At 48.8% G+C, this 72,089-nt stretch overlaps 1 protein-coding gene across 1 annotated transcript; it reads right to left on the minus strand.

Annotated features, from left to right (window-relative positions):
• Nucleotides 1-20,379: 20,379 nt before the first annotated feature.
• MLYCD (malonyl-CoA decarboxylase) lies at nucleotides 20,380-36,832 on the minus strand (the record flags this gene model as incomplete). Its single annotated transcript, XM_079723564.1, has 5 exons — nucleotides 20,380-21,589; nucleotides 23,634-23,786; nucleotides 26,678-26,834; nucleotides 27,705-27,817; nucleotides 36,284-36,832. 5 exons carry the CDS (start codon nucleotides 36,830-36,832, stop codon nucleotides 21,056-21,058), a joined length of 1,506 nt encoding a protein of 501 aa, XP_079579690.1. The 3' UTR covers nucleotides 20,380-21,055.
• Nucleotides 36,833-72,089: the final 35,257 nt, after the last annotated feature.

Raw genomic sequence — 72,089 nt, forward strand, 5'->3', positions numbered from 1 at the left:
GTTCTGGGTCTTCTCCATCCCAACTGCCCCCTCCCACCTCTCCCTGCGTATACACCCCCACGTGGAAGTGTCTGCGCTGGCAGGGGCCCGGGGTCTGGATCCCTTCCAGGCCCCCCACGGGGAGCTTCTGTGTCTCTAACGCTGTGACCACATCCCTGGAGAGGAGGCTCGGCACCCCGCCCACCCCTGCAGGCCTGCTGCCTCCTGCTCCGATGGGGCAATGGCTACCGGGTCACGGGGGTCTCTGGAGCCCTGCAGGCAGGGAAGCGGCGTCCCAGGAGCTTGGGAACAAGGCGTCCCTCCGTGCGATCCTCCTGGCTCTGGCCGGGACTGGGTGGGGCAGGGCCCTGGGCGGGGGCCTGACTCAGTGCCCCAGCCCTCCGGCCCCCGGCAGGCAGCGACTGGCAGAGGGAAGATGCAGCCAGGTGGAGAAGGGGGCACTCAAGAGGCAGGACCTGCCCGGCCACCTCGGCTCCCTGCAGTGGGAAGCCCGCCCTGCCCCGGGGCCAGAGCCGGTTCCCCCTCTTCCCCGCCGACGCCCTCCTCCCTCCCCAGAGCTGCTCTTCCTTCCTTCCAGCTGCTCAGAGGCAACCTTTACACCCGACTCAATCAGCAGATCCCACCCACTGTACCTGCAAATGTATTTGGACTTCGACCACTTGACACCACCCCAGCTGCTGCCACATCTCTGCCCTGTGTTGCTGCAAAGCCTTCTAACTAAACCGGCCCATCCTCCACGCAGCAACTAGGATGGTCACAGCAAACAAAGCTGGGGGGGAGGGGGGAGAGGGAGGGAAGAGAGGGAGGGGGCCCTTGCGTTGCGAGGACTTCCCTCTCACCTGGGGTGTAAACCAGTCCTTTGCGGCCTGGCATCACCTGTCTGATCTCCTCTCCCGCCTCTCTGCCTTCCCGGGCCTCCCCCAGGCTTGCTCCCACCACGGGGCCTTTGCACTTGCTGTGCCCTGGGCCTACGACATCCACGTGCCTTGTTCCTTCAGTCCATTTGGGTCTCTGCTCATGTGTCCTCTCAGTGGCCGGAGCACTCTGCATGAAACAGCAGCTCTGGGACTTCCCTGGCGGCCCAGAGCTAAAGAGTCTTCCCTACAATGCAGGGGACTCGGCTTCCATCCCTGGTCAGGGAACTAAGACCCCACATGCTGCAAGGCAACTAAGCCGGCGGGCCACAACTACTGAGCCTGCGCGCCTCAACTAGAGAGCCTGCGTGCCGCAAACTACAGAGCCCACAAGCCCTGGAGCCCGCGCGCCACAACAAGAGACGAGAAAACCCGCATGCCACAACTAGAGAGAAGCCCGCACACCGCAATGAAAGATCCCGCGTGCCGCAGCTAAGACCCGATGCAGCCAAAAATAAATAAATAAATAAATAAATCTTAAAAAAAAAAAAAGCAGCTCCTACCCTCCTCACCCAGCTGTCTCTCGCCACACAGCCCTCGCCACCACTTACACACTACACACTTACTTGCTCATTTGTTTGTCTGGATCCCCACACTGGGATGCCAGTTCCCAGAGGGCAGGGTGTTTTCTGTTCTGTTCCCTGGTGGATCACAAATGCCTAGGATAGGGCCTGGCACGTAGGTGATCCATAAATACCACTGCATGAATTGGGCCTAAGAGTACTTCTTAAGCGAGGGCCCATTAAGACCAGAGGCTCCTAGGTTCCTTCCTCTGGGGCTGACCTTTCTGTCCCTGGAGACATAACATCAGAGAGGTCGGCTCTTCCAGGGCACCTTCAAACCCCTGGCTCCCTGGGAGTGTCGACTGGCCTTCAGGTTTCTCATCTGTAAATGAGGGGGTCGGCCTGGGCTCCTCCCCTGGGACTTTCCATCTCAGACGTTCTGGATGCCTGTCCTTCCCGTCCTCCCATCCATTCTAATATCCAGGGGCTTGGGAGTGTGTAACAGGAATTGGTGGTCAAGATGTAAGCTGAGCCACGTGAACTGCTACCGGGCAAACCCCGTGTGTCTCCACGTCACTGTTTAGACGTCATCACATCTTGGGGAGAGGAGACTGGAGGAGTGGGTGGAATGGTGGCCTCGCAAAAGATACATCCAAGTCCTAACCCCAGAAACTTATGAATGCGGCCAATTGAGAAAAAAGGGTCTTTGCAGATCAAAGTTAATCAAGTTAAGGATGCTGAGATGAGATCATTTGGATTTAGTGTGGCCCTAAATCCAATGACAATTGTCCCTGTCACAGAGAGGGAGATCTGACAGGGACAGGGAAGGCCACGTGACCACAGAGGCAGGGCCTGGAGTGACACAGTCACAAGCCAAGGGAGGACGCTCCGCAGAGCCTGCGAGGTGGTGCCCTGCCCACTCCCTGATCCAGGGCTCTGGCCCCGGGGCTGTGAGAGAACACATTTCTGTTGTGTTAAGACAGCCAGTTTGTGGTCGTTTGTTACATTTGTTACGGCTGCCTCAGAAAGCTCCCACAGGAGGGACTGCAGGGGATTAAAGCCTGCAGGGAGGGGACTCTGTCGAGGATTACCTTTCCCTCCATTTCAGCTCTGGGCTTTCAGCCTGGTCCCGCCCGGCTGCCCGGCTGCTCCCGGCCCTGGGATCCGGGTGGGGCGCGTCGGACAGGGAGCGTTCCGGGTACAGGACCACCTCCCCTGGGCAACGCCCGGGCAACGCCTGCGCATGGTGTTTGCCCAAGGTGGAGCCCAGCGAGGCGGGGCACACAGGGCAGCACGTGGGGTGCGGCCTGGCTCTGCCTGAGCTCAGCTGCCGGTGGCTGTGGCCCGGAAGCCCCAGGAGCTCTGCTGGCAGCCTCGGAGGCCAGCCATTTAAACCAGAACAGATCGTGGGAGCGGTGTTGAACCAATCACCCGGAGGCGGGGCTCTCCCCAGGAGGATGGGGTCGGGGGGCACCATTTACAGACCACTCACCCCAACCCCGGGGGCTCAGCGCCTCAGCTGCATCACACCACAGGGCATCTCAGCTTCGCCACCGGGAAGCTGCGGTTACAGGCATTTCACAGACGAGGAAACGGATGCTGCGCAACCTTCCCAAAGTGACCCCCACAGAAAGTGGCAGGGCTGGGGTCAGGACGCAGTGAGGCCGCAGCATCCCCTGTGCGGGCGGCGTGGGGAGGACTGGCTGGGGCCTTGGTCATCCCTGGGGGCTGCGGTTCCTCTGCAGGACTCGAGGCGAGCCCGCACCGTGAAGCACGCAGTCTCCTGGGGGAGCTGGTCCGCCAGAGGCTGAGGCAGAGCGCCCGGGCCTGTCTCCACCAGCTGGACACAGGGCCAAGCTGGGCGCCAGAGGCCTAGGAGGACAGAGGCAGGGAGGGAGGCCTGGCCACCCTCTCTCCGTCGGCCCCGGAGTGGCAGAGGCGTGGCTCACTGGCGAGGGCTGCTTCTTGCGGAGGGTCCACAGGCGTCTCCTCTCTGAGGAGAGCCCCGACTCGGGGCTGAGACGAGAGTGATGGCGGCCACTTACGTGGACTGATGACAAGGGACGATGACGGGTTCTGGCACCTTCTGCACGGGGGGTGGGGTGGGGTGGGGTGGGGGGAGTGTGCTAGGGCCTCCAGAGGGAGCTCCCGTCACCCTCGCAGGGGAGGGACCAGAGTTAGCCCATTTTACTGCTGGGGATACTGAGGCTCAGGGGTCACAGCGCTCTCCCCAGATCGCGTGACGGCAAGCACAGCCCGGGGGCTCGCGCCCAGGCCCCCTGACTCCACAGCCCACAGGCTTAACCCTCCTCGCTCCGGGCCCACGGGGCCTCCAGCTTCGGAGCCGCGGAGAGCGCAGCAACAGGGGTGCGGAGGGCAAAGCGGAGAGATCCCCGCACAGAGGATTGGTGCCGACCGGCACTCACCAGCCCGAGAGGCCTGTCTGCTCACCCGCCGGGGTGGGCGGGGCTGGGAGCTGAGGCTCAGGCTTCGGTCGGAGCACAGGGAGAGGACGGGGGTTGGCGGCGTGAACACAGCCTGCAGGGGGTTAGTGCGCCACGGCTGGCCGGGAGGGAGTCCGGGGAAACGTCTGGACCTGCCGAAGAGGCAAGAGAACATTGTTTCTGGGTGCGCGAGCAGAGGGGGTTCAGAGCGCCGCTTAAAGGAGCTCCAGAGATGGGCGCGAGCCGCGGCTAACAGCGCGGACCCCAGAGACGGGCGTGAGACGCTAAGGCTGCTGCTGCCACCGCAAAGAAGCCTGTGTGCGAGCACAGGTCACTCTCCACACCTCCCCTCCCGGGAGCCTGTGCAGCCCGCCACTGCCAGGGTCCCGGGATCCAGGGACAACTTCCCCGGGAGAACGCACGGTGCGACGCACGGTGCGCCCCAGGCTGGTGCAACCTCACGGTGGCCTCTGCCGCTGCAGGCTCGCCCCGCATCCGTACCCCTCCCTCCCCCCACGGCCTGAGCCAGAGCCCCGGAATCAGCTGCTCCTTTAACCCCATCCTGTCTGAGCGAAGAATAGACGCCCTCCGGCGACGTACACGCAGAGGCGGGTCCAAATCCAAAGCTGAACCCCAGGAGCTGTGCAAACAAAGAAGAGAAAGGGAAATCTCTCCCAGCAGCCTCAGGAGCAGCGGATTAAATCTCCACAATCAACGTGATGTACCTGCATCTGTGGAATTCCTGAATAGACAACGAATCATCCCAAATTGAGGAGGTGGACTTTGGGAGCAACGATTTATATATATTTTTTCCCTTTTTCTCTTTTAGTGAGTGTGTATTTGTATGCTTCTGTGTGAGATTTTGTCTGTATAGCTTCGCTTTTACCATTTGTCCTAGGGTTCTGTCTGTGCATTTAAAAAAATTTTTTTTCTTAATAATTATTTTTTATTTAATAACTTTATTTTATTTTATTTTATTTTATCTTCTTTCTTTCTTTCTATTTTTTCTCCCTTTTATTCTGAGCTGTGTGGATCAAAGGCTCTTGGTGCTGCAGCCAGGCGTCAGGGCTGTGCCTCTGAGGTGGGAGAGCCAACTTCAGGACACTGGTCCACAAGAGACCTCCCAGCTCCACGTAATATCAAATGGCGAAAATCTCCCAGAGTCTCCATCTCAGCGCCAAGACCCAGCTCCACTCAGCGACAAGCAAGCTACAGTGCAGGACACCCTATGCCAAACAACTAGCAAGACAGGAACACAGCCCCATCCATTAACAGACAAGCTGCCTAAAATCATAATAAGGACCCAGAAACCCCAAAACACACCACCAGACGTTGACCTGCCCACCAGAAAGAAAAGATCCAGCCTCATCCACCAGAACACAGGCACTAGTCCCCTCCACCAGGAAGCCTACACAACCCACTGAACCAACCTTAGCCACTGGGGGCAGACACCATAAACAACGGGAACTATGAACCTGCAGCCTGCAGAAAGGAGACCCCAAACACAGTAAGTTAAGCAAAATGAGAAGACAGAAAAACACACAGCAGATGAAGGAGCAAGATAAAAACCCACCAGACCAAGCAAATGAAGAGGAAATAGGCAGTCTACCTGAAAAAGAATTCAGAATAATGACAGTAAAGATGATCCAAAATCTTGGAAATAGAATAGAGAAAATACAAGAAACGTGTAACAAGGACCTAGAAGAACTAAAGAGCAAACAAACAGTGATGAACAACACAATAAATGAAATTAAAAATTCTCTAGAAGGGATCAAAAGCAGAATAACTGAGGCAGAAGAACGGATAAGTGACCTGGAAGATAAAATAGTGGAAATAACTACTGCAGAGCAGAATAAAGAAAAAATAATGAAAAGAATTGAGGACAGTCTCAGAGACCTCTGGGACAATATTAAATGCACCAATATTCAAATTATAGGGGTCCCAGAAGAAGAAGAGAAAAAGAAAGGGACTGAGAAAATATTTGAAGAGATTATAGTTGAAAACGTCCCTAATATGGGAAAGGAAATAGTTAATCAAGTCCAGGAAGCGCAGAGAGTCCCATACAGGATAAATCCAAGGAGAAACACGCCAAGACACATATTAATCAAACTATCAAAAATTAAATGCAAAGACAAAATATTAAAAGCAGCAAGGGAAAAACAACAAATAACACACAAGGGAATCCCCATAGGGTTAACAGCTGATCTTTCAGCAGAAACTCTGCAAGCCAGAAGGGAGTGGCAGGACATATTTAAAGTGATAAAGGAGAAAAACCTACAACCAAGATTACTCTACCCAGCAGGGATCTCATTCAGATTCGACAGAGAAATTAAAGCCTTGACAGACAAGCAAAAGCTAAGAGAATTCAGCACCACCAAACCAGCTTTGCAACAAATGCTGAAGGAACTCCTCTAGGCAGGAAACACAAGAGAAGGAAAAGACCTAAAACAACAAACCCAAAACAATTAAGAAAATGGTAATAGGAACATACATATCGATAAATACCTTAAATGTAAATGGATTAAATGCTCCAACCAAAAGACATAGATTGGCTGAATGGATACAAAAACAAAACCCGTATACATGCTGTCTACCACAGACGCACTTCAGACCTAGGGACACATACAGACTGAAAGTGAGGGGATGGAAAAAGCTATTCCATGCAAATGGAAATCAAAAGAAAGCTGGAGTAGCAATTCTCATATCAGACAAAATAGGCTTTAAAATAAAGACTATTACAAGAGACAAAGAATGGCACTACATAATGATCAAGGGATCGATCCAAGAAGAACATATAACAATTGTAAATATTTATGCACCCACATAGGAGCACCTCAGTACATAAGGCAAATACTAACAGCCATAAAAGGGGAAATAGACAGTAACACAAGCATAGTAGGGGACTTTAACACCCCACTTTCACCAATGGATAGATCATCCAAACAGAAAATTAATAAGGAAACACAAGCTTTAAATGATATATTAAACAAGATGGACTTAATTGATATTTATAGGACATTCCATCCAAAAACAACATAATACACATTCTTCTCAAGTGCTCATGGAACATTCTCCAGGACAGATATCTTGGGTCACAAATCAAGCCTTGGTAAATTTAAGAAAATTGAAATCGTATCAAGTATCTTTTCCGACCACAACGCTATGAGACTAGATATCAAATACAGGAAAAAATCTGTAAAAAATCCAAACACATGGAGGCTAAACAATACTTAATAACCAAGAGATCACTGAAGAAATCAAAGAAGAAATCAAAAAATACCTAGAAACAAATGACAATGAAAACACGACAACCAAAAACCTATGGGATGCAGCAAAAGAAATTTTAAGAGGGAAGTTTATAGCAATACAATTCTACCTTAAGAAACATCTCAAATAAACAACCTAACCTTACACCTAAAGCAATCAGAGAAAGAAGAACAAAAAAACCCCAAAGTTAGCAGAAGGAAAGAAATCATAAAGATCAGATCAGAAATAAATGTAAAAGAAATGAAGGAAATGATAGCAAAGATCAATAAAACTAAAAGCTGGTTCTTTGAGAAGATAAACGAAATTCATAAACCATTAGCCAGACTCATCAAGAAAAAAAGGGAGAAGATGCAAATCAACAGGATTAGAAATGAAAAAGGAGAAGTAACAACTGACACTGCAGAAATACAAAGGATCATGAGAGATTACTACAAGCAACTCTATGCCAAAAAAATGAACAACCTAGAAGAAATGGACAAATTCTTAGAAATGCACAACCTTCCGAGACTGAACCAGGAAGAAATAGAAAATATGAACAGACCAATCACAAGCACTGAACTTGAAACTGTGATTAAAAATCTTCCAACAAACAAAAGCCCAGGACCAGATGGCTTCACAGGTGAATTCTATCAAACATTTAGGGAAGAGCTAACACCTTTCCTTCTCAAACTCTTCCAAAATATAGCAGAGGGAGGAACACTCCCAAACTCATTCTACGAGGCCACCATCACCCTGATACCAAACCAGACAAAGATGTCAGAAAGAAAGAAAACTACAGTCCAATATCACTGATGAACATAGATGCAAAAATCCTCAACAAAATACTAGCAAACAGAATCCAACAGCACATTAAACGGATCATACACCATGATCAAGTGGGGTTTATCCTAGGAATGCAAAGATACTTCAATATATGCAAATCAATCAATGTGATACACCATATTAACAAATTGAAGGAGAAAAACCATATGATCATCTCAATAAATGCAGAGAAAGCTTTCGACAAAATTCAACACCCATTTATGATAAAAACCCTCCAGAAAGTAGGCATAGAGGGAACTTTCCTCAACATAATAAAAGCCATATATGACAAACCCATAGCCAACATCATCCTCCATGGTGAAAAACTGAAACCATTTCCACTAAGATCAGGAATAAGACAAGGCTGCCCACTCTCACCACTATTATTCAACATAGTTTTGGAAGTTTTAGCCACAGCAATCAGAGAAGAAAAAGAAATAAAAGGAATCCAAATCGGAAAAGAAGAAGTAAGACTGTCACTGTTTGCAGATGACATGATACTACACATAGAGAATCCTAAAGATGCTACCAGAAAACTATTAGAGCTAATCAATGAATTGGGTAAAGTAGCAGGATACAAAATTAATGCACAGAAATCTCTAGCATTCCTATACACTAATGCTGAAAAATCTGAAAGTGAAATTAAGAAAACACTCCCATTAACCACTGCAACAAAAAGAAGAAAATAACTAGGAATAAACCTACCTAAGGAGACAAAAGACCTGTATGCAGAAAATTATAAGACACTGATGAAAGAAATTAAAGATGATACAAATAGATGGAGAGATATCCCATGTTCTTCGATTGGAAGAATCAACATTGTGAAAATGACTCTACTACCCAAAGCAATCTACAGATTCAATGCAATCCCTATCAAACTACCACTGGCATTTTTCACAGAACTAGAACAAAAAATTTCACAATTTGTATGGAAACACAAAAGACCCTGAATAGCCAAAGCAATCTTGAGAAAGAAAAACGGAGCTGGAAGAATCAGGCTCCCTGACTTCAGACTATACCATAAAGCTACAGTACTCAAGACAGTATGGTACTGGCACAAAAACAGAAATATAGATCAATGGATAGGATAGGAAGCCCAGAGACAAACCCATGCACATATGGTCAGCTTATCTTTGATAAAGGAGGCAAGAATATACAGCGGAGAAAAGACAGCCTCTTCAATAAGTGGTGCTGGGAAAACTGGACAGGTACATGTATAAGTATGAAATTAGAACACTCCCTAACACCATACACAAAAATAAACTCAAAGTGGATTAAAGACCTAAATGTAAGGCCAGACATTATCAAACTCTTAGAGGAAATCATAGGCAGAACACTCTATGACATAAATCACAGCAAGATCCTTTTTGACCCACCTCCTAGAGAAATGGAAATAAAAACAAAAATAAACAAATGGTACATAATGAAACTTAAAAGCTTTTGCATAGCAAAGGAAACCATAAACAAGACGAAAAGACAAGCCTCAGAATGGGAGAAAATATTTGCAAATGAAGCAACTGACAAAGGATTAATCTCCAAAATTTACAAGCAGCTCATACAGCTCAATATCAAAAAAACAACCCAAACCAAAAATAAGCAGAAGACCTAAATAGACATTTCTCCAAAGAAGATATACAGATTGCCAACAAACACATGAAAGAATGCTCAACATCATTAATCATTAGAGAAATGCAAATCAAAACTACAGTGAGATATCATCTCACACCGGTCAGAATGGCCATCATCAAAAAGTCTACAAACAATAAATGCTGGAGAGGGTGTGGAGAAAAGGGAACCCTCTTGCACTGTTGGTGGGAATGTAAATTGATACAGCCACCATGGAGAACAGTAGGGAGGTTCCTCAAAACACTAAAAATAGGGCTTCCCTGGTGGCGCAGTGGTTGAGAGTCTGCCTGCTGATGCAGGGGACACGGGTTCGTGCCCCGGTCCGGGAAGATCCCACATGCCGTGGAGCGGCTAGGCCCGTGAGGCATGGCCGCTAAGCCTGCGCGTCCAGAGCCTGTGCTCTGCAACGGGAGAGGCCACAACAGTGAGAGGCCCGCGTACCGCAAACAAAAAAACAAACAAAAAAAGAACAAATTAAAAATAGAACTACCATACGACCCAGCAATCCCAACACTGGGCATATACCCTGAGAAGACCATAATTCAAAAAGAGACATGTACCAAAATGTTCATTGCAGCTCTATTTACAATAATCAGGACATGGAAGCAACCTAGGTGTCCATCAACAGATGAATGGATAAAGAAGATGTGGCACATATATATAATGGAATATTACTCAGCCATAAAAAGAAAAGAAATTGAGTTATTTGTAGTGAGGTGGATGGACCTAGAGTCTGTCATACAGAGTGAAGTAAGTCAGAAAGAGGAAAACAAATACCGTATGCTAACACATATATATGGAATCTACGGGGAAAAAAAAAAAAAGATCCTGAAGAAGCTAGGGGCAAGACGGGAATAAAGACACAGACCTACTAGAGAATGGACTTGATGATATGGGAAGGGGGAAGGGGGAAGGGGAAGCTGTGGCAAAGTGAGAGAGTGGCATGGACATGTATACACTACCAAACGTAAAATAGATAGCTAGTGGGAAGCAGCCGCATAGCACAGGGAGATCAGCTCGGTGCTTTGTGACCACCTAGAGGGGTGGGATAGGGAGGGTGGGAGGGAGGGAGACGCAAGAGGGAAGAGATATGGGAACATATGTATATGTATAACTGAGTCACTTTGTTATAAAGCAGAAACTAACACACACTTGTAAAGCAATTATACTCCAATAAAGATGTTTAACCTTGAAACACATAACAAATGCTGGAGAGGGTAAATGCTGGAGAGGGTGTGGAGAAAAGGGAACCCTCCTACACTGTTGGTGGGAATGTAAATTGGTACAGCCACTATGGAGAACAGTATGGACGTTACTTAAAAAAACTAAAAGTAAAGCTACCATAAGATCCAGCAATCTCACTCCTGGGCATATGTCCAGAAAAAACTAATTAAAAAATATACATGCACCCCTATGTTCACAGCAGCACTATTCACAATAGCCAAGATGTGGAAACAACTGAAATGTCCATTGACGGAGGAATGGATAAAGAAGATACACCATGATGTGGTACATATACACAGTGGAACACTGCTCAGCCATAAAAAAAGAATGAAATAATGCCATTTGTAGCAACATGGATGGACCTAGAGATTATCATACTAAGTGAAGCAAGTCAGAAAGAGAAAGACAAATACCATATGATATCACCTATATATGCAATCTTGAATATGACACAAATAAACTTCTCTATGAAACAGAAACAGACTCATGGACATGGAGAACAGATTTGTGGTTGCCAAGGGGGAGGGGGAACGGGGGAGGGATGGATTGAGAGTTTGGATTAGCAGATGCAAACTATTATACAGAGAATGGATAAACAACAACGTCCTACCGCATAGCACAGGGAACTATATTCAATATCCTGTGATAAACCGTAATGGAAAAGAATGTATATACATGTATAACTGAAGACTTTGCTGTACAGCAGAAATTAACACAACATTGTAAGTCAACTATACTTCAATAAAAAAAAAAAATAAATAAGCCCTCATCAGGGGCCAAGAAAAAATTTTTTTTTACTGGCTTACATCTGTTTTATAAACTAAAATGGTTACATTTACTTGTTGTAAATTCAGTAATGGCCCCATAGCTCACAAGTGATGACACCAGGGTTAGAACCCGTATCTGGGTTCAAATAAATTAGGTCCTAACCTCTACTGTCGCAGGTAGTCTTTGTGATGACAAAATCGAAGGGAAAAAAGTACTGTAAAGCTACAGTTTTTATGTGTCTGCAGGTCATCCATATAACAAAGATGACAGTACAGTTATGTCTGGGGGTTCCGTGGATGGGGCTGTGGGTTGGGATGGTCAGAAAGTACAGGCATATCTAACTCATGAACTGTCCTGGCCTTCTGGGTGGCTACACCTGGTCCTGCCAAAATCCCTTGGATTTCTGCCATCGGAAAGGAATGGCCTGACAGTTGAATGATGTGTCTTCCTTCTCACCTAAGCTTTTCTGCCGCTCCAGTCCCCCCTGAAGCGGCGCTGTGTCTGCTGGTGACAGCACAGCCTGCCAACCACCGGTGCTGGGCACAGCGGCCTTTTGATTCAAGGACATAAAGCAAGGGACACGGAGAGTGTTCCTCTGGGTTCGACTGGTGTCACTGCAGGAGTGGAGGTTAAGGTTGGAGGGACAGAGGTGTCACGTGTTTGTTAATAAATTTCTCTCGTGTGTGATGTGTAAGACCCTCAAAAGCCCATGCCCCTGGCAGGCCCCCTCCTGCCTGGCTTCAGGCCAGGACTGATGAGTCCCATGGCTGTTTCAACACATGACCTTCCTCTTCAGAAGGTCAGCTATCAGCTGCTTCTTTGGAGGGTGGCGGCCTCGTGATCCTGAGGTCTTGGGTAAAAAAGCTTTCAGCGACAAGGCTGTTTTGAGGATTGTAGAAATTGGAACCGAGGAGTTTGGGATGTCCAGTGCTTATTTCAACAAGCTGACCCGTCTCTGTGGTTGCACAGAACCCAGAGAGAGCGCTGAGTCATGCAGACAGAAAGCTGCAAATGGTCAGAGTTTAAGGCAGTTGTCGGTGTGGGCTTCAACTGAACAGATTTGGGGGCAAGCCTGGGTATTCGGAGGGCCTGATGAAGCTGAGATTACCTGGTGCCCCAAGCCCCCCGTATGTTAGCGTTTGAGGCACCACATTTATGGATGGGCTGTTTCTGCTGCTCATCTGAGAGCATCTCGCTGCCCGGCAGATACCATCCTGGCCTCATCTCGTCAAATATCTCATAGCCGCAGAACGGCTGCTAACACCAGCATCCGTGCAGGGAGGTGACATGCAGTCCCGTGTGCAGATTTTTAAGCGAAAGCTTAATACAGCATTTGCAGAGCTCCGGAAGGCCCAAAGAGCCTGGACAGTCCCCCAGCATCAGGGCGCCAGCCGCTGGCCACGTGGGGCTGGGGAGCCGCCCATCTCCTGGCCCCCGAGGGCAGCTCCTCGCTGGGCTCTGAGTTCTGCCTGCACGTGGCTTTCCTTCCGGTCCTCATACTGACCGCTGGCCCCTCGAGAGCACATCTGCAGCAACTGCCATCGATAAGCCCAAGGGAAGAGCTCACTGTGTGTGTCCAGAGACAGGGTCCTCCAGAAGTTTCCCGAAGTGTGAGGTGTGCGAATCTGGAGGCTCTTGGACAAAGCCAGCATATCATTGAATCTTTTTCCGATTCTCATTCTTCCAAAAGTCTTCTGAGGACTTTCTGGATCCTCAAGGGGAACGTCTGTAAGTCTGTTTGGTGCTTTGTCCATCTTTCCCACTCCCTAACGTGCATCTCAGAAGCAACCAAATTTATCTAGAATGTTGTAATACTGCTTTGTTTTTAACGTATGATTTTTACTCTTAACTTCTATTTATTGACAGGAAACACTGAGTGTTTCTTTATGGCAGTGAACTAAAAATCGCCCCGGTGGTTACCAAACGTCTGAAGTTTGAGGCCACAGCCTCTACATTTAGTGGGAGGGATTTGTGATCTGGTCTCCGTGCCCGAACCAGAAAGCCATGTCTTGAGTCAGCCTGCACAGTGACCCATCTGAGGGCCTGGGGAGGGGGTGCCCTGGGACAGCTGCGAACACGCCCACTCTTGCTCCACTGGAGATGACCACCAGCTCCGGCTGGGGGGCCCCCAAGAGCCTGTGGGGAAACTTGGCGAAAGCCAGCAGAGCAGCAGGCTTGGACAGCTCAGGTCACTGCAGCAGTTCTCAGCGTTGTTAGCTCCTGTGAGAGGACGGGAAGCCTGCTGTGCGGGGTCTGGGTGCAGGTTTCACACCTGCCTGGGGGCTGGGGGTGGCGAGTGGGTTTGTTATTTGCTAAGTTGTGATTAAAGTCCCCAAGTTCAGGCTTCCCTGCTGGCGCAGTAGTTAAAAATCCGCCTGCCAACATGGGGGACACGGGTTCGAGCCCTGGTCTGGAAAGATCCCACATGCCACGGAGCAACTAAGCCCGTGCACCACAACTACTGAGCCTGTGCTCTAGAGCCCATGCGCCACAACTACTGAGCTCACGTGCCACAACTACTGAAGCCCGCGCACCTAGAGCCTGTGCTCCGCAACGAGAAGCCACCACAGTGAGAAGCCCGTGCACCACAACAAAGAGTAGCCCCCGCTCACCTCAACTAGAGAAAGCCCGCGCGCAGCAACGAAGACCCAACGCAGCCAAGAATAAATAAATTTATTTTTTTAAAAAAGTCCCCAAGTTCAGGCAAGGAAAAGGCAACACCGCCATCTTGTGGCCAATAGTGTGCACAGCACCCGCGACGCCTGCTGATTGGGATCTAGGCTCAGAACCATTTTTAGCATCAGACAGGTTTCTGACCCTGCTGACAGTGGCAAAGGGGGATTTATGGCCTCCTTGCCTCTCCAGCCACGGGAGGTCGCCACCCACGGAGCCACCACACCTAAGAGCCTGTGTGCCGCAGACACCGTGCTGGGTTCCAGACCTACCTGTCCCCTCAAATCCCCCCTCACAGACCCAGGACTGGGTACTAACACCAGCATTCCCTGCAGACCTGCCTTCACTGCCAGGCAGGGGACCTGGGGACACTGTGTAGCTCGGGAGAGGTGGAAGTGGGATTGCGGAGAGAAGTATGTCTTTTAACTTCCCTTTTCTGTGTTTAAAGGGAACTTGCCCTGTAGGTCTCAGGTCACACAGCTGGGCTGTAAGAGCAGCTCCCAGGCCTGTCCCTCTGGGCCTCAGTGTCTTCAGCTGTCAGTGGGGACAATGGCGCTCCTGTAACAGGCCCCCTCTGGGTCTTCAGACTGAATGCAAGTCATCACCCAGAACATGCCTGCACCCAACAGCCCTCCATCAAGGCAGCTGGGATTGCGCTTCCTGGGCAGGAACTGGATTTGGAGAAGTGAGGTCTTGTGGGTTCCTGGGGTGGGGGTGGGGATTGTGTCCTATTCCCACACAGCAGCCCCAGGGGGCAGGACTCTGTGGGGAGAGCCAGGGCAGGGGGCCAAGCCTGCCCAGAAAGACCCTGCCCGTAAGGGGCCGTGATGCGGGGCGCCCAGGGTGATGGTCGCTGTCAAAGCCAGGGGACCCTTTTCAGGTAGCTGAGTTGTGTTGTCGATACCCACATGCGCATCCTCGGTGTGTAGACCACAGAACTGTTGGTCCAAACTGGGACACTTTCGAGAGGGAAGGGACGCTCTCGTAACAATTATGCCAGGATAGGGACACCTCGGACGGGCGTTGCCCCAGGCAAGCAAGGACGCCAGTCACTGTCATCACCAGGTGCCAGGTGGCAAGTGAAGACGTGGATGGAGAGGAGATTCTCCCGGGGAAAGAAGGGACTCCTGGGATCGGGCCTTGAGGGACCATCTGCCAAGACTTGAGGGCAGCGGGCAGGAGGCAGCAGGACGGCTAGTAGCGACGGGGGGAGCACGTTCCCCGGGCCTGACTGCTGCCCAGAGGGCACCTGCTGGGGTTACCCCTCCGGGGTGGCTGGGAGTACCGCAGAGCTGGTGAGAGGTGGACCCCAGAGCGGGGTGAGGGGATGGAGCGAGTGCCCGTGGCAGTCCTCTCCGGAGCAGCGTGGAAAAGAGCCTCACCTCTCTCCCGGGAAAACAGCGTTTGCAGTAGCTAAGGCAGCTCTCTGGTCTCCTTCCTTCCCTGCCAGAGTTATCAAGGACGGGCTAAATTTTGCTCAGGATGCGCTGCCTAGTGCGGAATGAGGGCTGCTTTTCTCCAGTGGATGGAAAATACGTACTGAGCCCCTGCTACGAGCCAGGTATGGCGGGAAGATGCACAGCAAAGTACTTGAAACGGACAAGCCTGGGGGGGGTTCCAGCCTTTGTCACCCATACACACCAGGCTCTGTGGTAGGTGGGCTACGGCCTCCCCCCCCTCCTAGGAACCGTCCCCCCGACACTTGTCACCTCCCATCGCCATGGGAACAATGGACGCCAACCGCTCCACTCGACTGGTCCAGAGAGAGAGCCGCCTTCCAGCTGGACCCCTCGCGGGGCCCGTCTCCCCGTCTCCAGACTGGACCGATCATCTCTCCGCCCTGCCCACGGCTGAGGCTGGGTAACTAGCGGCGGGGCGACCCCGAGAGATGGTCTCTACAGCGGTGGGGCTGTGGGCAGACCCCTGTGCTGAAGCGGGTCTCCAGGAAGTGGCGAGGCCTTGGAGGAGAGCGGAGAGGGCAGCGGAGAAAATGCGGGGCCCTGCTGTCTCCGCCCACGTGCGCTCCGCGGCTCTGCCCTCGGCCGGTGGATTTCCTGAGCTGAGGTTCTCTGCCCTGAACTGGTTGGAGCGGGGCATCCGTCCCTGAACCACCGGCAAATACCGACTGCTCAGATTTTGCAGAAGACACTGGATTTCAACCTTCCCAGCAGCCTCCCCCTTGCCGGAGTTTTAGTGTCACAACATCTCCAACCCTGGCCATCGTGTCCGGCCGGGCTGCCCTCCCGACTCCATCCCCCTCACCCCTGCCACGGCGGCGCTGGCCTCCTGCCCTGGGGCTTTGCTTGCGCTGTGAGGTTGGAAGTCAGGGCGGCGTGGACAGCGCTGGGCAGGCCTGGGCTCGGGCCCCAGCTCCAGCGTCAGCAGCTGCCCTCAGCATTCCCAGAGCCTCAGTTCCCTCATCTGTACATGAGAATCACTCCCTCAGGCTTCGGGGCTGGGAGGAGCGGAGAACATCTGGCCAAGAGCAGAGATAAATGCTGTTTCTTCCTCCTTTCCTCGAAGACTAAGAATTAGCTAGTCGAGAAGTTAAGTCATAAAGAGAAAAACAACTACCATATGCTAACACATATATATGGAATGTAAAAAAAAAAAAAGGTCCTGAAGAAACTAGGGGCAGGACAGGAATAAAGACGCAGACGTAGAGAATGGACTTGAGGACACGGGGAGGGGGAAGGGTAAGCTGGGACGAAGTGAGACAGTGGCATGGATATATATACACTACCAAATGGAAAAGAGATAGCTAGTGGGAAGCAGCCGCATAGCACAGGGAGATCAGTTCGGTGCTTTGTGACCACCTAGAGGGGTGGGATAGGGAGGGTGGGAGGGAGATGCAAGAGGGAGGGGATATGGGGACATATGTACATGTATAGCTGATTCACTTTGTTATACAGCAGAAGCTAACACACCAGTGTAAAGCAATTATACTCCAATAAAGATGTTAAAAAAAATTAGCTAGTCGAGAAATGCAAATGCAATCAGAAAAGAAGAAAAAGAAAAAAAAAAACAAAGACGAGAAAGAGACCTGGGGTCACTCTACCGATTTTGCTAAACTGCAAATAATGCAGCAGCTTTCTGTGATGAATAGGAATCACGGAGTAGCTTTTGTTTCTATCCAAGAAGAGATCAAAATGGACTTTATATTCCAACGAATATAAAGCCAGGTACAGAATATAAAGCCACAAACAGAACAACATGGCCCTCTTGCAGAAGTGTTATGCCCCTAGATAACCGACAGAGGGCAGAGCTGTGCAACCCTCAGCTGCCGTAGATCTGGAGGACAGAGAAGGTCCAGCCCTCTGAGATGGAAGACGGGGTGGGTGGTGCATAGGAGTAATGGGGCGGGGGGGCAGGCTTCCGAGTGCCTCAAGCCAGCATGGGAGAGCCGGCTCAGGGCTTGCTGGACAAGGTACCAGCCGGGAGAGCTCAGGGCTTGCTGGACAAGGTACCAGCCGGGAGAGCTCAGGGCTTGCTGGACAAGGTACCAGCCGGGAGAGCTCAGGGCTTGCTGGACAAGGTACCAGCCGGGAGAGCTCAGAGCTTGGGCCAAGCCACTGAACCTGGGGATCCTCGTCTGAAAGTGAGGTGCTGCTTAGCTGCCAGGGGCATAAGGACACCTCAGTTCACAGAAGCTCCTGGAAATGAATTAGTGCACTGAGTCACCTTATAGAACAGAAGCCAGAAAACCATCACAACTCTAATTTCCAAAGAGGGGGGCGATCGATTCCGAACCTACATCTGGGTGAGTGTGACGGTGGTCCCAGAGTCCAGATGTATAAACATCTGTAATAAAGACAACGCTGGTGCCTTTTCAAAGCTTTATGCACAGCATCTCCTTGGAGCCTCTCGGCAGGCCCTGAGGTAGGTGCTGTGGTTACCCCCATTTAAAGATGGGAAAGTGGGCAAGACGAGGGCAGGTGGTTTGCTCCAGGCCACCCAGCTGGGAAGCGGTGGGGTCGGGATTTGAACCCGGCACTGGCTGGAGCCAAAGCTGGTGGCGTCCACCATTATGGCACCTACTGCCTTTCAGAACAAAAACCGCCCATGAACAAGTTAGAGCAGGTCAGCCCCAAGGCCACCTGCAGCCCTGGAAAAAGAATCAATCTGAATTCCAGAATAGTCCAAGACTGCTGGACAACAGGCTGGAGAGATCTGGGGTCTGTCTGAACCACAGACCCCAAAGCAACGAGAGAGGAGGAGAGCCGTGCACGGGAAAGGAGGGGAGGACAGCCACCCCACGGGTGGGGTCTGTAGGGTGCAGGCTGGGAACGCCAGGGGGAGCGGGCTCTGTGCTGGCGAGGGGTGGAGGGTGGCTGCAGCCTTGAACCCAGGGCGCTGTGGAAACTGACTACTAATGACCATCTACTGAGCTCTTACTGTGAGCCCACCAGACTGCCAGGCACTTTACAGAGGAAGATCCGGTGGTCAGAGTGATGGCTTGAGATCAAGTGGGATGGAAAACAGTTCTGGGAGACACTGTCCACGCTCGTGTTACTGCATCCCCCTTGCGATGATGCCCCCGCGCAGCGGGTTGTACTCTTCCGTAGGATGTAAATTCGCAACGTGAGGAGGGTCCGTGAGTGAACTTCTGTGGCCTCCAAACCCAGCTGCTCTCTGATTCTGACTCCTGCCTGGCTGCCATTGCCAGAAGGACAACATACGCACGAGCGGGCAGTCTGAGCAGCCCTCAGAGGAAGTGGGCGGCTGGGCTGTTTCTTCTGCCCTTCTAGGGCTTGCAGGGTAAGTGTGGGAGGTGAAAGGGGTTCCCTGTAACCCACATGAAGTGAGGGGGATTTCAGCCCAGTGCACTGTAACGGAAGCGTCATAAGCATTCCCTTCAGTCATGTGGACTGAGGCACGGAGTCCTTATCCAGCCGTCTATATCCATCAGCTCAGGCCGCTCCGGCTGCCGTAACAAAATACCACAGACTGGGTGGCTTAAAACAGCAGAAACTGGTTGCTGACAATTCTGGAGGCTGGAAATCTGAGATTGGGAGGCAGCAAGGTTGGATGAGGGCCCTCCTTCAGCTGCAGAATTGCCTAGGGAGCTTCGTGAGGTCATGAGGTATACGGACACTAATCCCATTCAGGAGGGCTCCACTCTCATGACCTAAATCACCTCCCAGAGGCCCCACCTCCTAATGCCATCACCTTTGGGGGTTCGGATTTCAACAGGTAGATTTTGGTGGGACATAAACATTCAGAGCACGGCACCATCCATATCCACCCATCCATCCATCCGTCATCCAGTCTTCACAGAACACCCAAATGTAACACATTATAAGAAATAAGGTTTGGGCTTCCCTGGTGGCGCAGTGGTTGAGAATCCGCCTGCCGATGCAGGAAACACGGGTTCGTGCCCCGGTCCGGGAAGATCCCACATGCCGCGGAGCGGCTGGGCCCGTGAGCCATGGCCGCTGAGCCTGCGCGTCCGGAGCCTGTGCTCCGCAGCGGGAGAGGCCACAACAGTGAGAGGCCCGCGTACCGCAAAAAAAAAAAAAAAAAAAAGAAATAAGGTTTGATAAAAATGGAAAATTACTGATGGTTGTGGAAGCTGGGTGGTATGTACCTAGGGTCATTACACCATTTTCTCCACTTCTGTGTTTTTTTTTTTGAAGATTCCAAAGATAAGGCATGCAGCATGGGAATCAGGGGCTACGGTCTCAGGGGCCGCCTGCCACACGGAAGCAGTTGGTGCCTTAACTTTTTCCAAGCTCCTGGAGGGCGGTGACTTCAGGCCTGCAGAGCCCAGGGGCTCTCACCATCAGCTCAAAGCAAAACCAAGGAGGGGGCTGCTTCTACCAGGATACAGAAAAGGCACAATTTCTAGCAGTGACCGCAGTCATGTTGTTTGTTACCAGGCAACAAGTGACACGAAGAAGACAACAGAGGTGGTCCAGGGACGGGTCTGGAAGGTGAAAGGCAAGGAAGGTGGGGACCTGCTGCCTGACTCAACATCACACCCCCCTCCTCACCCACAATCAGCAGCGCCTCTGCCATCACCTCTGTCCTCAGGCCACACGCTCCAGGCCCGCTTCACAGAGCATCAAACCTGCCAACGGGCTGGCTGGGGACCAAGGGCACGGCTAACGAGGTCTCGGACCTCAAAGACGACCACTATGCGATCGTGAATAACCACGTGTTTAATGCTTCACAGGACAAACTTGTTCTTTGCTACGAAGTTCATCACGAACTTGAATCGCTGTAACTGTCAAGTCTGTAATGCAATTTAAGCCCCAGGCGACAAGAGCTCTCGTTTCCAGTAATTTGGCTTAGTGAAGTTTGTGCAAAGTCACAAACCTTTTCACACGTTCACGGTCTCCAGAATTTAACTAGTGAAGTGCAGCACAGCTCTCTAGCCCTTTGCAATCAGCAGAGAGAAACGGCTAAAACAATCATGGCTGAACCATGTTCTACGCTGGAAGGAACATCTGTTCTCACCTGGGCCACCTGCCCGGGTCCCAGAGCAGCTGACCCACCCACCTTGGGACGAGAGCCAGCAGAGGCTCCACGGTTTCTGAAGACCATCCCAGGGCAGGGAGCCAGGCCAAAGCCCACGATGGAATCTTCTGGAGAGAGCACAGCATCCCCATCCAGCCCACGTCTACCTGTACCCACCACTACCTTGCAGCGGTACCGCATCTTCCCTCGTGCAAAGCCCGGGCCCGGCCTTCCAGTGTGACCCCGCCACAGGCCAGAGAGCACAGTTCAACTCCGGTTCACTCTAGAAGGTCCTCTGGGTAATAAACCCCATCCCCGACCCCTCCTGAAAATTATCCTTTTCCAAGCCGGGGACGTTGGCTTCAGCAAAGGTGACTTAGAGTTTGCTGTTCTTCTGAAACTGGGCCACCAGGCTGAGGACCTGCTCGGACGCTTTGATGCTCTTGGAGCTGAGGTAGGCGGCCCTGTTGGCGGCCGTGTCCTCCAGGAAGTAGCGGTAATTGACCATGAGGCCACACGAGCCCGTGATGCCCTTGAGGCTGACGTCAGCCATCCAGTTGATGCGCCACATCACGGCCCCGTTCTGCAAGTGGAAGTTGGCCACGGGGTTCAGGGCGTAGCCCCGGTGCTTCTCCCCGTACAGGTACCAGGCGCAGAGCCGCATCAGGGGGGCCTGGAGTGCCCGGGCCAGCGGCTCAGACTGGACCCACTCGCTGCTGCTGAGAAAGGTCTTGAGGGTCTCATTCACGGGACCGCCCGTGATCTTGGAGATTTCTCTACACTCGGAATCTGTCAACAGTTCGTTCGTCCCGTGATCCTTTGCTTTTGATTTCAGCAGCCCCAGAAGCCACTTGGTGAACCCAGGGATAGGGGAAAGACTTGCAAACGTCCCCAGGTGAGGAAACTCCTTCTGCAGGGCACAGTTGGGGTGGGGAAAGGAAGGTGGAGAAAACACACACACACACACACACACACAATTCAGCAGGTGAGTCACGGATTCAGAAACACCTCCTCATTTCTCGCTTACGTATCATTAACCTCCGTGTGCTGCTGTGTGGTTTACAAAGTGATATTTGATGCGCACGAATCTTCTTCTTTCAAGGAACAGTTATTAAGGATCTGATGTGTGCCAGGTCCTGGAGGCATCCTGAGTCCCCAGGACAAGCCTTTATTGTGGGGTCTCCATCTGCACCACTATCCATGCCGGCTAGTTGGGGGACCTGCCTGAAATTGGAGGGGTGTGCTGCTACGATGTGGGGTGCTGTCTTCTGACTACAGGTCTTGCCTTTCTAGCCCACCAGGCCCCTCCCATGGACTTTGCTGCCGCCACAGAACCTGGTTTGGTGCTTGGCACACAAGTACCCAGTGACTGTTTGCTGTTTGTTGAATGAATAACTGATCGCCCAACTATAGCACAGTGGGTGCAGAGGATGGGATAGAAGGGGGGGTAACGGTTATGTCTCCACATCAGATAACACGGTTCAATCATTGTTGTTCAAATTACAGAGAGATCTCAATAATCATTTCAAAGAACTCAGTATTTTCCAATTAAAAATGTAATATATGCTCACTACAGAAAAAATTTTTTAAATTTAGGACAGAATCAAAGAAACCACCATACTCTCCAGGTTTGATAGAGTATAACTCCTGGTCTTTCTCCAGGCAATTTCTGCAAGGGCGAGACAGTTATTTTACATCCTGCTTTGTGCATTTATACCATGAGCGCTTTCTCACTGTCACTCAAAATTCAGAACCGTAACTTTAACGACAGAACAATATTAAAAGATAAAACGGTCCCATGACTTTTCACTGGGCGTTTAAGGCGCCTCCTTCATAAACCTCCACGGACACCTCTGTGGAGGAAGGGCTGCCTTTCCCTCCAGGTTTCTCAGGTGACTTCCCGGCTCCCAGCCCAGACGTGGAGAAGAGGTCAGTGGCAGGATGGCTCCTGGGCTGCCTGATGCGCATCAGCCAGACCCCGGATTCTGCTCCTCCTCTGACTGCCTCTCTGCCTCGTCCCAGCCCTGCTACCCGCCCGCCCTCGCCCCGTTCATTAGCACCTTCAGCAAAGAAGCAGGAAATAAAAGAAGAAACTCAGAGCAATCACATGTGCTTCTTATCGCCTCCGGGGGAAAAAGCGGCAGGGAGTGATTCTAACGAAGCTGATACCCAACCGAATCCCAAGTTCTCAGACTGAAAACTATGAATTTCACACGAAGCATGCGAATATTTAAATTCCACCCTATGTGTCATCCCCTGAGGAAGAGCTTCTGCAGCAGCTGTCTGTGTTGAAACCACCAGAAGCCTCAGAGCCAATTAGTCATGATCTAATTATTTTACCTAAAAATTAGATTCTACACATTACAGTTCACCCCAGCCCCTCATGAGGTAGTTTTTAAAAGCCCAAACCCAGAGTGGACCTGAACATTTCTCTGTGTTTCCCAGAGCAACCAAGAGAAGGCAATTATTAAAAAAAACCAGGTGCCAGTGCATTGACCCTCCAACTGCCTGGTCGAGGTCGAACCCTGATGCTCCCTCCCGGGCCACGAGTGGGTGAGGGTGGGTAGGGAGGTTGGCACGGCCAGGACTGGACAGTGGGAGCGAAGGGGGCCCTGCTGGCGACTATGCCAGGACAGCGCGTGCCCATCAGGAGCTGCCCCACCAGCCAGGGTGCAGGGTTCCCTGCAGAAGCCGCCGCCCCCAGGATGCATCTGGATTTGTGGCCCATGAGAAGCCAGCTTTGAGGGCCTCTTCCTCGGCACTGCTTCCACCCCCTGACGAGTCTCGGGGCTCCTAGGAGGTGCCAAGGGGCACCTGGCACTTTTCCACCCCTCCTGCTCGCTCCGGCCCAACAGCTTCACCCTGTCCGCAGAGATGAGGGCAGAGCTGCTGGGCCATCCCCAGGCGGGGACACGCACGGCGGCGCGGCGGGGTAAGGGTCGAGCCTCACCCACCTGCAGCTCCTTCACCACCCGCTTGATGAGGAAGGTGCCCAGCTCCACGCCCTGCAGCCCCTGCTGGGTCAGGCTCAGCGAGTATAGGACGGCTGTGGTGATCTTGTCCCGCTCCTCTGTCTCCGACGTGGGACTCTCCTTCACTATGATGGTCTGGAAAACATCAAGGACAGTGATGGGCAGCCGTGGATGCACCCGCCCCGCCCTCACCCCTCCTGGGGGTCCCTCGACCCAAGGACCAGGCTCTAGACCTTGTTCTGAGACCTCTCTGGAGGCGGTGGTGGTCTCACAACTTCCCTGGCTGTTTGCTCAAAGTTGTATCATTTCTATCACTTTGAAATTCTCCCACAAGCTTCGCTGAATCACAACTGATGTCCTCTAGGTCTCTCTCAGGGGAGGTCTCTCTCTCTCTGTGCAATCTGCTGCCCCCCGACGCTGCCCCCCGACACACCCGCCCTCTGCCAAGGCCAAGGGCCCCACTTCCCGCGGCTCCTGTGCACAGGCTGCCCGCTGCGTCCTGCAGGCCTCCCTCCTCCCCTCTTGAGTCCTAGTTCTTTACATTTCCCAGTAAGCCAGATGCAGTCCCATGTAAGTTTCCTTTCAGGAAATGTACCTTTTTATGCTTTTCCTATGTACCTTTTTGGTTTTCTGCCAAGTCCTATATTTCCACAGTGAAACCACACGCCCGCACAGACACGTACGAGAAGCGATCTAAGAATCAGCGTGACTTGTAATGGGAAGTCCCTTAGCCAAGTCCGACTTGATCTGCTCTGAGATGTGAGTGCGGGGCCCTCTGAGCTTTATACCCTGAGAGCCACTGGACAGTAGTGGTGGAGACCTTGCAGTTGGCTTGGACACAGGCCCGCCAGCCTGCTTCTGAAGGACACGCTTACGCTGCTCTAAACTCCTACCAGCTACCCTGGTTGCTTGATGTAGGGGAGTCTGGCCCAGAGTCCAGGCTGAGGTCTGGAGCCCACAGACTTTCTTAAATTGCCAATGGGATGCGTGGGTCTACGCGTAACCCCCTGGGGAAAAACATCCTCAGCTCTCATCCCCTTCAGACGCTCGGAGGGTCTTTTCTGTGACTCCTGGGAAGCCATGAACCGTCACCATAAGGAAAGTTGGGTGGATGGTGACGCAGCGGCCGTGACATCGGGGCCCCGCCAGCCTCTCCTGCGCCCGCCGCTGACGGAGGAGCCCTCCTCCCATCATTCCTCGTCCTCATCTTGTTGGATCACCTCCTTTGTTTTTCAAGAAGTCTGTAGGCTATCTCGTGGTTCTGGACTCAAAATTTGTCTCCAGCAAATCTTTTTTTTAAGTTTTCAAAAAAAAAAAAAAAAAACCCCAAACGAACCTTTCTTTGATTATATGAATGATATATGCATAATGTCAAAGAGGCAAGAAATAAACGCATGAAGAAGAAATCACAGATCACTCCAGAACCGAACACCCAGTCCTACTGGTAACGTTCTGGGGAGCGCCTTTCCAGGTCGGTCTCATTGGCCCCAGGCAGGTACACACATAAACACACGTGCATACAAAACCACGTACACACGCGGTCTCTCATGTGTGCGTCCGGATGCGCGAGTCTCCTCACACGGAAGGCACCTGCCCTCAGGGCTGGGATCCCGTTCCCCCACCGTCCCCACTTCTTCCATCATCCCGGGCAAATCTCTGCAGTCCCCTCCTAGCCTCAGAGTCCTCACGTCTAAAACAAGGACAAAAACAATAACAAGCCCAAGTCACAAGGCGCTGTGAGCAAACACAGGAGGGCGCTCCGCGGGCGGACGGGGCACAGCAAACGCTCAGTCGACGTAATTCATGCCACACAGAAGGTCACGCCAGATAGGCTAGGCTGGAACCTGAATCTTCAGTCAATAGTAAGTCAAGGTTGACAAGTTCCATGTCAAAAATACAAAGCTAACAGGGAGATCAGCTCGGTGCTTTGTGACCGCCTGGAGGGGTGGGATAGGGAGGGTGGGAGGGAGACGCAAAAGGGAGGGGATATGGGAACATATGTATATGTATAACTGATTAAATTTGTTTAAAAAAAAAAAGCTAAATCCACACTTAAGCCCACACGTGGGACCGAAGGGTCTGTGAGGACAGGCCAGACGCACACGCTGTCGCTCCCTAGAGCGCCCCCTCCCGGTGGGCACTCTGGTTACCACTCCCACCTCCAGACGATGCTGCAGTGGGCAACCACCCAAACTCTCAGCTCTGAGCCTCTCCTGGGATAAATTCCTGACAGTGGAATTTTTAGGTCAAAAGGAACACGTTTTATATTTTAATAGTTATTACCAAACTGCCCCCAGGGAGGCCGTGGTAACTTCTAGTGCGTGACAGTGCAGGCGCCTCCAAACAAGCATCGTATTGTATGGGAACGTCTCCCTGCTGACGAGTCCTCCGCCCTCCGATGCCAGGAGACACTGCCCAGCGCCCACCTGAGATCTGCCATCACCTCTCAGCCTCCTAACAGGCCATTCCGACCCCGAAGCCACAGTGACCCACGGGTGCCCACTTCCCCTCAACGGACCTGCTCTGCAGCCCCAGCCCCTGCCCCCCGTGGGCCTGCGGACTGAGTGTTTCAGACACTCACCAACGCCTCGAGGAGAAGCCCAGCTTGCTCCTGGAGGGAGGGAACCACCACACCGGGCAGAGCGCTGGGCCCTCATCAGGCACGCAGCACAGCCGACTTTCCGATTTCTCAATTGGCTGTCTTTTGAAACTACCCACAGGCACTTAGATGCTGAAGAGTTGACCCCCGCGCCCCTGCACCTGTACCCCCTCCTCCGTAACAGCCTGGACCATGTCTCAACCTCAAGGCACACACCCTGGCAAAAGCTTGCCCTGTCCCATCATTGCCCACACACTGCCTGTCTCCACTCTGTGGCTGCAGATCTGGAGACTGTATCTAGCTAATGCAAAGATCCACAAAGGCCGAAAAGCAATTTATTTTCAAAAAGGTGAGAAAACTAAGTTAACAGAAAACTTAAGGCACCCTGGGCCGTCCGCCCCGTCCTGAATCGACCGCGTACAGGTACCTGGATGCTGCTGGAGATCTCACTGGTCAGGGCCACGTGCAAAATGATCAGGGGCTCCCCCGGGGTCGAGCAGTGAGAGGAGAAGTAACACCTTCTGTAGGGCCCCACGCGCCGTTTCATGTCCGCCCAGTTTTTAACGGGATGCACAGCCTCAGCCCTGACGAGAACGTTATGAAGGGGCAAGACAGAAGTACAAATCGTAAGTTAAACAGCTGCGGGGCTGATTCCTACTCGTATTATTCACTCAAGTCAAAGCAATCCTTTAAATACAGCTTCTACGGACTCTGCGGGAAATTCAAAGATCATTTTAGCGTGAAACAGCGCTGAGAGGAAGCACAACTGGTGACCGTTTTACACACAAAACTGTGCCCTCATCCCTGGTCTTAAGACTCGTTTGCCAGGCCCCGGGGGAGCAGTTATGTGGCAGATTTCAACACAGAGACTCGACCAGATGCCTGTCACCGGACATCCTACGTCTCCTGCTTCCTCTGAATCTCCGCAGTCTGAAGCCCGTGCTGCCGAGGACACGCATCACCTGGCTGCTTCCATTTGTCCAGCGACCTCGGCCACCGCTGCTTTGTTTCAATATGCGACATGGCAGCATGCTATCGTGGGCCAGCCTGCATTTTACTGTGTCCGGGGGAAGGTGGGAATCACGCACTATACCGTGAATTTGGAGATTTTATTCAAGGGAGACATTTTAACAGCTGTTTGAGACAGACGGTTTTTGAGTTACTAATGCCAATGCTTGGTCCAGTGAACCCGGGCAGCTCTGATCACGGGGTCGTTGGGGAGATGCGGGCCTGAGGGCTTTAAACATGAGGACGTGACTGACACCCCAAGTGCACGAGGCCCAGCTTCCACCTGTGCCCTTTCCTCCTCCATGGTCTCGGCATCACCGGCTAGGACAGCCAGCTTTGTGGATCTTGTGTTTGGGTTTTATCAGGCTTGGAACAAAACGTACACGGGAATGGAGACTGGCTTTCCGCTGAGACGTAAGAAAAGCGGCCATGTCATAAATACTTACTCACTGATTTTCTGCAGCATTTCGCTCGGTGAACGCCAGGTGACCCGCTCCAGGTTCAGGAACCCAGAAGAAAACCATTCCGAGAACATGCTTTTCAGCACCCCGTTCATTTCCTGAAATGGAGAGGGGGGAGCGCTGGCCTTCCGAGGGAAAGACGTCCAGCCCATCCCCGCATCGCTGCCGAACCGGGAATTCGACACCAAAACCTGACACAAAAGAGGAGCGGGCAGGCTGAGCCTGTCCTGAGGCAGCTCCCCGGGCTCTGCTCTCGGCCACGACGGACCGAACTCAGCTCCACTTCTTTCCTCCCTCCTTCCACCTGTAAGACACCTGGTTCCATCTGAGCTAAGTTGCCCAAATCAAATGAAGTGTGCCGAAGCATTCGCCGCCGTGAACACAGCTGCACACGTGACGTTAAGCTGACGCTGAACGGCGTCTAACACCCTCTCAGGAAGATTCTCTGGTTCACCAAAAACACCCTTTCTTGTTTCCCAAGAGAAACGAGCACTGGGTCCCGCGCCCCACATCTCGACAGCTCTAAGGTGTGTGTTTTCCTATTTTCACATCTTGGTGGTCAGGACGCCTTGTTCAAATGATGGCGGGTCACGGTTGAATCGGCAGCATTTTCTCCTCCCTGAGTGGGCCGTAGAATAACAGTGTGTCGGGCAAGCCATGCATTTAGAATTGATGACATGATTCTGATTTCACTTACTTATATTTATTCTACTTCCAAAAATGATGTGAGTCAACTTTACCATCAGAGATACGTTCCCACTGAAACTTTTCAAGCAAGGATAGAACAAGAGGTAAGGAAAGGGGAGGACATGATGCAGGGGCAGAACCCTCCCCGTTTAGTCTGTGGTGACTGCTGACCATGTAATAGTGGTAAGCTCTGTGACAGCCAGAGCGGAGGGGACGTCTAGGGCAAGAGACAAGGCTGCTGTTCCTCAATGGCTGCGTCCCTTTTTCCCAAATCAACAGAAGCTTCACTTTTTGGCTGGGCACATGGCTGTTCCGAAGAAAGTTTGCACTGCCGCTAGGGCTAATCATGTGACTGAGTTCTGGCTTCTCAGATGTAAGCAGAGGTATGCTGCAGCAGCTTCTGGGAACCTTGAAAGATGGCAGGAGCAGCAAAGGGCTGATCTTTTTCTTTGTCCTTCCCGCTGCAGGTTGGAAGGCGATGTGATGGCTAGAGCTGGAATAGCCATCTTGGGCCATGAGGTAACTTTGGGGATGAGTTTTTCAGGGAAGAGCAACAAACAGAAGTCTGGGACAACTGAGGGCACCGCAGAGCAGGATCAGCCCTGGGCTGCCTACCTCCAGACTTCTTCATGAAAGACAAACTTCTCTTATTCAAACCACTGCTGTTTTGAGTCTCTGTTATTCACAGATGAACTGCATACCAACAGATACACTGCATATTATTATTGAATAACAGCAAACATCTCAGTATGTCTGGTACAGAACTGACCTTATGAATCCCTGTATAAGAATCACAAAGACCATGATGGATAACACCTGTAAAACTGTACACAAGCTATAAAACTGTTATAGGGCCACTTCACATTTTAATCTCTGGTAAAAGGTCAAAGGACTCAGAACCTTGTCACTTGAGGGTAAGTTGCAGGCATGGGGGTGGTGGCTCAGAAAGGGTTTCGGAACGAAGCGAGGTCCATCTTTAAACACTGAAGGCCCAGGGCACAAAACAGGCCCCACGGGGGCGAGGAAAGGGAGCAAGTCTAGGACCAAGTGGGGGGGGCCCAGTCAGACTCCATGTAAAGGAGAACTTCTGTGTAGCCAGGGCTGCCCACAGAGGTCCTCCTGGGAGACAGCGGCCCTCCCCACGGGAAGAGATGAGCACAGGGTGGACAAGAACACGGTGGAGATGTTTTAGAAAGGATTTCCACGTCGACAGGCGACTGGACCAGATGCCCTCTGTAATGCCTCGTAACTCTTTATCCCATGGTCTAGTCTCCTTTACTGGCCTCTCAGCTCTGTGAGAGCAGAGGTCATTTCTGATTTAGTCCTCTGGTTCTCAAAGCCACCAGTGGGGTCTTCCATGTGGAAGATGATTTAACAGATTGATGGCAAATGAAAAAGAGAAGACAAACTGGAAAACAGTGACCAGGAAGTAGCAGGAAGGGAGGAGAAGGGATGGCTCACCAGGCAACACAGAACGGCTCCTTATAAAACTGTATTTCCTGCACTGACTACAGTGGTTCTCAGTCTTCCTGGGGTCCTCATACACTCTTGCACATGTGCTAAAAACTGGGGACACTCCCCTCAGAAAAATGCAAACACATGAATAAAACTCTGCACACGGTTTCCTGGGGTTCATGGACCCCTTTGAAACTCAGTTCCCAACCAGGTTCCCCAGGTTGGGAACCTCTGCACTGAAAGGTTAGGAACGGACCAGCCGAGTTCCATGTAGGATGCACAGGGAACTCTATGGCATCTCTATGAGACGCACAACAGGAACAAGTTGGAAAAATCTGCCTTCGGCATTCATACAGTATTGATTATGAAAGGAATGGTCTGGCTGATGGAAGCGCCTCTTCTCCAAGTCCCTTCGTTCTATTCTGGGCTACTGACAGCTATAACGTGGGACACCAGACACGAGATCCGGGAATCTAGGTTAAAGGTTACACATCTCCACCACCCAGTGCTACCAGGACCGCAGCTGTTCAGGCTGGAATTAGGTGCCGAGGGCAGCAAGGCTACCGGATCTCAGACAGCAGGAGGGAGAGGAATCGTGTATGCGTCACGCTCAGTGATTCAGAAATCATTTATCAGCGACCCAGGACACGAACATACAACTGCCGGGACAACGTTCCCATCTACAAATGCGTTCATCTCTTAGTCTAGCTAAGCGCAGAACTCAGGAGAACCACGAGGACCACCAGGTTAACTTCAAAACAGGACAAGACACCAGAGCAGGTTTACAGAAAACTGTGGTGCGGCTGCGCACTGCAGTGGTGGCGTGGGGACCCTGCCTGATACGAGTTTGGTCCCTTCTCCAATGTTCCGCCCGGGCTTCTGTTAAGGTTCCCACAGCTCTCACCGTCATTTCTACGTTCAAATCGCCCACCGTCTCCTAAATGCCAGCTCCCTTCTGCTGCCCACAAATATCTGACGGTGCCCAGGCCCTCTCTTAGAATGGGAGTCCCCTCGGCTTCACTGGGGATTGTATCTGTAAGAGACTGAACTCTTCAACCCCAAAGGGCTTTTGGAAATAACTCTGCAGAAAAACAAAGGGCCTGCAAACTGCACACACAAGAAGCACGCGCCTGCCCGCACACCGTGTACCCCTCTCAGGAGCTGGCCACACAACCGCAAGTTCACAGGGCGTCTCGTTGAGGAGGAAAGCAACTGACGGGTGGATTCACACCTCAGAGCTCAAAGCCCACACTTGCCGCCTCGGGAAAGAATGCGCAAACGCGGACGTACGGCCACAGGGCCAGGCATCTTTTTTTTTTTTTTTTTTTTTTTTTTTTTGTGGTACGCGGGCCTCTCACTGTTGTGGCCCCTCCCGTTGCGGAGCACAGGCTCCGGACGCGCAGGCTCAGCGGCCATGGCTCACGGGCCCAGCCGCTCCGCGGCATGCGGAATCCTCCCGGACCGGGGCAAGAACCCGTGTCCCCTGCATCGGCAGGCAGACTCTCAACCACTGCGCCACCAGGGAAGCCCGGGCCAGGCATCTTAATAAGCCTCTTAACTCACTTGGAACTTCAACAGAGGAGAAGAGCTTTTTTTTTTTTTTCTTTTTTTTTGAGAAGAGCATTTTTAACAAAAAGAACATTTGATCTTGTAAGCAAAGGGACCGTTTCTTTTCCTGGTGTGATTAAGCTGCTTTGTGGATTTGGTATTACCCACCCCTGCCCAACACTGGATGACTGGTTTATTGTTCTATTTCCTAAGATTAAAACTCGGGGTGGGGGGCAGGGGTCCCGCGATCAGAGAATTCAAGGACATTGACAAGTCTCTTTTCTACAAATTCCTTAATTAGGAAAACAACTAAAATCCCTTTATAATCCAAGAAGTGCTACAAAGCGGCATCAGAGGGACGGACCATCGCAGCAGAGACTTGGGATGAATCAAGAAGTCCCAGGCTGGCCTCTAAGACACTTAGGCTTCTAACAACTTTTTAATTGACGGGCAGCAACGTCCATCCTCTCTGCAGCGGATCTGCTATCTTGAAAACCACAGCAGACATTTGACGTTTGCTGGGTTGTAAAAACTTTCTACACAGCACTTGCATCTTCCCGGCAAACAGACGTGATACCGACTCCGAACTTCCTATCAGGAAGGATTAAGAACAAGAAAAGAAACCTCACCCGATTTAAAATATCCAAGAAAAGAGATCTACCCCAGCCTGGACTTCTGCCTCGGGCTTCATGCTGGGCTCCACTCAAACAGAAGTGTCAGGCTTCTGGATTCTTCCCATATTTCCAATAATCACAGCCCTCAGTCAGAGACCAGTATCTTGACAAACTGACCTCATTCACAACTGTGTTTAGCCAAGCTCCACAGTATTTTTAGAAGAGAAGCAGGCTGACCTTGGGCAGACTGACCACTACCGCCCCAGCGGCAGAGCTGGTTGGCCCACGACAGTTAAGGGATGTGGCTACCATCACCTAAAATCACGCTTCTAACCAGCATAACTGGGGCCTTCCTTCCCCACCTGGTGCGCCTTCTGCTGCACCCACTGTTCCGTATAAGATGCCCAATCAGCATCCTTTTGGGCCTCACACATGCCAGGTATTCTAAGGATGCCTTTGTGCTCACGAGATTCAGCAAACAAGAAGCTGTGAGGGAAAGCAGTGGACTGAGTCCACTCCAAGGCAATGCCCAGGCCTGAGCCCACAGCAGCTCTCGTTCACCTGACATTAGCTGGCAGCTCCAAGGTCAGCAAGGGCCAGGGGAGATGCACACCTGTGTGATGGGGTGCCGTGTGCACAGCTAGGGGTGCTCAGGTCTGCTACTCCCTGCCTCCTGGGCATCCCGCGGCATCCTAGGCCCCTGGGGATCTGCGGCTCCTGCGCTGAAGCTCGAGGGCCAAACTGCTGGTGGTTTCCAACACTGGATTCCTAAAAGCGACAAGCTCTAGCTTTTTAACCACCTCTTTAACTTGGCTGCAAAATCCAGAATGAAACAAAAACGGAATCAAGATGGACCACACACATTAAGTGATTCTGGTGATTAATTACAATATCAGATCCCAGTGACGATTTCTATGGGTTAAAAAAAAATCAACTCTGAATGTTCTGAATGATGGGGATAAAAACACAGTCACGCAGCCACACAGGGCAAAGGGTAAGGGGAGCAACGGATTCAGCTACGAACGGTTGGAGGCGCTCGGGCCAAGGGTAGGATTTCTGTAGAGAAACGCAGGAGGCGTGATGGAGCCACCTGAAAAGGCGTCTGCACCCAGCGCGTCCAGACCATGTGCAGAGGCCAAGGTCAGGCTAGGGTCACTCACCCTCTGCTTGAGAAATATCTTGACTCCCCGTGACTTTTTGCCTTTCGGTTGGTGATGTTTTTCCCTTACGTGTGTGAACGGCCTTGGTTATAAAACAAGGGAACCCTGAACGTCTGAGGACACGGTGTTGCTGGCAGCTCTGGATCTCCCTGGGGCCAGCTTCCCTGCCACAAGTCAAGTCTCAAGGTCACAGCTTTGAGCTTTGATGATGTCCCTTCTCAACCTCATGATAACCAAGAGTCTTCTCTTGTACGTGGGGAACAGTAAGGACACGAGTCCAGTTATGTCTCACAGAATCGGACGCGACATCAGGAATCCCCCAGGACAAGGGCGGTCCCAACGTCTGGCAGGATGTCTATCTCTCTCGGCCGCACGGAAACCTTCCCTGGCCTCCAGGTTCCGTTCCAGGCTCAGACCTCTGAGTGGAGCAGTCTGACTTCAGGACGAATGGGAGTGGTTAGCTGCCGACTTCGCCAGATGGCAGGGCACCCGGGAATCTATCTCACGCTTCATTCATCATTTTGCTACGCAAGACGAAGGTCCCAGTTTTCAAGGAGCTGATCATCCAGTTGCGGGGGAAAAATACATTTCAAGCAACAGATTCTGTGGTTAATGTATCAAATCCAAATGAGTGGTACAATTACGTACCTATGAAGCTCAGAACTGGGTGAGGCCACCCTGAGCTGGAGCAGCTGGAAAATCCTAGCAAACGAGCTGGGAGTGCAGGTGGCTCTTTTTCTAATAGGAATCACGCAGGGGTGAGAGTTCAGGAACGTTCCATCCAGGAGCCAGCTTGGCTGGAGAGGAGGGTCCGTGGAGGGGATTGAGTAATGCTGGGGGAGTGGGAACGCGCAGGATGGCTGGTGGGCAGCAAAAATGCCAAAGGAAAGACACCGAATGCCATCCTCCTGGCCACGGAAGGTTTGATGATTTTTCGACAGAAGAGCAGAGACTGACCTGAGGTTTCAGAAAAAGATGGGTGCTGAGGTTGCTGATAGGATGGAAGCTTACACCAAGTCTTGGAAAGATAAACAAAGTCACAACTAGAGAATATTAAACTCCTGACTCAGTGAAACTAAATAAAACAACGCCATTCACCAACTGGGTTGTTTTACCTTCCCTTCAGTTTTATAGAAAAAGGCAAATCTAAAAGAATAAGCCCATTTTCGATCTAGTTAGGCTGTCAACTAAGAGAGCTGGTGTGCCATGATGAAGTACACACCGTGGAGTGTGGAGACGGGGCTTGGGTGGAGGCGCTCTTACCAGCTCTGTGCTCTGGGTGCTGCACTGGGCCTCGACAAGCTTTTATCACCTCATCTGCCAAACAGTCACCACGTCTTGCTGAGAATGAAATGAGCAAGTGCATGAAAGGCACTCACACATACCGTGACCGCCCCTAACTCCTCCCATATTAGAAGGGAAGCTTCTGGACCAAGTGATCTTGGAGCCTGAGCACGCCTGGTACCATCTAGACAGCCAACGAATGGCTGAATGGGTGGGTGGAGAGTTTCATTTTGGGACAGGTCACCTACCCAAAAGACATCCTACCTTGGCTTAGGTAGACAGACATCCTACCTAATTCTCAAGCCTCCTATGCAATGGGAATTAAGTTTCAGAAGGCCTTCAGGAGCACTGGTCTCTGCTTCAAGAAGGAAAAAAAAAAAGGTCTGCTTGGATTGCAGACTAAACCCAAGCCTTTCTTGGGAGGAACCAGATGGGTATGCACACAGTGTGTGGAACACAAGGTCTCAGCCATTCAGATGGGGATTTAATTGGGAACATGGTCAATTCAACACACTGGGATTCCAGGACTGATTTGGTGCCAAGGCAATGAACAACTGAGGTTCTCAGCCTGTGACTCTTATAGCTGAAGGCTCACTGGCCCTAGGTAATACTTAGCATTGTAGATTAGCCAGCTATTATGAGCAATCAAATCATAGCTACTATTATCATCCTGAGATTAACCCTAACTACACACAATTTTATGCGTCTAGAGCTACATAGCCAAGAAAGATAAGGAGGTTTCTGATAAACACCATACCTCACATAACATGATGAGGATATAAAGTGTAGAGCAAAGAACCTGGGAAATTTGGATTTGGGTGGATGATCAGAGACATACTTATTTGCTCTGAGGTCCTGGTCAAGTCATGTGACCTCACGTGACTTGATTCCTTTACTGTGAAAGGAGACATGCTTATCACCTCCCCAAGAGTGAGGCAATGAACGTAAAAACCGTTATGCCAGTGTTAAAGAGTTCTTAAACGAATCAGGACATAATCGTCAACTGTTCAATTCTTTTTAAAGCCAACTGCACCTACTAAAGTTCTGAATGCCAGAACATTTACAGCCATTTTTGGTTTACTAAAAGAGCAAGTTAGTGGTACCACCATATTTAACATCAATAGTAATAAAAGGACTATATTCAACTATCAGCCACCTTTCAAGTCATCATTATTTAAATCTTAATCTATTTATTCGCGTCTAACCTGAGCTCACAGTGCTAAACGCTTGATTTCCTCAAGAAGTCAACTTAGAATCCTATTTTAGGGCTGAACTCAGGAAGGTAAAAATGCCCTGGTCAAAGTTATGAGGCAGAGAAAAAATAGAAGGCATCCACACTCCCAGACGGTGGCAACCTCGAGTTCTGGTCACCTTTGTACGTTTCACAGGACTTTTTAGGACAAGGGCTTACACAGTGCGTACTGCGACTAACTTTTACTGACCCCATCCAGGTCTTCAGAAAGCTACCGGATGCTCGGTTCGGTCCCCATTCAAGTGTACCACACGGACGAAACCTCTCAGGTAAAAGAATAAAAGAGGTTTTTATGGAGCACGCTCATGAGGAACGAGGCGTGACGGTCACCTTGAAAGTAAGCGAGGGCCGAGTTTCTATAAAGACGAGGGAGGCGAGCCTAGAGGGAGGCAAGGACTGGGAAAGCGTGGGAAGGAAGGGGACAGGGTTCGGGGGCTCTGACTCGGGGCGAAGTGTGCGCGGCTCCAGGCAGGGGAAGGTGGAGTGCTTGGGGCTTGAGGGGCGGGTGAGGACGGCAATGGGGAGGGCCGCCAAGGGTCGGGGGCGGCCCGGGCGGGGCCTTACCCGGACGTGCGGCCCCTCCATCAGCTTGAGGGCCTGAGCCTCCAGCAGGTCGGCCCGCAGCTGCACCAGGAAGCGCACGCCGCCGTCCAGCTTGCTGATGTGCTGGAAGAGGCTGCGGTAGCGCGGCACCAGCGCGTAGCGCAGCCGGTCCTCTGCCTGCAGGAGCACGGCCGCCTCCCGCGGCTGCTGGAGCAGCTGGAGCACGGCGGCGCTCTGCTCGGCCACCTGGCCGTGGTCCACGCCGAAGCCCCGCGCCAGGCGGCCCAGCAGCTCGGCGCGCTCGGCCGCCTCAGCCAGGCCGCCGTAGAAGCTCACGAAGTCCGCGCACTGTTTCTCCGCCGGCGCCGGTGTCTTCTCGCGCAGCCCGTAGGCCGGCATCGCGGGCACCACACGGTGCAGCAGCTCGTCCATGGCCCGCTCCAGGGCGCCGCCCGCCGCCGCCCGCCCGCTCGACAGCCGGGGTCCGAGCGGCCGCGGCGGCCGCAGGGGTAGCCGCAGCCAGAGAAGAAGGAGGCGCCCAGCCGACAGACTCGGCCGAAAAACTCGCATGGCGCAAGGATACAGCTGCCTGGGGGAACGCCAACGCCGCCGCCGCCGCCGCCGCGCTTCCGGCTTCCGGCACGCGCCCGTCCGGTTGCCCGAGCCCCGGGCACGGGCGGGGCGGCGACCAATCGGAGGGCGGAGCGACGGGGGCGGGGCGGAGTGCGGCGCGAGGCCAAGTGTGGCCAAAGGTAACCCGGGAGGCGACCAATCGGAGGGCCGAGCGACGGCGCGGGTGGCGACTTCAGGGGCGGCCTCTGCCCTGTCATCTGGCCACCCAAAGTCACCTCCTCAGTCCCTCTCCTCTAGGGCCGAACGAACTCTCCAGCCCCAAGGAACATCACGGTCACCTAGGGAACCTGTTACGCACGCAGATTCCGGGCCCTACTCCGGAGATTCTGATCCAGTGTGTCTGGGGAGGAGCGGAGCAATCTGCGTGCCTGCGAAGTGTTCGCGGTGGTAATTCTCTGGCAAGGTAGCCTTTGTCTTGACCCCTGCCTAGGCGCTTTCACTTACCCAGATGACCCCCAGAGCTAGGCTTCCAGCTGCCTGCTGGAGAACTTTCTCACCGATACGGCAAACCGGGCTCTCCCAAGCATCTGGTTCCCCAACCTGTCCCTCCTTCCTTGGTCCTCATTCATTCATTCATTCGTTCGTTCATTCAACAGAGTGTTTATTAATCGCCCGGTATGTGCCAGGTCCTATACAGGGCACGGGGATAAAATAATGAACCAGATAGACCCGAACCTGCTGCAGGGAGTTTACAGGTTAACGAGGGAGACAGGTGATTCCATAACTACAAATTGTGTTAAGTGCTATAAGGGAAATAAACAGAGTGGAGTGATACAGCTGGGTCAGAGCGGATGTCCCACTGTGGACAGGGTCATCAGGGAAGGCCTCTCTGAGGAGGTGACATTTCAACTGACGCCAGAAGGGGCGGGGGAGGTGGGGAGAAGCTCACCTATCCATTCTCCCAAGCTCAAAAGCACCGTTTTTTTATAACCACTTCCCTGCCTTTCATCCCAACATCTAAATTTTATCGATTCTGCTTTAAAAAGACTCCTGCATTCATCTCTTCTCTCTGGCTCTCTGCTCCTGCGCCCGTGTCACTTCTTACGAGGGCCACTTGCAGTAGCCTCTCTGCTTCCAGGCTTGACTGCTCCAATCCATTCTCTGCATCAGCCGCTGGGTGAACCTTCTAAACTATCCATCTAACAACGTTATTCACTTGCTCAACAACCAAATGCTTTGAGCCTGACAGGCAGAGCCTGGCACGGACGGCCCCTGCTCCCCTCTCTGGCCCCGTGTTCTGTCTCTTCCCACCTCACGTCCCTTACTCTGTGGCCTGGTGGCTCCCAGATGTTTAGATTTGGGGATCAGTTTTTAAACACTGGGAAGACGGACACAGGACAGGGAGTGGGGAGGTGGCTGGGATCGCATCCGTCTACAGCCTTGACACACACCCCGGCTTCAGACAGTCCCTCCTTCCAGGAGTGAGATTTCTGCCACATTTACTGAGAGGCTGGGGGGAGTTCGCAGGGCTTGATGCCAAATTGAGTGGAGTCCAGAGGAGAAGCCATCCAGGGTCCCACTGTGCTCCTGGAGAAAGAGACGCCTCATCTAGGTACAGAGGATGAAGGAGTGGATCACAGAGCCCACTGAGAACACATGGTGGGCAGTATGCCCGGGGCAAGCGGGCTCCAGGGCAGGGCCTTTCTCATGTGTTCGGGGAGCTACAGGGCACCCAGCGATGGGTGGGTAGAGGACGGTGAACCATTCCCTTCCTTAGTCACACAGTGGTCAGTAACTGATGTCTCACTGAAGTCCCTCTGATGTCCCCTGTGCCGTGAGAAGGATGTGTGCAGGCCCTGGCTGAGCCCCTCGTGTGCCTCTCTGTACACTAATAGGGCCACCAGTCATTCAGCACTTCCTAAATGCCATCCCCTATTCTTAGCACTTACCTGCAGTACCTCATTTAAGCTTCCCAGTAACCCTATGGGGCCAGCATTATTATTCCCATTTTATAGAGGTGGGAACAGAGGCACAGAGAGATACAGGCACTTGCCCAAGGGCTCCCACTAGTAAATGCAGCAGTGCTCCCTGGGTCTCTCCCAGCCTGGAGCGCAGAAGGACCATCTGGGCGCAGGCTGCTCTCTCTCCAAAGTCTGTGCTCCTTCCACCCCAGGATCCTGCCTCTGCTAAAATGAGGATTCCTGCATTATTTAGAATTGAGTTTGTTTTCATGCTGAAATGTTGAGGAAAAGACAGGAGAGACAGGAATCTAATAAATACCAACTCCCTCCCACAAGGCCGAGGGCTGACTGCTTTCAGTCCTCACATCAACACTGTCAGGGAGTTGTCCCCCAACTACAGATGAAGCCGAGGCTTGATGGGGTCACGTGACAAACCAAGGTCATCCTGTTAGTGAGAAGCGAAGTCCAGGTTTGACCATTGTCTATCGGCGCCGAAGCTTTTGCTTTTCCCACTCTCGTGAGTTAAGTTTCTGGAAAGGTTTTCCGTCCTCAGAGGCCATACGGGAATCATCCATCTGTTCCCAAGTTCCATCCCAGTGATGATGGGAACCAACAGGGAGTGATAACTATTATTTTATAATGGGGAAAAAATGCAGAGGGGGGCAGCCCTAAGAGATATTAAAATTTATGAAGCTCCAGTAATTAAAACTGAATGAATAGACAAACAGTTATGAAAATAACAGAGGAGCCCAGACGTGCCTGGGTATTGGGTGTAGCGTCCCACATCATGGTAGCATCACACATCACTGGGGGGAAAAGAGCAAAGTTGTGTCCTCACACTGTACAAAAGAAATTCCAGATGGCTTAAGGGTTTAAAATTTCACAAAATGAAACAAAATTATTTGAAGAAAATAATCCCAGAGTGCAACAAACCTTTTGAAGCATGACGCAAACCCAGAACGCATAAAAGAGAAGATAGCTAAATTTCAGTATATAAATTTTTTAAGTTCTTTATACTTAAAAACAAAAGCAAAAGACAAACACTACCTTGGAGAAATACTTGCAAGCTATTATCACATACAAATGGCTAATCTCCCTAATATATAAAGAACTACAAAGCACCATGGGAAAAGACTTGTCAACCCAGCAGAAAAATGGAGAAAAGATCTCACCAGAGAGTTCTTAGAAGAGGAAATAGAAATGGCTCTGAAAAATCTGTAAGGTGGGCTTCCCTGGTGGCACAGTGGTTAAGAATCCACCTGCCAATGCAGGGTACAAAGGTTTGATCCCTGGTCCAGGAAGATCCCACATGCCGCGGAGCAACTAAGCCCGTGCGCCACAACTACTGAGCCTGCGCTCTAGAGCCTGCAAGCCACAACTACTGAGCCCACGAGCCACAACTACTGAAGCCCGTGCTCCGCAACGAGAAGCCACCGCAATGAGAAGCCCACCCACCGCAACGAAGAGTAGCCCCTGCTCGCCGCAACTAGAGAAAGCCCGCGGGCAGCAACGAAGACACGACGCAGCCAAAAATAAATAAATAGAATAAATACATTTAAAAAACACATGAAAGGTGCTCAACTTGACTCGTGATAAAAAATGCAAATTAAAATACTCCAGTGAGCTATCAGTTTTGATTTACTGTGTTGTAATGATCAAAAAGCTGCGTGACAGTCTGTGCTCACGAGCTTGTTGGGAAGCAAGCATCTTCTTCCACCACTGGTGGGAGCATCACCTGGTACAGCCCGTATGGGGGGGTGAGGGGTGCCTTGGCCGTTATCTCTCAGCATCACAAACTGGCCCAGCAATGTGCACAGATACATCCTCCATCTGCTGAATGGGTCAATGACAAGGTTGACCAGACCTGGGTTCTCAATCAGCAGGACCAGGAATCAGGCAGGGAGCCCAGGACAACAGCAGGGTCCCTCCAAGGAGATGGAGGGGAGGGTGGAACAGCCATCTCTGGCGATAACAAGGACTCGGGTTCAAAAATCCTCTGCCGGAGCACCTTGGCCAAGAAGAAACAGAAAAATAAAGGTGGGGGAGGGGCTTGGTTGGAGCATCTCCGTCCCCAGAGGCGAGCACAAGGAGCTGGGACAGCACATTAATAAAAACCATGGGCTCCGAAGTCAGCAGAAGGTCCTGGGGACGCATCCTGGATCTGCCGCTTTCCAGTTCAGTGACCCTGAGTAGGTTTTGTCACCTTTTAAAGGCTGTTTCCACATCTAACAGATGTAGTTGAGAGTAACTGTCTATTGCAGGCTTGTGAGGATTAAATGAAACAATTCATGTTAAGCACATGGCAAGTAGTAAAGCCTCTGTAACATTTTAGCGAAATTATGGTCATTAATATTTGGGGGGTGGGTGTATATTTGCATGTATCCAAAAATGGAGCACCATGTTGACCCTGGGCTCAGAGACACTCTGATTCCTGGGCAGCTTCTTCCTGGAATTCTGCAATAAGTGAGGGAAGAGGCAGCTGAGTGTGAGAAAAGAGGGTGGAAAGGGAGAGAAAGAGTCAGAGAGAGACTGATACGGAGACGGAGACAGAGAGAGAGGCTGATGGAAAGCCATTTCCTTGAGCAATTGCCAGGATAACAAAAAGAGATTTTCCTTTTGAAACAATTTTCAAATAGTTACAGTTATCAAGGGAGATGATTTCGTCCTCTAGGAAGTGAGGCTCTGACCTCCCTTCCATTTTCTCCTCCTTCTATTCCCCACCCCACCACCACATTTATGGGAGAGAATATCCCACACCAGCCAGGTCTCCCACGGAGCAAAACTGCAGGAAGCATTAGGAATAAGTGGGAGTTTTGTTCCACTCAGATGGAAATCCAAAGCATCTTTTGTTCAAGGGTAGGGGAACCGGTACCTGGCTGACTAGGTGCCAAAATTCCCATAGGTAGAACCCTCTGGTCCAAGCATTACAGTATAAAAACACGGAGAGGTAGCAGTTCTTTATGGGGCCGCCTTTGTTGGGCTTGCCGGATCTTACAGGGCTCCAGGGAACTCTGTTCGGCTCCTCCTGCAGAGACAGAAATACACAAAGCCTTCTGAAGGAACACTAGTTCCTCTTCTCTAAGGAAGGGGTAAAAACTCATCTCCAGCTGGTGAAAGCAGTCTGCCTGGTCCAGAGAGGTTCCTTTGGTGCTTGTCCTCATTTTCCTTGTCCCATGTGCTCTCATCTGTCCTGGGATACTCCTGCCTTGCTGCAGGGACCTTGTCCACTTTGCTTAGGTATTTGCTTCAAGTACAGTTCTCAATCTGTCTCTCTCCCAACTTCCTCCCTTTTCACATAATTTCTTGAATCTGCTTTTTTCTGTGTTCATACTTGTTTTCCTCCAGGTGTCAAGTGCCATTCTCTGCTTCTCCCTGCTTGTGCCCTTGGTTCAAAACACTGTCCTAATCCCAAACTGAAATTAAGAAAACAATTCCATTTACAAGAGTACCAAAAAGAAAAAAAAAAACCCCAAAACTTAAGAATAAATTTAACCAAGGACATTTAGGACACGTACGCTGAAAACTACAGAACACTCAAATGAAAGAAGATCTAAGTAAATGGAAAGATATCCTGTGTCCGTGCGTTGGAGTATTAACATTGTCACGATGGTAAAACCCTCCAAATGGACGTGCAGATTCAATGCAGTCCCGATCAACATTCCGGTTTGCAGAAATGGAAAAGCTGAACCTAAAATTCATAATGGAAATGCAAGGGGCCTTGAATAGCCAAAACTTCTTCTTTGTTTGTTCTTTAAGAAGAAGAACAAACTTGGAAGATTCACACTTCCTGATTTCAAAACTCACTAGAAAATTACAGTAATCAAAACCGTGTGGTACTGGCAAAAAGGTAGACATATAGATCCATGGGATACAATTGAGACTCCAGAAATAAACCCATACATCTATGGTCAACTGATTTCTCACAAGGGTTCTAAGACCACTGAATGGGGGAAAGAAGAGACTTTTCAACAAATGGTGCCAGAACAACTGGATATCAACATGCAGAAGAATCAACTTGGATGTCTACCTCACACAAAAATCAACTCAAAATGTATCAGTGACCTAAATGTAAAAACTGAAACTATAAAACTCTCAGAAGGGAAAACAGGTGTAAATCTTCAGGAGGTTGGATTAGGCAATGGTTTCTTAGATATGACACCAAAAGCATAAACAACAAAAGAAAAATAGATACAGTGGACTTCATCAAAATTAAAACTTTCATGCACCAAAGGACATTGTCAGGAAAGTGAAAAGGCAATCCACAGAATGGGAGAGATATCTGCAAGTCACATAGCTGATAAGGATCTAGTATCCAGAATGTATAAAGAATTCCTATGACTTGGTAACAAAAAGACAAACAACCCAATTTTAAAAATGGGCAAAGGAATTTGAATAAACGCTGCTCCTAAGAGGATATGCAAATAACCAATAAGCATATGAAAAGACTGTCAACATCAAGAGTCATTAGGGAAATGCAAATCAAAGCCACAGTGAGATATCACTTCAAATCCACCAGTAGGGCAATAACAATAATTACAACAAGAACAATAATAATAATAGTGAAGTAAGTGTTGGTGAGGATATTGAGAAACTGGGACTCACATACACTGTTGGTGGGAATGTAAAATGGTGCTGCCATTGTGGAAATTATTTTGGCAGCACCTCAAAAAGTTAAACATAGAGTTACCATATGGCCCAGCAACTCCACTCCTAGGTATATGTTCACACACGTTCACAGAAAAACTTGTACATGAATGTTCACAGCAATATTATTCATAAAGCCAAAAAGTAGAAATAGCCCAAATGTCTATGAATGGATGAGTGGAATAAAACAAATGTCACATTATCTATACAAGGGAACATTAACAGCCATCAAAAGGAATGAAATACGGATACATGTTACAACATGGACGAATCCGGAAAACATTACACCAAGTGAACGAAGCCAGATACAAAAAAACACGTTTTTTATGATCCCATTTATGTGAAATCTCCAGAATAGGCAAATCTATAGAGACAGAAAGTAAATGAATGGTTGCCTAGCACTGAGGGGAGGGGAGAGTTGGGAGTGACAGCTAATGGGCGTGGAGTTGCTTTTCGGCTGATGAAAATGTCCTGAGATTAGATGGTGGTGATGATTGTACAACGTTGTGAATGTACTAAAAACCACCGAATTGCACACTTCAGAATGGCGGAAAGAGGTACCAACTTCCAGTTACAAAATAAATGAATCACAGGTATGAAATGTGCAGTGTGGGGAATACAGTCAAAATTATGCAATATCTTCGTATGGAGACAGATGGTAACTAGTCTTACCGTGGTGATATTTTTAAAATGTAGACAAATACTGAGTTGCTATGTTGCGCTACAGGAACCCACACAGTGTTGTAGGTCAATTATACGTCAAAAACAAACTCAAAGAAAAAGAGATAACATTGGTGGTTACCAGAGGTGGGGAGGGAGGGGGAGGGGGAGTTGGATGGAGGTGGTCAAAGGGTACAGAATTCCACTTACAAGATAAAGAAGCCCTAGGGATGTAATGTACATGATTAATATAATTAACACCATTGTATGTCGCATATGAAAGCTGTTGAGAGCAAATCCTAAGAATTCTCATCATAAGGTAAAAATAATTGTTTTCTATTTCTTTTATTTTGTATTTATATGAGATGATGGATGTTCACTAAACTTATTGTGGGAATCATTCCATGATGTACGTAAGCCAAGTCATTACGCTGTACAGCTTAAACTTCTGTCAGTTATATGTCAGTAAAATTGGAAGAAAAAAAATAAAGTGGTTAAAATAAAAATGAATTTCACGTTACGTGGATTTTATCTCAAAAAAAAGAAAAGAGGGCTTCCCTGGTGGCGCAGTGGTTGGGAGTCCACCTGCCGATGCAGGGGACACGGGTTCATGCCCCGGTCCGGGAAGATCCCACATGCCGCGGAGCGGCTGGGCCCGTGAGCCATGGCCGCTGAGCCTGCGCGTCCGGAGCCTGTGCGGAGAGGCCACAACAGTGAGAGGCCCGCGTACCGTAAAAAAAAAAAAAAAAAAAAAAAAAAAAGAGACCATCTCAGAAGGACTTGCATCTCTCTAGCTCATTTCCATCAAGAGAATCTGATTGGTCCAGCTTGGATTAAGTGACCAGGCTGGTATAAAAGGTCACAAAGACCAAATGGGGCTGGGGGGATTCACCCTTTTGGGTAGGGACACAGTATTCAGAGGAGAGGGTTATGGGCCAGGCAGCTGTCCCAAAAGATGTTTACTTTAAGCATAAAAAAAGAGTTAAAGAAAATCTTGGGAAAAAAATAAATCACCCATAATTCTAGCATCTTAATTATGACGGTTTTTATTTCTGCAAATCCTTCCAGTATTTGTCCACAGGCCAACATATTTTTCTGAGTTGTAATCACTATGTTTGTGCTGTTTATTTCCCGTTCTTTTTTACTTCCCATCATATCACAAACATTTCCCATGTTTCTAAATCACCTTCATAATCATCCTTTTTAATGGCTGCATAACATTCAATTGAGTTGATGTACCATAATCTCTTAATCACTTTGCCATTTCTGGATATTTATATGGCTTCTAATTTTTTTCTGCTAATATATATATCGTGCTGCAGGAAATATTCTCATGCATACTGATTTTTTCTTTACTGGAGTTGCCCAAATTATTTAAAAAGACCAAACAGGATAAAATTTCCCATGAAATGTCAAACTAACCAAGAAACCTAGCATGGAGAGAGACACGTAAACTCACTGGGGCTCCCTGGGAAGACAGACACAACTCCTGGAGACCCCTCCTCCCCCCCCCGGAAGCCTCTGCTCTCTCACCCCTTGTGTGTTTATGCTTCTCTCCCCACTAGCAGTTCCCTGAGTTGTCTGTGCTGTGAATATGCAAATGTGGATCTATCTCTTCATTTGGGTCACATCCAGGTGGGTTTGTTTTTGCTGTTACAGTGCTACCATGACCTTCCTCAGACATGTCTCCCAGTCCTAGGGCCAGACTCCCTGTAGAGTGTCTCACCCCTGACACAATAGACATATTGGGATGTATCATTCTCTGTGGTGTGTTTGTGTCTGTGGAGCTGTTCTGTGCATCCTGGTCTCTACCCACTAGATACCAATAGCCACTCCCAGTGGCAACAACCAAAAATGTCTCTGGACATTGCCAAATGTCCCCTGGGAGACCACGCTGCCTTCCCACTGTAGAGGACCACTGCTTTAGACTAGTGGTTCTCAAACTTTGCTGCACTTTAGAATCCCATGGGGAAGCTTTAGCAATATTCCATGCCCTATATCTGGAGCACACTACAATTCAAAAAGATACATGCACCCCTAGGTTCAAAGCAGTGCTACTCACAATAGGCAAGACATGGAAACAAACTAAATGTCCATCGACAGATGAATGCATAAAGATGTGGTACATATATACAATGGACTATTACTCAGTCATGAAAAAGAACGAAATAATGGCATTTGCAGCAACGTGGATGGACTCAGAGATTATCATAATAAGTGAAGTAAACCACAGAAAGACAAATACCATATGATATCATTTATGTGCGGAATCTAAAATATGACGCAAATGAACTTATCTATGAAACAGAAACAGGGACACAGAGAACAGACTTGTGGTTTCCAAAGGGGAGGGGGTTGGGGGAGGGATGGAGTGGGAGTTTGGGATTAGGAGATAGAAACTAGTATATACAGGATGGATAAACAACAAGGTCCTACTGTATAGCACAGAGAACCATATTCAATATCCTGTGATAAACCATAATGGAAAAAATATGAAAAAGAATGTATACATATGTATAACTGAATCACTTTGCTGTACAGCAGAAACTAACACAACACTGTAAATCAACTATACTTCAATAAAAAAAGAAATATTCCATGCCCAGACTGCACCCCAGTCCAATTAAATCAGAACCCCCAGGGACACTGCTAGATGCCAGTTCTCACATTGCCTGCACACTGGAATCACCTGGGTGCTTTAAAAAAAACCAAACACTGATATCCCAGCTGGTTTTAAAAAAAACCAAACACCCAGAGGTTCTGATATAATTTGTCTGGAGTGGGGGGCTGGGCATTGGGATTTTTACAAGTGAAGCTTTAGATGATGTGCAGTCACGTTCCAAACCACTGGGGCAAATGCCTGTGAGTGGAATTGCCAGGCGGTAGGGCTCCACTTTACTAAGTAACGGAAAACTGTTTCCCTCCCACTTCTTCTTTTATACACGTCTGCCATCCTCCCCACATCCATGCCTCCAACCCTGAGCTCTGCCATGGCAGGGTCTGTGTCTCGTTTACCTTTCGATTCCTGTTGCCTAACCCGGCACACAGTAGCTGCTTCATGTATATTTGTTGTTGAATGATTGGAAGAGGGTTATAATTTTGCTGCGGTTTAAAAACACCTTGACGTTAGAGCCAGCAGGGAAAGCAGCAGAACTGGAGTGACTGGAGATGGGGGTCAGCGCCCCCATGGAGTCTTTAACATGCTCCTGAGTCAAGCAAAGAAAGGTGGTCAGGATCAGCAAGTGTGAGGACTTGTCGATGCTTCACTCTGATGCCTCTGAGGACTGTAAACGGCCATCAGGGGCCTCCCTGCTGTCTGAAGGGGGTGCCAGGAATGAAGGGCTCTGGGGTGCTGGCAGAAAGGAGTCATGGCTGGGATAGGGAGGCTGAGCAGAGAGAAGGTGGATGGAGATGGGAGTGAAGGGACTCCTAGGTACCACTCTGTGGTCGGCAGGATGTCGTCCCCCCAAATATGTCCCTGTCCTAAGCCCTGGAACCTGTGAACATGTTACCTGACATGGCAGAGGGGAATTAAGGTTGCTAATCAGCTGACCCTGAGATGGGGAGATCATGCGGGTGGAAGGGGAGGCAGAGGAGTCAGAATCAGAGAGTGACTCGAAGCCGCTAAGCTGCTGAGGGGGAGGGAGGGAGGGGCCACAGACCAAGGAGCTCGGGCAGCCTCTTGCCTGGGAAAGGCAAGAGGACAGATCTCCCCTGGGCCTCCAGAAGGAACCAGCCCCGCCCACCCCTTGATTTTAACCCAGTGAGACTTCTGGCCTCCAGAATTGTTGTTTTAAGCCACTAAGTTTGTGGTTGTTTGTTACAGCAGCCATAAGACACTTATACACCTTCCAACGTTTGCTTTGTTTGCTCCAAAAGGAAATACAACGGGCAAAGTATGTTTTGTATCAAACTCTGGCCTCTGTTAATAGTAAGAATAGCTAATATTTGGTGGTGAATGTATTAGGTGCCAGAGACTGTCTTAAGCACGTCATGCAAACTCATTCATTTAACCCTCACAACAAAATCTGAGAGGTAGGTTCTATTTTTAATCTGCATTTGTACTGATCAGGTAAACTGAGGCCCACAGAGGTTAAGTAACTTGTCCAAGGTTGCCCAGGCAGTCTGGCTCCAGAGCCCACACAAGATGCTGCCATGCTTGTGACTGATTACACAAAAGGTCAGTTTCTTTCTGGTAAGATTGCAGCCCTTCTAGATATGTGATGGGGCAAAACCGTGGGGGCAGCTATGTGAAAAGAGCAAGCCTGTGTTATTGTGGAACAAGCAAGCTTCTGCATCTGGCAGGTTGAAGGGTTGAAATGATGGTTCTGTGGCTTATAAGTTGTGGGACTCCAGGCAAGTTGTTTAACCTCTCTGAGCTTTAGTTTCCTCCCCAGAAACAAGACAACATAACACAACTCTACCTTAAACAGCTGGCATTTCAGTGACATGAGGAAAAGTATGAGAAAACACTCCATAAGTGTATTTTCACATCTTGCCCCGACCTGGTTCTCTGATGTAGGGTAGCAGGGAAGTGGTTGAGAGAGAGAGATACTGAGCGAGGCTTAGTTCCTGTGCTCAAACCCTCGAGGCACCACTTGCTTACTGTAACCAGAAGCAAGTTACTTACCCTCTCTAGCCTCAACCTTGTCATCTTTAAAATGGGTGCAGTGAAGCTAATACCCCCTTATAGAGCAGTTGTGGAAACTGATAAGGGTATTCTGGGTAAAGTACGTGGTATGGTGCTGGGGACTCAGGGAACTCAGTGGGCGTTGGTACTTCCGCTTGCCTGACACGGGAGGGAGGAGCCCATCCTTCTGCTGAGGAGGGGACAAGAGATGGTGATGCTGGTGGGGGCACAGAAGCAAGAAGAGGCCCTGTGAGAAGCAACAGCTGACAGGGACCCAGAGGGAAGGGCCAAGCGGCCAGAGGTGGGCAGGCGGCCGGAGAACCAGGCATTTCCAAGGACAGAGGGTGGGTGGCTGGAGCTTCGGCCAAGCCTGCAAGGACCTTCCAGGGTGTACACGGCGGTGGTCGTCCAGAGGGCGAGAGAAGAGGGCTGCTCAGAATCCACCCTCTGCTTCCATTCCCTGTGGGCCCGTACAGCAGCCTCCCTCATGAGGATCACACGTTGCCACGTGAAAAAGATCTGGTTCCAGAACTCTTATACCATGATTGTATTTTTATTAAAAAAAAAAAAAGGCATCCTGAAAAAACGTTCACCAAAATGTTAATACTAGTTATTTCTGGGTAATGGCTTTTCTTTTAAAAAAAAAAACTTTAAAATATTTTTTAAAAATATATTTTTGGGTTGCCCAACCTTTTTTTTTTCTTCTTTTTTTTGGATTACAATGAGCATGCGTGACTTTTAATAATAAGAAAAAGTCATATTTTCTCCATTTCCATTTTGGATGGAAAAAAATAACCTATATTTATCTACCTTCATAACTTGTGCGTCTTCCAGGAAGCTACATTTCACCCTTTATTTGATGCAATTTGACACGGTGGACACTTGGAGGCACTTGGGTGAACAGCCCTCGGCCCCCGTGTTACAAGGATGAACAAAGCTCAGGTCCTGCGTCCAGGCAGCTCAGGGTACCCAAACCCTCACTTCCTGTGTTTGTAAATGTCTCATGTTTCCTGCCTTAGTAACTACATTAAACGCAATGCAGTCTCTTCCTGGGGTCTCAGTATTCTCACCAAGACCCAAGTTAGTGTGAAATACTTTGCTGGGTTTCAATTCCTGTCTCAGGACATGCATTTCTTCACGCTCCTGGGGGCTCCTGCAACACATGGGGTCACTTCTTCCTTAATTGAGTGGTCGCAGACTGTCACGATTTCTTGCTGGTCGGTACTAATGGTGATGATATTGATATTTCTGAGCGCTGACTACACGCTAGGAAAAGTGCAAAGTCCTTCACACGTTTCACCTCGTTTAACTCTCAGATAACCCCTGAAGGAGGAGCTTTATTACTTCTCCATTTTACACGTGAGAAAACTGAAGCTCAGACAGGTTATGTAATGTGTCCAAAATCACACAGCTAGTTAGCGAAGTGCCAAGAGTTGAACCCATTTCGGGCCGATTCTAAGGCATAAGATGTTCATCTCTACGCAATACCACTTTCCTGTATGCACGACACATTTCATGGGCTGCAGCAGAACGTATGTTCCAAAGACGGTGGTAATAATTCCTATCCTCCTAATTCTCCTCTCCTTGAATCTGAGTGAGTGTGTATAGCAGCCATGCAGTTCGCCGCTCAGATTTCCCTTCAAGAAAGAACTCGGAGTTGAGCTGCAAGGAAGACTGTTAGCCTGCAACTGTTACCGCCTGAAGCACGCGCCTCGGCTTTCAAGCCAAGGCCACGCTCTTCCTGGGCAGCCCTGCCGATGACTCAGCAGATGACTCAGCAGCGCGGAGGTCTGGGGCTTGGCCACTTCCCAGCATGGGCGTCTTCCAGCAGACAACCTTCGGTCCAGAGCATGAGGCTGGGTTGCCCAAGGCTGTCCAATCTGCACTGCCCTCTGAGGCTCCCCCTGCCCCGTCCTGCACGCCCCACCCCTTTCCCTTCATAGGTATCAGATCCACACCTTGGTCTGAAGGCTCTTCCTGCTTCTTTCTGCCTCCTTCCCCTGTTCTCTCTCAGATGTTACCCGCAACAGACCTCTTGGACTCCAGGCTCTGTTTCAGTGGCTGCTTCCCAGAGGACTCATGTGACACAGCCTATTGCTGTCTTGTAACCAAGAGAATGTTGTGGAGGTGTTGCTGCATGACTTCCAAGGCTGGGGCATAAAAGCTGAGGCAGCCTTCACACCATTCACTGGGCTACTAGCTCTTGAAGACTTCAGCTGCCATGAGGCTGCCGTGTTGTGAGGAAGTCCAAAGCAGCCCACCTGGAGAGACCACATGAAGCCCTGAGATGACAAGAAAGGGGTGGGGGAAGGGTGGGGAGACTGTGGGGGGGAGATAAGGAAGGGGTGGTGCAGAGAGGGAGGGGAAGGGAGGAGGACGGCAGAGAGAGAGATGTGCCTGGTCAGCCACCCCTTACTCCAACCTCCTGCTGTTCTAATTCCAGCCATCACTGCACTAAAACCACATGAGAGACCCTCAGCCACCTGCCCAGATGAGCCCTTCCCCAATTCCCGACCCACTGAGATGGTGACTGGCAAATTATTGTTGGCTGTTTCAAGCCACAAAGTTTTGACTCATCTGTTAGGTAGCAACAGATAATTGGTGTAAGCACCCTGTGGCCAGAGCGTGTGAGGCTGAGGCCTGTCATTTTCCATTAATGCTTAAGCATCTTTGCTGCTGTCTGAGAGCTTGGCACATCGTAGGTGTTCAGCACACATCTGTTACTGCTTTGCATGTTCAATAAGATTATAAATATGGACTAGATCTGAGCTGCCTAGAAATACATGTGTAGTGGTTGAAAATATTTCCTTTCTAATTAAATTGTGATGAGGATCCATTCTAAGACAACCTCCAAACATTTGTTAATTAAGAGAAACAGAAGGTACTTCTGAGAACTGGGATTAAAATTATGAGACTATAAATCTCAAAATTATGAAACCCCTGCTGTCAGATGAGCAGAAATGACTGTGATGAGGTACTGGCTCCTGACCAACGTCTATATAAAGACAAGTGCAGTTGATACGAAGGAAAGCAAAGTTGTTCTTGTGTCTCCTCAGCCCATCACAAATCCTGACACAGGCTGCAATATCTTTAAAAAGGAAGAGACAAAAAGAAGGGAAGAGAGAAGAAACAAAGAGGCATGATGTAGTGAAAATTTCTGGGCCTAGGAGTGTGTAGCTTCAGACACTTGTGGTTTGTCTGGTCTCAGGGAAATCCTTAATCTTTGCTGGACTCAGTTTTCTCATCTGTAAATGGGGAATAATAATAACAGTAGCCCCCCCCCCCCCTTAATGGACTGTTGTGGGAATTCAATGAGATATGCCTGTGAAGAGATTTATTGCCTTAAAGTACTTTACACATAGAAGCTTTGCTCACTTAAAACTATTATGAAGAGACATTTGTTTTCTTGTTGTAAGGATTGCTTGTCAAGTAGCTTAGGAAGCAAAATACTGTAATTGAAAACATGAAGATTTTTGAGCTGGGCATACCTGGGTTTGAATCTCATCTTCACCAATGTAAATGTAACTTGGTTGGTAAAACTGTTGGTGGAATCTACTAGAGCTGAATGTATGCATTCCATGTGACCCAGAAGTTCCCTCCTAGGTATGAACCGAATAGAAGTGTTCACCAAAAGGCATGTCCTAGAATGTGCACAGTAGCCTAGCAGTTTAGAAACTCAGACCTGGAAGCGACACAAAGGTCCACTGTATTCATTTTCTATTGCTGCGTAACAAACTGCCACAAAATTAGTGGCTTAAAACAACACACATGGGCTTCCCTGGTGGCGCAGTGGTTAAGAATCCGCCTGCTAATGCAAGGGACACGGGTTTAAGCCCTGGTCTGGGGAGATCCCACATGCCATGGAGCAACTAAGCCCGTGTGCCACAACTACTGGAGCCTGCGCGCCTAGAGCCCGTGCTCCGTAGCAAGAGAAGCCACTGCAGTGAGAAGCCTACAAACCTCAACGAAGAGTGGCCCCCGCTCGCCTCAACGAGAGAGAGCCTGTGCGCAGCAACAAAGACCCAACACAGCCAAAATAAATAAATACATTAAAAAAAAATTTTTTTTCATTAAAAAACAAAAAAAAAACAGCACACATTATTTATCTCACAGCTTCTGTGAGTCAGGAATTCGGGCACATGGGCTTTGCTTCAGAATCTCACAAAGGTGTAATCAGGTATCTACTGGGCAGGGGCCTCATTCCAAGGCCCGTCACTTTTAAGCTCACGTGGTTGTTAGCAGAATTTAGATCTCTGTGGCTGTAACCCTGAGGCTTTGGTTTCTCACTGGCTGTCAGCTAGAGGTTGTCCTCAGTTCCTCGCCACATGGGCCTCCGAAGAGCCAGCCAGGGAGAGAGTCTCCTTGCAAGATGGAGGTCGCCATCCTATGTAACCTAATCATGGAAGCAAATTCCATCACTGTTGCTGTATTCTATTGGCTAGAACTGAGTCAGACACTCTGCCCACTATCAAGGGGAGGGGGCCACCTTAGAGTCTGTCCACCATACGCATCAACAGTAGAGTGGACACATAAAGCATGGAATGTGGCACAATGGAATACTCTACAGCAGTGAGAATGAGCAAATCCTATCTCGTGCAACAATGTGGGTAAACCTCCAAACACAGCATGGAGTGAAAGGAGCCAGACACCAAAGAGCGAGGATGAAACGGGGGGGGGGGGGGGAGGGGGCAGGGCACAACATTTAAGAGAATGACATAGCCCTTCAGGACATGACAAAAACTGGTTAGAACTGATCAGGTCCAAGATGGCAGAAGATTCGACTTCCAGTGGACCTTGAGCCTCATTATAGCCTCATTGTAACAGATCAGCTAAATGACACACCCACAGGTGCCATGACAGTTCCAAGGCCGACCGTAAAAGGCCAAAAAGTGGGCGGTGGCCCAATTTCTGGAAATCCCCGCCCCCTTCTCCAAAATAATTGGAATACTCCTCCCACTCATTACTCTATGAAATTACCCAGGCCATAAAAACTAACCACTGCATATTTTGGGGCCTCGTGCCTTCTGAGATGGTCCACACTCTGCCTGTGGAGTGTGTTTCTCTCTAAATAACTCCACTTCTTACCTATCACTTTGTCTCTCACTGAATTCTTTCTGTGATGAGACATCAGGAACCTGAGCTTCATTACGTCCTGAGACCAGGTGTGTGGTCTCAAAAGACCGTGGGCTCAAGTCCCATCTGAGTTTTGCGGTTTCAATTCCATTATATAAAGTTCAATAACTGTCAAAACCAACCTCTGCTGTCAGAAGCCAGGATGGTGGTTACTCGGGATAAGGGGAGATGGACAACTGGGACGAGACGTGACGGGCTTTGGCGGTGGTCATGTTGTTTCTTGACCTGGATGCTGGTTACAGGGCTGTGCTCACCAGCACGACGCAAACTCACTGTGGTGGGTTCACTCCTCTGCCCGGACCACGTCTCCTCACTCATCAGCTGGCTGGCTCCACCACGGCGTCACCTGTCCCAGAGGTGCATCCTTATTAAAACCATCTCCTTTCCTCTTACTGCTTCTCTGTGGGAACCTTTGGTTTCCACCACAGCAGACCTATCACAGATATGGAGTTATTTTATTGATTTGTTTTTACGTTGATTTTTGTCTCTCTCCTCCCCACTAGGATGCAGGCTCCGCGAAAGCAGGGACCACACGTGCCTCGCTCTTCTCCATATCCCAGGGTCGACAGGTGAACAGCAACACATAGTCGCCTCCTGTCTCCCAGTTCACGTCTCCTGTGAGAGAGGGACCAGCAGAGGCTGAGACGCATCTCTGAACTATTTCCAGATTCTGAAGCTGGTGTGCAGCCCGCATCCGACCAGTGATGGCCAGAGGAGCTAGGCTACGAGGCAGTGCTTTCTGGAAGCAGTGGAAGGAGCTGTAGAAACGGCTCCAACGACATCCCCCAAAACTCCCCATCACACACGTCTCCATCCTCCGAGCCTGAGCCAACTCCTTGCCTCCCTTTTCAGGTCGGGTTTCTCTGGCCAAACCAACATCGCACTATATATATGTCTTCTCTTGCCAGGAGGCAGTGACAGGTGGCTGATCCCCGACTCATTTGCACAGGCTGCCGGCGACAAGAACTCTTTGCTCCGTGCTCTCCCCAGTGCCCGGCTGTGCAGATGAAAGGGGAGTGCTGTCACCAGGGGACGGGACATGAGCCTGCTGAATCTGTATCATTTCTGACAGATGCAGGGCTAAAAGAAACAGATCTGCTCCTTGAGCTGAAAGTTTAATTCCAGCTGCAGGCTTTGCCAAAATGGAATGAGACATGGCGGGAGTGAAAAAGCAAAACAAGTGAGCGAACAATAGTGAGCAATCTCTTTTCTCGATGACACCCTCTGTGTTTTCAATTGCCAAGCACAGGGCTGCCCTAAACCAGGACATCGGTTCAGTCACAGAAATGCTGGTGCTCAGCCACCAGAGGGATCGTTCTGAAATTCTAAACGACTTCACTGCTCTGCTGCTCAAAGCCTGCCAATACCCTAGGTCACCCAAAACAGATTTTCCAGCACTAATTCAAAGCTATGGCATTTGGGATTTGGAGCAGTTGCAAGCTGTATTCCAAATAACTTGTTACTGTTAAAAGTTAAAATATGGCTGTTTTTGGATGACTTAAAATTATTTTTAAATTAGAAATCTCTGAAAGGTCTATATGAGAATGTTTATAATAGCACAAACTGTAAACAGCCCAAATATTCATCAAGGGGGGCATGATAAATAAATTGTGGTCTATTCATACAATGGAATACTACTTAGCACTAAAAAAAGAACATGTTACAGGTACACACAACAGCATGGATGACTCTCGTAAACGTAATAATGAGCAAAAAAACCCAGACACAATGACAGTGTGATGAAGATTCCATTATATCACACTAAAGATCAGGGAAAACTAATCTATGGTAACAAAAGCCAGAACAGGGGTTACAGCAGTGGGGGGTATGCGTCTGTACTCCCTGGGAAGGGAGTCTTCTGGGGTGTCGGAAAAGTTCTGTATTTTTTTTTTTTTTTTTTTTTTTTTTTTGCGGTATGTGGGCCTCTCACTGTTGTGGCCTCTCCCGTTGCGGAGCACAGGCTCCGGACGCGCAGGCCCAACGGCCATGGCTCACGGGCCCAGCCGCTCCGCGGCATGTGGGATTTTCCCAGACCGGGGCACGAACCCGTGTCCCCTGCATCGGCAGGCGGACTCTCAACCACTGCGCCACCAGGGAAGCCCAAAGTTCTGTATTTTTATGGGAGTGGATTACACAGCTGTATACGTAAAAACTACAGAATTGTACCCTTAAGATTTATGCATTGTAGCCCCATAGAAACAGTGGGTTTGATCTTATCCACATGTTAATGATCACATCACTCTCACTTACACTCTGAGAAGCTTTTGGGGTTTGAGGAAAAGAAGGGGTGATCTAGTCAGTGAGCCTGGGATTACATGAATGTGGAGGCCCGCCCAGGCTGCACTGCCTGTGGGAATACTGTCTGCCCCTTTGTTGAACATTTGGAAACCCTGACATAGAGAAAAGCCATTTGTGATCTGGCCCCTTTCCTATTCCCACATCGCCATCACTTTCAGCTCCCCAAACACCCCCTGAGGTTTGTGACTTCCAGAACTATAGGGGAATTAATTTGTGTTGTTTTAAACCACTAAGTTTGTGGTAATTTGTTACAGCAGCCATAGGAAACTGATACAATTATTGTGATTATTGCTGTTCTATTCTTTTTCACATCTCATCTTTCCCCACTCCCCCCCCCTTTTTTTGGCCTTCCTTCAAGAAGATTTTCATACACAAAAACCAACACAAAACGGATTAAAGACTTGAACGTAAGACCTGAAACTGTAATACTCCTAGAAGAAAGCATAGGGGAAAAGCTTCTTGACGTTAGTCTTAGCAGTGATTTCTTGGATATGACATCAAAGGGACAACCAAAGCAAAAATAGACAAGTGGGAGTGCATCAAACTAAAAAACTTCTGCACAGCAAAGGAAACAATCAACAGAATGAAAAGCCAACCTATGGGACAGGAGAAAATACCTGCAAACCAAACACCCAATAAGGGGTTGATATCAAAAATACGTAAGAAACTCCTACAACTCAGCAGCAAAAAAGCAAATAACCTGATTAAAATATGGTCAAAGGACCTGAATACACGTTTCTCCAAAGACGTACACATGGCCATCAGATATATGAAAAGGTGCTCAACATCACTAATCAGGGAAATGCAAATCAAAACCACAATAAGATACCACCTCACACCCCACAGGATGGCCATCATCAAAAAGACAAGAGATGGAGAGCACTGGTGAGGCTAAGGAGAAATTGGAGCCCTTCTGACTGTTGGTGGGAATGCAGCCGCTTTGGAAAATAGCACGGAAGTTCCTAAAAAGTTAAAAATAGAATTACCATACGATCCAGCACTCTCACTTCTGGGTATATTTATCCAAAAGAACTGAAATCAGGATCTCGAAGAGACACCTGCACTCCCATGTTCACTGCAGTGTTATTCATAATAGCCAAGGTATGGAAACAACCCGAATGTCCATCGACAGATGAATGGATAAAGAAAATGTGGTATATACGTACGATGGACTATTATTCAACCTTAAAAAGGAAGGAAATCCTACCATTTACAGCAACGTGGACGGACCCGGAGGATGTTACGCTAAGTTAAATATGCCAAACACGGAAGGACAAATACCGTGTGATTCCATTTATATGAGGCATCTAAAATAATCAAACTCACAGAAGCAGAGAATAGACTGATGGCTGCCAGGGGCTGAGGGGAGAAGGAAATGGGAAGTTGCTGGAAAATGGAAGTTTCAATTGATATAAAGTCTCAATTATGCAAGACGAGTGAGTTCTAGAGACCTTCTGCAGGACACAGTGCCGCCAGTGAACAAGGCTGTATGTACTGTGCACTTCAACACTGGTCAAGGGCGTAGATCCGGTGCTAAGTGTTCTCACTGTAACCGAGCAGGACCCTCGGAGGCCTTCCCAGAAGAGACCCCACCATGTCCTCCGCCTGCCTTCTGTCTGCATAAAAACTCTAGTTGAAGAATACATTTAATCAGAGAAGTGAAAAAGTGTAGAAAGAAAGGAAAACAGTGAAGCAAGACAAAATAACAATACTTTAGCCATTAAACAAAGTCAAGGGCCTTTAGTTCTTCGTTAAGGACTAGAGATGATACTCTGCACCATGTCGTGTGAGCTGTTTGGCAGGTACTGAAACCTCCACCAAGTGGAAGAAGTTAACTGTGTGCCGCCCACGAGCACATGGACCCCAGACCGGTTGCAACCAGCAGGCTGAGGAGGCTGACTCCCGATGACCTCACCACCAGCCAATCAGAAGAATGTCCAAGAGCTGACCACGCCCTCCTCCTTGACTCCTCACTACCCCCTCCAGGGCGGGGCACACAAGTCTTGAGGGCGCTGGCCCACTGCAGCCCCCTTTGCCTGGCAAAGCAATAAAGCTATTTCTTCTCTACTTCATCCAAAACTGTCTCTGCATTTCTATTCGGCACCTGTGAACAGGGGCTGAGCTTCTTGAGTTTCGGCAACATTACCGCAAAAAACAAACAATGAAAAACAAAACGAACAGGATACAAGGAAACATTTGGAGGTGATGGATATGTTTATGACCTTGACTGCAGTGATGGTTTCATGGGTGTATGTATATGCCCAAATTCATCAAATTGTATGCACTAAATATGTGCAGTTTAAAATATATCAACTGCATCTCAATAAAGCTGAAATAAAATGAGAAGATACAGATTTCTTGAGCTTGAAAATCTCCCCCTTTTCCTGCTGAATCTACCTAGAGGGAGAACTTTGATATCCACGTTTCTCCACCACACTATCCTCTTTCATCTAGAATTCAGCAAAATTCTCCTGAGAAGTCCACGTGTATCAGACTCTCTGGGATGAGGATGGGGAGTGGCGGTCTTGGGGGTGGAAGGGGTTTAAACGTCGATCTGGGGCCCCCTCCAACCTTACTCATTCTAAATCTCAAGAGATGGGAATGAGGATACAAAAATCTCCATTAAAAAACAAAACATAAAAAACCACACCTCAGAAGATTCTGACACACACGTAAATTTACGAACCACTCATTTGGTTGCAAAATGCACCCCATTTTCGATTTTTATTTGTTCTTAATAAATACTGTAGCAAAATCTACATGTTCCAGCAGAGGGGGATGTTACTGCATGAAAGAAAAAAAAGCCTTTGGCAGGAAAATGGGATTTGACAAGTCCCACTTCAGAGCAGGAAAATGAAGATGTTTCCTCCGAAAGAATGTCCACCTGTGGAAGGGTTTCTCCACCACCCACCCTGTTCAGGATCTCAGAAGAGAACTGTGGCACTCGGTTGAACAAATGCTGGCTGATTTTGTTCACGTTCTGAGGATTTGGGAAATTGTTAAATCACAATGCTGCTCAATTAGTAAGACCTTTGTTTTTAAGGGCTTTTTAGGGAAATGATTTTGACACCCATCGCCCTGTCAAGTGTGCATTTAATTCTTAGTTTTCTGACTTCCACTGCCGCGCCTGGCACTCTTTTGAGGAAGCCATGAATGAAGCTGTGTTTTTTTAATCTCTAGATGAAATGAGAAATCGCTGCAAAGTGGCATTCACTCTTGGACCCCATTTGCTCTCACGGATGCAGAGATGGAAATTCTTACTGGAAGAGGGAGAGAAGCTGATATTTTTCATCAGCCCCTTGTGCAAGGAGTTTATACATTGTAGCCTTTAGCTAGCTTCCTGGCTATCCTACAAAGTCTGGATTAGTTTCTGTGGGTTTTTTGGTTTTTTAAAAAGATTTAATTTTATTTATTTTTCGCTGCGTTGGGTGTTCGTTGCTGCGCACCGGCTTTCTCTAGTTGTGTTGAGCTGGGGCTTCTCTTGTTGCAGAGCACGGGCTCTAGGCGTGCAGGCTCAGTAGTTGTGGCATGCGGGCTCTAGAGCGCAGGCTCAGTAGTTCTGGCGAGTTTCTCTGTTTTAAAGACAGGGTGACTCAGGATCAGAGCGGCTGGGGAATTTGTCCAGATCATACAGGAAGAGAGTAACAGCCTGAATCAAGATTTGAAACTTGGTCTAGCTGACTCAGTATACTGAAAGCAAAACAAAGAATCATCCCAGTCTCCTGTTACCTTAACAAAGGAGGTTTATTACCTTTAGTCAAAAGGACAGAAATGTGACGAGAGATGCTACATGCATTAGCTCAAGATGAGGTCCAGCTGCCCCTCAAAGTGCTGCCCAAAAAGTGACCTTGTGACAACTTCCCTAAAGGGGAGCTTTCACACCCAATCTGACCCTGGCCATCACAATTTCTTTCTTCCAGGGTCTTTGCGGCAGGCTGTATGACGGTCTCCTAAACATGTCCACATTCTAATTTCCAGAACCTATGAATATATTTCCTTACATGGAAAGAGGGACTTGGCAGATTTGGTTGAGTCAGTAACCTTGGCCCAGGATTGTTTGCGTGGACCCAATGTGATCACGAGGGTCCTTGTAAAAGGGAGGCAGGAGGGTCAGGGTCAGAAAAGGAGACAAAAGGATGGTCAGGAGCCTCCAGAAGGAACACAGCCCTGCCGACACCTTGATTTTAGCCCAGTGAGATGTATTTTGGACATCTGCCCATAGAATTGTAAAACAATAACTTTGTATTGTTTTAACCCACTACGGTTATGGTAATTTGTTATAGTAGCCATAGGAAACTGGTACAGTCTCCAAACATTTTTGATCATACACACCTATCAGTAAAAAAATTTACACTGCACAGATACACTATGTACATTATAAAGCAAGCAAAATCAGAAATTAAAAAGGATAAAATAAAGATATAAGAAATATTTCAAAATGCTTTTTTTTTTTTTTTTTTTGTGGTACGTGGGCCTCTCACTGTTGTGGCCTCTCCCGTTGCGAAGGACAGGCTTCCGGACGCACAGGCTCAGCGGCCATGGCTCACGGGCCCAGCCGCTCCGTGGCATGTGGGATCTTCCCAGACCGGGGCACGAACCCGTGTCCCCTGCATCGGCAGGCGGACTCTCAACCACTGCGCCACCAGGGAAGCCCTTAGTAGGTTTTAATACATGGTTTGAAAGACTATCATAACTGAAAAATATTTCCCACAAAGATTTGTGGCTCTATGTGGAAGCTAATAATGATCATTTTCCAATCCCAACCACCAATTATGCAAATTTCTGTGGACATGTGGCTAGTAAATTTCCATGTTTCCTGATCTTGATGTTGTTCTTGCAAACTAATTGGAAGGTGATACTTTTGATATTTTTACATGTGGGTTCAAAACCCACTAAAACTTTTCCTACTAAACTCCTCCTACTATAACTTTTTAGGAGATTTTGTAAATAGAATGGTTTATTTCCAAGATTTCAGGCACACAGCTATGGGCACTTTTATAGGTGATACTTTTAAAAGTGGTTTTCTGGGGGGAAAAGGTGACACAATAATGAAAAACTTCCCTCAAATACTCTCTTCATAGCAGGAGTTTCTTTAAAAAAGCAATTCCTTTCTCATTAGTATTAAAAGTGGAATTTTTAGGGGACAGATTATACTTTTTTTTAAATTGGAGTATATTTGCTTTACAATGTTGTTAGTTTCTGCTGTACAGCAAAGTGAATCAGCTATATGTATACATATATCCCCTCTTTTTTGGATTTCCTTCCCATTTAGGTCACCAGAGAGCACTGAGTAGAGTTCCCTGTTGATTATACTTCTGAAATTATTTGCTGGGTTATTAATTTCTCAGAGCTACTTGTCATTGGAGAAAATATCAGCAAATTTGAAACACCTGTCATTTTGTTTTTAAAAAAGTGTAACTTCTTTAAGTTTTGACACTCTTCTATGGCTTCTGCCACGAGATACTCAAGGTATCCACAAGGTTTCTTCCCATCGCATTGCGAGCTGTGGATTGCACAGGGTTCACTGCCCCAGGGACACCTAGTGGCATTGATGCTCGTGTACTTCTCACATCACCAGCTTCTTTTCCTTCGTTTTCCTTTCCCCCTCTTCTTCATCCTCCTCTTCTCCTTTGACCTCAGGTAGAGATGGATGGGTTACAGACACACCATCATCACTGGTCCACCCAAGATCCCTCATTAGGAAAAAGCCTTTCTCCCTGGTGCCCCACAGGTCATCCGCATTTCTCTAGTCCCCCAAGCAAGTCTTCTCATGTATTTAATGGGTTTTTTTCCAGGGACGGCGGGGGGTACATGCTCTTGCAAAATATAGACTGTTGTTTTGTGTGATGTATTTTTAATGTATGTAAGTGGTTATCTCATTACTTTTTCCACTGAGTTCAAAATCCATTCATATTGCTGTGTGTACCTCTAAACTGTTCCCTCTAGCTCCCTGCCACGATATGCAGCCCTGTATTTTCTTTCTTTCTCTCCCAGGGATGGATATTCATACCTCTGACTCCTTGCCACCATGAAAAAAATAATAGACTGGACATCCTTGTACCTGGCCCTTTATAAAACTGTGTGAGCCCTTCTTTGAAAAACAGACCCGAGAGTAGCACCGCTGGGCCACTGGGCATGTGTGCCGCTTCTATTGGACCAAGTGCTGACTTTCTCCTCCCCGGAATAGCTATGCCATTCTGGTCTCCTGACCATCACGTATGAGGATCCCATGTATCCACATCCTTGCCAACACTTGGCGTGATTCAGCTTGCCAACTGCCCGTCTAACATATATAAAATGCTATCTCACAGTTTGAACCTCCATGATGACTACTGAATTTGAGCATCTTTTCTGGATGCCGTGATCTTCGTGGTTTTCCTCTTACTTGTAAGTTGCCTGTTGATGCCTTTTGTCCATCTTCCTATTTGGATTACTCTCTGTTCTTACTGATTTTCAGGAGTTCTGTGAATAGTCTCTAATTGTGTTGTCCAATAGGCTGACTACTAAGTGCGTGTGGCTTTTGAGCCCTTGAAATGTGGCTGGTTCAAAGTGAGACGTCCTGTGATGGTGTAAACTACACTTATAGTTTGAAAGGCTCAGGATGAAAAAGAGAAAGCAGAAGTCTCATTAATAATTTTTATATTGATTTTATGTTGAAACGGTAATATTCTGGATATATCCGGTTAAATATATTATTAAATTAATTTCATTTATTTTTATGTTTTTAAATGTGGCTACAAGAATAGTTTAAATTACCTAGTGCCTCAATTTATATTTCTAGGGAAAAGTACTGGGCTGCCCATTTTTGACATTGTAAATGCTGTCTCTTACACTGTCCCCTTTTAATGAAATGGGCAAAATTTTATTCACGGTGCCTTTCATTTTTGAAAAGGCCTGAATTTTGATGTAGTCAAATTCACTGATTTTGTTGCTTTCTGGCTTATGCTTTGAAACATGCTTTGAAAATTTCTTCCTCTGTCCTGGCCCACAGATATTTTCCTAAGTTTCTTCTATTAGCTTTGCAGTTTCATCTTTCACTTTTAACTCTTTAATTCATCAGAGTCCACTTTTATGTAAGGTGTTACACGGTTATCTTGTCTTTGCGAGTTAGTTATCCTTATACTATCTATTAAGCAATCTACCTTTTATTCATTAATTTGTGATGCTACTTTTATTGCATATTAAATTCTTACACACACACACCTGGGTCTGAGCTCTCCTATTCCATCACTGGTTATACTTACACAGCTTTTCCATAAAATGTTATTGTTATTAAAGAAGTGATATACTACTGAGAATATATGTTCCCTGGTGCATCTTTCATTTAATGGCTCAAAAAAAAGTTGTCTTTATGTATTTTTTTACTGAGACAAAATCTAACCAATACCATTAGCTATGACGTTTTTTTTTTTCAATCTATACTCTCAACCAGTTGTATAGAAAACCTCCCACGCAGCTTACTTTCTTCTAATTCTAGGTTGTTCAAATCCTCAGTGTTTTCTATACCTTTTCCAATGGCAATGCTGACAAAGAGACGAATTGTACTTTTTGCATTTTTCTTTCTATTATTTGACCCATTTTTACCGCAGCAGGAAGAACAAGCATTTCCTCAATGGTATGTGTCTCTCTCGCCTATTGCTAAGAAATCTCAAGAGAGACTTTTGTATATTTATAATTATATTCAGTAGTTTTACACAGCACTTAGTATTGTCTGGTTTTACACATTACCGAAAAAAAAATTGTGCAGATTTGGCTTCACGTCTTGGAAGATCAGTTTTTCAAGGTCATGATCATTTCGACCCTCATTAGCTAGTATCCATAGGCGTAACAATGGGTAGTCTGAGAAAGGCGTGCTTTACTGACCCAGCGTCCACGCCTCCTTCCCACCGGCCCCACCTTGACTCGATTCAGAGTTGTTGTCGCTCTCACTTTCATAGAGTTTTTGCACAACTGACACCAGCCTGCTCAGAGGTGAGCACGTGACTCAGGCCCAGCCAATCAGCCTACTCCAGCCTCCTGATCCTGATTGGCTCACGGGTGGGCACGTGACCCAGACCACGCCAATGAGATTCAACTCTAGGGTTTTGTTGGAATATTAGGAAAGAGAAGCTGCCTCTCCACTGCAGTTGTTGAACCTGAGGCTGTAAGCCTGGGCCACCTGGGAAGAGTCTGCTTAAACACAGGGGGCCTGATGGTGTAGCTTGAGCTCCTCCTTCAGCCTTGCCTGCCCTCGGGGCTGTGGACCAAAAAATGCCCCCTTTTTGTGTTTGGCTATTTGGGTTGTTTATGGTCATTTTCAAACTATAGACTATCTGAGGAACCACTACACCCTGTTCTTTATCTTCAAGACTGTTTTCCTGTTTATAAAGGTCTTTGGTCAAGGCACAGGGCAGAGTGACTGTGTCACCTAAGGCTAGCTTGTGGGTTATCTATGACCAGCAGGCTTCCAAGTGGCCTGATGGAAAGGCCCTTCTCACAGGCCACTCTCCAAGCCCGAGCTGATGACATCCACCAGGAATTCACCAGCTTCATGCCCACCTCCCAAATTCTGTTCAATACATTCATAGTTAGCAGTACTGTATGGTACACTTGCAATTTCCTAAGAGGGTGGATCTTACATGTTCCCATCACACAAACACACAGAAAATGCTAACTACATGAGGCAATAGATTTGTTCATTACCTTGACTGTGGTGATCATTCACTATGCATATCAAAACATCAAGGTGTCCACCTTAAATACATTCAATTTCTACTTGTCAGTTATACCTCAGTAAAGCTGGGAAAAAAAGTGTAACGCTGCGATGTGAGGTCTTGCCTCTTATTTCTGATCGTTACAGGTGTTCTGGGAAAAGGGAGGACTTGCCAACTCAGCTACCTTCTGTGTTCCTAATTACCCACAGAATTTTGTGTTGGAAGACCGTGACACAAGCATTACAAGAGAAGCAGAGAACCCCGGACTTGAAACAATCTCAGATTCTGATTTATAGTCTCATCATCAGAGAACTTGTGTCACCCTAACAAATTCAATGCTCATATACAGTTTCATGGCGAAACTCTTTAGAAAAAGGCCTAGAAGTTTCTTTTAAAATTAAACATCCACCTACTCTACAATCAAACACTTCCATCCCTAGATTTTTACTCAAGAGAAATAAAAACATGTGTTTACACAAAGACATGTACATTAATGTTCTCCATAGCTTTGTTCATAACAGTTCCAAACTGGAAACAACCCAAATGTCCCGTCAACAGAATGAGTTTTTTTTAAGTGATATATTCAGACAATGGATTACCACTCAGTAATGAAAGGGAATGGATGAGTAAACAAACAATCCGATTAAGAAATGGGCAGAGGAACTGAAAAGACATTTTTCCAAAGAAGACATACGAAAGGTCAACAGGTACTGAAAAGGTGCTCAGCATCACTAATCATCACAGAAAACAAATGCAAATGTAAATCAAACCCACAATGAGATACCACCGCGCACCTATTAGAATGGTGCTCCTCAAAAAGATGAGAGAGATTGGGCTTCCCTGGTGGCGCAGTGGTTGAGAGTCCGCCTGTTGATGCAGGGGACACGGGTTCGTGCCCCGGTCCGGGAGGAGCCACAACCGTGGAGCGGCTGGGCCCGTGAGCCATGGCCGCTGAGCCTGCGTGTCCGGAGCCTGTGCTCCGCAACGGGAGAAGCCACAACAGTGAGAGGCCTGCATACCGGGAAAAAAAAGATGAGAGAGAAGTATTGCTGAGGGTGTGGAGAAAAGGCAACCCACGCACACCGTTGGTGCAAATGTAAACTGGTGCAGCCACTGTGGAGAACAGTATGGAGGTTCCTTAAAAAAACTAAAAATAGAACTACCATATAATCCTGCAATCCCACTTCTGGGTATATTTCCAAAGGAAATGAAAACCGGATCTTGAAGAGATATCTGCATTCTCATGTTCACTGCAGCATTATTCACAATAGCCAAGATATGAAAAACAATTTAAGATCCATCTATAGATGAAGGGATAAAGAAGAAGATACGGTGTGTATACACACACACACCCCGGAATATTATTCAGCCACAGAAAGAAGGAAATCCTGCCATTTGCAACAACCTGGATGAACCCTGAGGGCATTATGCTAAGTGAAATAAGTCAGACAGGGAAAAACAAGTACTGTATGATCTCACTTACATGTAGAACCTAAAAAAAGCTGAACTCACAGAAACAGAGACTAGAATGTTGGTTGCCAGGGGCTGGGGGAAAAGGAGAGATGTTGGTCAAAGGGTACAGACTTCCAGATATTAGATGAATAAGTCCTGGGGATCGAATGTACAGCATGGTGATTATGGTTAATAATACTGCATTTTACACTTGACAGTTGGCTATGAGAGTAGATTTTAAATGTTCTCACCATGAAAAAGAAACGGCTGGGACTTCCCTGGTGGCACAGTGGTTAAGAATCCGCCTGCCAATGCACGGGCCATGGGTTGGATTCCATGCCGCGAAGCAATGAAGCCCGTGCGCCACAGCTACTGAGCCTGTGCTCTAGAGCCCGGGAGCCACAACTACTTAGCCCACGTGTCACAACTACTGAAGCCGGTGCGCCTGGAGCCCATGCTCCGCAACAAGAGAAGCCACCGCAATGAGAAGCCTGTGCACAGCAACCAGAAGTATCCCCGGCTCGCTGTAACCAGAGAAAGCCCGCATGCAGCAACGAAGACCCAAGGGAGCCAAAAAAAAAAAAAAAAAAAGAAAGAAAGAAAGAAAGAAAAAGAAAGAAGGAGGTAGCGGTCAGAGCTGTAGCACAAGTAGCGGAAACTTTAAAAAAAAAAAAGGAAGAAAAAGAAATGGTAATTATGTGATGTGATGCAGCTGTTAGGTATGGCGATAATCACTTGCAAGTGTATCAAATCAACCCGTTGTACACCTTAAACTCACACAATGTTATATGTCAATTATATCTCAATAAAGCAGGGAAAAAACTAAGCAGGAATGAACTCATAAACACAACAACGTGGAGGAATCTCAAAAACATCATGCTGAATGAAAGAGGCCAGGCACCCAAAGTTCATAATGTATTACTTTGTTTATATGGAGTCCTAGACAGACAAACGATCTAGGGTGAAAAAAATCAGGACATGCGCCTCTGCGGCTCTGGATCCACCGCGGGCATCCAGCAGAAGCGGGGACCCCGGAGAAAGGGCGGCCGCTGCAAACACTCTGCCTTCTCCCTTCCTCCTGCCCTCCGACCACTGCCAGTGCTTCCACTGCCCAGACCAGACCAGCTTGCACGGAGCCCGGAACATAGCCCGCAAAAGTCCGGCACGGACACCGGCAACGTCACAGCCAGTAACCGAGCTGAGAGGCAAACCTGGGTCTGCCTTGCTCCTCGGCGCAGGTTGCCAGATTTAGCAAATAAAAATACAGTTGCATCTGAATTTCGGATAAGCAACAAATGATTTTTTAGGATAAGTATATCCCATGCAACATTTGGGGCATGCTTATCCTAAAAAACCATGCGTTCTCTGAGACTCGCATTTAGCTGTTCGTCCTGATTTCTATCCGGCAACCCTTTCCCAAGCTCTTGCTCCTTCCACATCTCCGTCCCGCCACCTCTTACGGGAAGAGACCACGTAGCACAGACCACCGTTATCAATGAGGCGCCTTGTACATTCACAGACTGGCATTCTGGTTTGCACTTCTGTAGTGGTCAGAATTTTCTGGGTTACAGTGACAGAAATCCAACGGAAACTAGGTAAGCAAAAGGGCAACTCATTAGCTGATGTCAAACCTTGGAAACGACGGGCCTCGGGGGCTGGAACCAGGACGCCGCCTCCTCCCCCGTCTACCCCTCTCTACCCCGCCTGCCTTCTCTCTTCGCTCTGCCCTTCCACTGCGCCCAGTTCCCAGACTCACATCTGTCCACGAGGGTCGTCTGCTTCTACTGAGACTTGCGAACAATCCATGGGAAAGTCCATCTTGGGTCACAGGGAAGGAATCCCCCACATCGCTGGGCCTCCAAGTGCGGCATCGGAGCGGCATCGGCCAGGGCTTACCACGAATTCTCGGGCCGCCTTCAGGTTCTCTGAATTAGAATCTGATTTATCGATCCTGCACGTGACTCTGACGCATGCTCAGGTGCGAGAACCACCGCCCTAGAGGAACGGGAGCAGCCACGTCTACAGGAAGAGACGGGCTCTGGGCGAAAGACAGTAAATTGTTATCCGTCACCCCACCAGCCTCTCTGAGCCAAGTTGCCGAGAGTTCTCACCATGTTTTGGTAAATGCGTCAGGGAGCCTGCAGGGGCCGAGACCTTGAGGTGTGATGACGTCACCGGTGGAGTGGCCTGATGACTCGCCTTCCCCACGTGCGTTCCCAGGTGTCTTTCAACCCTTGGTCCCTCCCTCCCAATCCAGCCGGCCTTTCCATCTCCATCCCTCCGTAATTCAACTGTAATCAGCCCATCATTAGTATCCAAGACAGGGCAATTAAGTGGTAAAAATAAGGATGCGGCATTAGCTGTCCCTTTTAAAGGCAGAACAAGAGCCTTTTACATTTTGTAAAAATATGCTATTATATTAATATGCCTAATCCGATTATGGTTTCTTCAAATTCCTCTCTTTTCGCTTAAGACATTAAGGCAGACATTATAAACCGTATCTTTGTGCATCTCCAACATTAACAAATTATTAGACACTAATTGCTCTGCATTCCAGCCACCTCTCTAAACAAAGTTTTCCATTTGCCGAATTTGAAACATAGCAATTTGTGTTCCTTAATAGCTACAAATTTGTTAGCTTGACTCAGAACCAGCAAAACCTGGGAAGCTCTCCGATGATGGTAATTAATGCAGAGATTTCCAGAAAGCACCGTCATTAAGATTGGGTCTATAACGGCCAGCGTTTGACAGCCTGCGGGGGGATGGGGGGGTGGTAGTGGCACAAAGAACCCCTGGAACATTTTCCTGGCCCCTCGGTAGTTCTTTGTGAGTTTGAAAAAGCCCCTCGGTTTCCTTAAAGGGAATAAGAAACCGAGGCTGCAGCCGCAAGGCTAATCCTGAGCAGAGTGGCCCTGGCAGCTGGTTATGATCCCTCCCCCCAACTCTACCTCTCCAATAGTCGGTTCCATTTCAAAACAGTGCTTGGGCTGATGTCATCTAATTTCTATTAAAATTGTGTTTACTTAAAAAAAATTTTTTTTTTGGCTGAATTGGGTCTTTGTTGCTGCGCGTGGGCTTTCTCTAGGTGCGGCGAGCGGGGGCTACTCTTTGTTGCGGTGCGCAGGGTTCTCATGTCGGTGGCTTCTCTTGTTGTGGGGCAAGGGCTCTAGGCGCGTGGGCTTCAGTAGTTGTGGCACGTGGGCTCAGCAGTTGTGGCTCACGGGCTCTAGAGCGCAGGCGCAGTAGTTGTGGCGTACGGGCTTAGTTGCTCCGTGGCATGTGGATCTTCCCGAGACCAGGGCTCAAACCCGTGTCCCCTGCATTGGCAGGCGGATTCTTAACCACTGCGCCACCAGGGAAGCCCTGAATTTGTCCTCTTAATCGGGGCACAGATATGCATGTTTCTGTTATGATATGTTTCTGTTTCTGATATGCATGTTTCTGTTAACTCTGGGCTACAAGGTTCTATTTTCCTCTGCAGGAAGGGCCTTCCCAATCTGCTGACCTAACACTTGAGTTTTATGGAAGGGGAAACTGAGGCCCAAAGAAAGGAAATGATCCATGAAATTAAAAAAGCAGTAGGTTATGGAAGGGGACCCAGGAACCTTGATTGCCACCCCTCCCCCAAAGGACAGACTGGCCTTTATATCTCCTGACTTAAAAATCACAGCTTCGGGGCTTCCCTGGTGGTGCGGTGGTTAAGAATCCGCCTGCCAATGCAGGGGACATGGGTTCGATCCCTGGTCCGGGAAGATCCCACATGCCCCATCCCACATGGGGTGGGGTGATGACTCCCCCATTCAAGAGCCACTACTCTAGAAACCCAAGAGACTTGCTTCGTCCAGAGAGACTCACCTGCTGGGACGCAGGGCAGGGCTGGAGCTGCGGAGTGATGGTGCGGCGTCATTTCTCACCCCTCACCCATTCAACACCCATTCAACAAGTGCATGCGCTTGCTCAGGCTGGGTGCCGGGGACCCAGGGGTGAGCGGAACCTCACACAGCCCCCGCCTTCATGGGGGGCTCCCCCTCCAGCATTGTAAGGCAGATTATAGGGAAGGTCTCTGATACCTGGATGGACAGGAGTTTTCACCATTACTGGTTAGAATGCTCTGGAAGAAGGAGTTAACTTCGGCAGGACTTTGCACCTCTCAGACAAGTGCTGGTGTGCTGCCTAGAAGATGCCCTAGACAGTTCATTTTCACGTGTACACCCGTCCGTCTGCCCATCTCAGATGAAACAGAAGATATATGTATATATCAGATTTGGAGATGAGAAAAAGAGACGGCTCTTACGCTGGATGATAGGATCGAGATTGGAACAATCTTAACAGGTTGGAAGGATGGTATGAGCACAGCTGGAGTAAATCAAACGAGGCTGAATGCTAAGAATCCATCTTAAATACCCCCAATCCCCACAAGTACAGGACAAGGCAGACCCAGCTTGAGAGAGGTTCCTACGAAGAACTCCCAGGAGGCTTAAGTACCTCCAGACCAGCAATGGGATGTGGTAGCCATAAAGTAAATGCACCTCATTGGCTACATTACGAAAGGTATTGGCTCCAGATGCAGGGAGGGGACAGTCCCACTGGAGAGGCAGTTGTTCTTGACTTCCAAATCACACCAGTACTACTGCTGTTACTGACCCCCTTGACCCATTGTCATTGTCCCCCTCACTCTACGAGCATCTTAGGGACACCACTAAAATACTGGGGCTTTGAGAGAACCTGGGATAAAGCCCCGTGCAAGGGGAGTGGCCTTCCTAATCAACTGTCCTTTTGAATCTCAGTTTCTCCACTGATTGGCTGAGTGACATTGGTCAAGTTAGTTCACCTTTCTGAGCCCCATTTCTGTCACCTGTGAGGTGGAGAGAATAATATGTGACGATTAAAGGAAACAATGTATGCAGAGTATAAGGCAGACCTTCAATTACCCTGAAGTCCCTTCCCTCTAATTTCTAAGATTGGATGCGATTCTATTGCTTCTTTCCTTTTCGTCTAGATGTGCTGGATGCTTAAAACATCCCACAGTGTGAAAGCAAGGGTCGTGTCACCAATCCCAATTAGATTACAAAAGCTCCATAAATCTGGCTGAGTATGTTACAGGGAATTGAAAGCTGAAATTGGCCACTGCTCTAAAGAACAGAGCGATCACCCCATAAAGCCCTCATGTAATTTTTTCCCCTTTGCCAGCAGTGCGTGTCTATCAATAATCAGTACGTTATTGATCTCCTAACACTGGATAGTGCAGCTAATGGCTCCCGTTTACCCAGCCAGGACGAAATGAAGAGGCCAGGGTGTGCTGAATGATGGTAACCTGCCTCATTTTTTGGGGGGCATGTTAATCCACAGCGCGGATGACCTACACAGAAGCTGGTGTCTCTGGCTTTTGAGAATGGAACTGAGTATTGATTTCTACTCCATCCTCTTGTTGTTTAATTAAACACAGTCCCTGAGTGTGTGCTGCTGACCCAGACTCTTACTCGTTAACAAGCTAAATGGCTTTGCACACGAGCCATCACACACCTGTCATAGGCTGTGCCCATGGAAGCCTGTGGCTCCTTGACAATTTGGAATGGAATTTATAACCCATGCTCCACTTCCTGTGTAGACGGAGTGCACTCTCAAATCTTTTAGCAAATAACCTTGCTCCATAGGCTTAGGCAAGAGGAGTATGTGATGATTAATTTTCTATGTCAACTTGACTGGCCATGGTGTGCCCAGATGCAACGCTATCCTGGGTGTGTCTGTGATGGTGCTTCGGGATGAGGTCAGCATTTGAACCT

Source organism: Hyperoodon ampullatus (assembly GCF_949752795.1).
Source record: "Hyperoodon ampullatus genome assembly, chromosome: 18".
Lineage (NCBI taxonomy): Eukaryota > Metazoa > Chordata > Mammalia > Artiodactyla > Ziphiidae > Hyperoodon > Hyperoodon ampullatus.